The 70,856-nt window shown below is 38.1% G+C and overlaps 7 protein-coding genes across 7 annotated transcripts in view; 2 read left to right on the forward strand and 5 right to left on the reverse strand.

Moving 5' to 3' along the window:
• Positions 1 to 4,012: 4,012 nt before the first annotated feature.
• chatb (choline O-acetyltransferase b) lies at positions 4,013 to 16,653 on the reverse strand. Its single transcript, XM_078279958.1, has 14 exons — positions 16,600 to 16,653; positions 14,979 to 15,170; positions 14,170 to 14,288; positions 12,255 to 12,308; positions 11,909 to 12,089; positions 9,651 to 9,828; positions 9,372 to 9,541; positions 9,195 to 9,295; positions 8,967 to 9,095; positions 7,236 to 7,358; positions 7,016 to 7,157; positions 6,688 to 6,750; positions 5,668 to 5,805; positions 4,013 to 4,279 (listed from the first exon to the last, which is right to left on the reverse strand). Exons 1-14 carry the CDS (start codon positions 16,651 to 16,653, stop codon positions 4,013 to 4,015), a joined length of 1,911 nt encoding a protein of 636 aa, XP_078136084.1.
• A 2,243-nt stretch (positions 16,654 to 18,896) lies between these two features.
• slc18a3b (solute carrier family 18 member 3b) lies at positions 18,897 to 20,465 on the reverse strand. Its single transcript, XM_078278458.1, has one exon. The coding sequence runs from the start codon at positions 20,463 to 20,465 to the stop codon at positions 18,897 to 18,899; it is 1,569 nt and encodes a 522-aa protein (XP_078134584.1).
• A 7,421-nt stretch (positions 20,466 to 27,886) lies between these two features.
• Positions 27,887 to 32,761, reverse strand: rgrb (retinal G protein coupled receptor b). The gene is made up of 7 exons (XM_078279891.1): positions 32,334 to 32,761; positions 31,930 to 32,086; positions 30,609 to 30,730; positions 30,043 to 30,196; positions 29,682 to 29,799; positions 28,682 to 28,795; positions 27,887 to 28,343 (listed from the first exon to the last, which is right to left on the reverse strand). Exons 1-7 carry the CDS (start codon positions 32,407 to 32,409, stop codon positions 28,203 to 28,205), a joined length of 882 nt encoding a protein of 293 aa, XP_078136017.1. The 5' UTR covers positions 32,410 to 32,761; the 3' UTR covers positions 27,887 to 28,202.
• Positions 32,762 to 36,156: 3,395 nt separating this feature from the next.
• On the forward strand, positions 36,157 to 39,513 carry lrit1b (leucine-rich repeat, immunoglobulin-like and transmembrane domains 1b). The gene is made up of 4 exons (XM_078279361.1): positions 36,157 to 36,339; positions 36,690 to 37,144; positions 37,474 to 37,779; positions 37,926 to 39,513. The coding sequence occupies exons 1-4, from the start codon at positions 36,218 to 36,220 to the stop codon at positions 38,987 to 38,989; spliced, it is 1,947 nt and encodes a 648-aa protein (XP_078135487.1). The 5' UTR covers positions 36,157 to 36,217; the 3' UTR covers positions 38,990 to 39,513.
• Positions 39,514 to 41,000: 1,487 nt separating this feature from the next.
• Positions 41,001 to 43,023, forward strand: LOC144536748 (leucine-rich repeat, immunoglobulin-like domain and transmembrane domain-containing protein 2). Its single transcript, XM_078280010.1, has 3 exons — positions 41,001 to 41,035; positions 41,241 to 42,022; positions 42,236 to 43,023. The coding sequence occupies exons 2-3, from the start codon at positions 41,254 to 41,256 to the stop codon at positions 43,021 to 43,023; spliced, it is 1,557 nt and encodes a 518-aa protein (XP_078136136.1). The 5' UTR covers positions 41,001 to 41,035; positions 41,241 to 41,253.
• Positions 43,024 to 50,827: 7,804 nt separating this feature from the next.
• Positions 50,828 to 63,219, reverse strand: LOC144536610 (cadherin-related family member 1a). The gene is made up of 18 exons (XM_078279830.1): positions 63,034 to 63,219; positions 62,755 to 62,757; positions 62,510 to 62,605; positions 62,016 to 62,161; positions 61,873 to 61,923; positions 61,301 to 61,390; positions 61,066 to 61,152; positions 59,909 to 60,025; positions 58,634 to 58,777; positions 58,449 to 58,527; positions 58,274 to 58,374; positions 57,939 to 58,142; positions 57,527 to 57,679; positions 56,879 to 57,043; positions 56,145 to 56,212; positions 54,091 to 54,319; positions 53,217 to 53,471; positions 50,828 to 51,358 (listed from the first exon to the last, which is right to left on the reverse strand). The coding sequence occupies exons 1-18, from the start codon at positions 63,092 to 63,094 to the stop codon at positions 50,828 to 50,830; spliced, it is 2,580 nt and encodes an 859-aa protein (XP_078135956.1). The 5' UTR covers positions 63,095 to 63,219.
• A 3,817-nt stretch (positions 63,220 to 67,036) lies between these two features.
• The window catches only part of ghitm (growth hormone inducible transmembrane protein), a 4,557-nt gene continuing 737 nt past the window's right edge, over positions 67,037 to 70,856 (reverse strand). The window contains exons 3-9 of the mRNA XM_078279590.1: positions 69,950 to 70,052; positions 69,551 to 69,662; positions 69,289 to 69,430; positions 68,985 to 69,093; positions 68,588 to 68,776; positions 67,828 to 67,999; positions 67,037 to 67,692 (exon numbers count right to left, since the gene is read on the reverse strand). Coding sequence (XP_078135716.1) covers positions 67,605 to 67,692; positions 67,828 to 67,999; positions 68,588 to 68,776; positions 68,985 to 69,093; positions 69,289 to 69,430; positions 69,551 to 69,662; positions 69,950 to 70,052 — 915 coding nt within the window. The 3' untranslated portion in view covers positions 67,037 to 67,604. The remainder of the gene's footprint in view (positions 67,693 to 67,827; positions 68,000 to 68,587; positions 68,777 to 68,984; positions 69,094 to 69,288; positions 69,431 to 69,550; positions 69,663 to 69,949; positions 70,053 to 70,856) is intronic.

The following is a 70,856-nucleotide window of genomic DNA, read 5'->3' on the forward strand; positions in this document are numbered from 1 at the left end:
CTTGGCTCAACTTTAGCTGCAACACAATGAATGTTGTACTTCTGTTTACGATCATCATGGTGAGAAAAAAAAATAATAGTTGCTGCCGTGATAACTTTCCAGAGTTGTAAAATCCTGTCGGTGAGCATTATAAACCACAACATTGTGCTGTCTGATAAGCCTTTAAACACATGAATCTGCACTCAAACTGGACTTGCTGGATCATATTTCATCTCTCAACGGTACCTTAAACAACATGCCTCCACCAATGCAGCTATTTTTGGACTGACTACCTGCTTAGAAGCAATAATAAGTAGCCTACTTACAATATAAGTAATCAATGTGTACCATTTGTACAGTAGATTATTCACCCTGAGATGACGAAGCCACTGGGTATTGTTGAAGAATTTTATTTCTCTGCCTCCCCAGGAAAGCTAATGTCAGTATGCGATTTGATCTTGCAAGGATATTGGAAGAATCACGGTAGTTTTCCCATCCAGTCTACATTTGTTTTGAAGACTTGGGGAAGGATTATGACCGTGTCCCACTGAGTGATTTGCAACTTAATGAAAAGAGTCCACGCCTGTAAATCTTAGGCCATGGTACTTATCAAAAAATGCAGGATGACCTTCTTTGATTTGGGAGCTTATTGCTGACTCAATAAATGACTTCAATTACTGTATCTCGGGGTCTTCTTCACACGAAAGGGTAAGATGATGGTGAGGTGAGAGGTCGCCATTGTACGTAATTTCTGTTGTGAGGAGTTTTACCAGACAATCTGTGCTCCAACCCCCACCTGAACGTTTGCGTAGTGACTGAGAAATTTTAATTGCAGGTGCAAGTGGCTGAAATCAGTTGCTGCTGCTTTTAAATGATGAGCCAGTTGAGGTGGCTCGGATATCTGATCAGGATGCCTCTAAGATGCTTCCAGTGGAGGTTTTCTGGGCATGTTCAAGTGGGAGGAGACCCTGGGGCAGACCCAGGGCACAGCATTGAGTACATATCGCACTTTGTCTGAGAAGGCCTATAATTACACAGAAGGAGAAGGAGGATGTGGCTGGGACTGTGGGATGTCTTCTTTGCTAAATTTTTTATTTTTTTTATTTACTTTGCTTTGCTTAGCTTGTTGCATCCACAACTGTATGAAGTGGAATGGAGTGTGCTTCATGCTTCATGACGAGCGTATAACTGCATGCCTGCATGCTGGCATTGTCTTTCATGTTTGCTTGTGAATGAATTTGGTGGAAGTGGGCAGTTTTGTGCTTGTTACCACTAACACACTGAACTGTTTGTTTAATCCATATGAGTCTGCATGATATATTTTCATCCCAATTTGTAACCCAGTTCATGGAAGCTTCACTAAATGTTTAATGTTTTTTGGGCACTTAATCGACCTGGTTCAATGGAGAAATAAAATTTGGGTATCTCCCTGTAGACCTTATCATATGCCAGTAAAAACGAGGCCATCTGTTGAGAATGTGTTAGTGTGGTGGCCTTGTTGCATACAGACAACCCTATGCAAGTCCCGTTGTTTTTCCAATTACAGTTGTACTTGAGACTAATCATCATGGTTGGAGTTGACTTCACAGCCATTTTAGCTTAGCATTATGTTTGAGAACAAAAATGAAAGTGAGTACATTTATTTGATATCCTAGTTCAGGATGTGACATTGCTACAATTCTAAACTGTTTTACTCTAGTGTTAACAACCATTACAGATCTTTCACAGCGTGAGAAAAACTTAAGTAGACAAAAAAGTCAATATCCATTCTAATTTAGAGCATAGCAACACAAGAGTGATTGTATTAATTGTGGCAATACTAGAGGTGGAATTCAGAACTGTAACAATGTGCTGTAACCTTCCAAATCGTGCAAATTAAATAAACACCCAGACAGCAACAAAACATTTTAACTGCAATGGCTTCATTTTTCTACAGCCATTATACCAATATGTGCTACCAAACTACTTTAAGAATTATATATTAAGGAAATTAGCTAGACAGGGCATTCATTTTGACAGAAAACACTGAAACTATTATATATAATAGTTTGAAGTTCATTTTATTTCTGGAATCGAGTAACAGTTTTTGCTACAACATAAATGAGCAATGTCTTCTATCAACAAAATATTGTTGTAGCCTAACTCAATAAATCATCCTTTTGTTTTCTTTTTCATGATAAACATATGAGTTGTCACTGAACATTCATTGAATATTAAATGATTTAATGAAACACTATATTCTCCCTGACAATGACATGTTGCACATTAATTACCATTCACAAAAATGTTATCATGGATGAGTGACATTGATTCATCAGGACACATTAATACTTTGCCTTGGTTCTGTAGACATAACAGCCAGCTTTACTCACAAGGATATTTGTTACTTTTTATGAATGAGACAAAGGGAAAACCCACTGAAAAACACATGACAAATATAACATTCTTTTACACGTATCACTCAGATTAGACGGTAAACACCAAGTAGAAACGGATCAAATTAACATCAGAGGTAAAACATTAAACATTTATAGAATATTACATCTGGCAGGAAAACCGTTTGCATCCCTTTATTTTAAGGCATTTTTGTTGCTTATGTGTACCAGTATTTTATATTTTATTTTATTATATATGTCATTATATAAGCTTTTCATGTGAACATATAAAAATACAGTTAGTATGTAAGAATACACATGCAACGTGTGTTGCTTATAGTCTTTTCTTTAAATTGTTTTTGAATCATCTTCATGGTTCACATTTACTTTGGCTGATGATTGGTAGATACGTAACAGACAAGAGTCATACAGGACAACAAATATCCTCACATTTTCACAGCTACAGACCACAGATTCAATTTGCTGTAACATGAACCACCACAGATTAAAACACCATATACAGGAATCCAAGTCACAGTACACATTGAATGGACATTTTTGGACTCAAACAGCATGCATTATGTAGATTGCCATAATGTATTCTAATGTTACAGATAGTCCGATATTTCTGAATATCAAAAATAGTTCATTTAATATTACGTGAGCTCCATGCATCTAATGAGTTGATTTGGTAAATTGCACATATGTCCTCACTGTACTTGCTATTGTGTTATTGCACTACAGTATATCATACTCATTCTACCTCTAAGTGCAAATAAAAAGCACTTATATACACATGAACACAGTGGTTTGCCTCAATCACCACTGGACTGTATTTTATTATAAAGTACCACTGTTCATTACACTCTACACTTATTAACTACTGCTATAATATCGAACACATACATACAGTACTTCAAATGTGCCACTGAAACCACATATATTTTCCCTCTACACACATTATTCATCAAACCTCTATGTTTGCAGTTATTCAATCATATCTTCACATAAATATCTTAAAGTGCCTCATCAGACAGACTTCACATATTCACAACCTCTTTGTCAACCGTATGGTGGCAATATAATCAAAGAATGTACATAACGTCAGCACATTAAAATAGTATAGTATATAATCTAACTTTTTCCGTTGTTAATATAATGTCACACATAAAGTGAAACAGGATCACATTTACAGGATGTCATGATTGTTATAAGTCACTTAAATATACTGGTTTTTTTTAAATATATATTACATTACTACTCAATGTGTGTAAGATATACATTGGAATCACTCAGCTGGTTCGCTCTAACAGAGGAATTGTACCTCTCATCAGTGCTACTAAGCGGGCATGGCTTTAGTTTCCTAAATGCAGCAGACCAGTTATTCTCAGTCTGCCGAGTCAGACGGGGTCATTGGACCTGAAATCATTATTATTATTATTATTATTATGTCTACACATAAAAAAAAAGTTCCAGTTTTCATTCACATTTGTTAATATTTACATATTATATATATATACTTTAAGGCTTTGTATTTTCTTGTTAAAGGAACACTATTGCACAGACAACAAAGACACACAAAGGCATCTCAACTACTGAGTCGAAGTCTAAGAGCGTTGAGTGGAGCAGCTGGAGTGGGCATGCTCTCTCAGTATTGCTTACTTCCCTGATATATGAGGCCGGCCGGCTCCCTGGCTGCTATCAGCAAGTTTGGTAGCCACCGCGCTGCTTCTATTGCACAGGTCCCTGATTTCCAACAGGCCCTCGTTCAGGGCTTTGACGAAAACGGCCGAGCTTGTCTCTGTGTTCTCCCAGAAACTAGACACACAGAAGATGATGTGATCTGACTGCGGGTTGTAACAGGCGCCGTAGCCGTTGGGCACCACCGGGCCGTAGCAACAGAACATTTCCACTGTGGTAGGGACCTGGATACACGAGGACACAGTCTGGGTTATACCAGTTCAGTCAAGAGAATGAGCTGCTTAGTATTTAAGAAAGATTAATCAGATAGGGCTGCAACTAACTAACTTTTATTTTTGCTTAATCTGTTGATTCTTTTTTTGGATACATATTTTAGTGTATAACAGCCGATGTAATACTCATCACATGTTCTCAAAACCTGAGGGGACATCTTCACATTATTTTGCAACAGTCCAAAACATAAAGATATTGTGTTTGCCATTATATAAAACAGAAAAAGGCAGCAAAACCTCACATTTGACAAGTTGGAACCAGTCAAATGGTTGCCATCTTTTCTTGATAAATGACCCACAAGATGAATTGTTTAATAAAATAAGCTCAAAATTGTATGTGTGTATATATATATATTTTTTTTATATTTCAGTGGTGCACCACTGGGAAAACTCCACGAATATTCAACATCTACATTTTCGATACATAATGACGGCTTCTTTCACAAATGTTAAAATAAAAATATCTGTAGTACTGTGAATGTATAGTATTTATGTGGCTGCCTTAAGCAATAAATATTAGTAAAACAAATATTATTCTAAGTGTTGGGTTCAAGTGCTGTCAGGAAAGCTAAATACAGACATGGTCTCATTTAATAAACTTCATGCAGAGGGAACTAGATGAGTCTGGCAAGGTCCCCAATTAAGAACACTATAACAGCAAGCACAGAACCCTGAGTGAGGATCCCAAACACCAGCAGAAACTGAATATTTTATTTAGACTTGCACGTGCATATAAAGTTGTGTTGCATGTGCACATTTGCAGTCTCAGTCCCTGTTAAAATGACTACAGAGTTCAGTGACTCTTTTTGAGAGGTCTCCTAAGCCATTTGTAATTGGTTCTCTTTATTGACTATACTGTGTTTGCTAGTGGATACAGGACCTGGGCTGTGTTTCTTACCTTAAATTATATACAAACAATTTTGGTAAATTTACAGAAAACATTAGCAGGCTTGATCTCATGTGGCAACAAATTTGCAGTTGGGAGTCAGGTTATCTTTGTCGAGAGGTACACTTTGAACAGTTTAAAAGTAAGTTTGGATTTTCAACAAAACCTGGTTGATCTCCACCTTGTAATTTGTGGTTAGCAAAGCAGAGGAACGTGATGTTCATCAGACTCAGATAGGAATGTATATCTACTTCTGTTGTATTGACATGTGTTTTCCCATCACTGTACGTCTGCTCACAAGAGGGGGTCGTTAGGATGGAATTATGCAAAGCAGCTAAACAATATTAGCATTTCTTCAACAGTATCTCCTCCGTATTCTCTATCTTCATCCAGAAGCAATAATTTCAAGCGAGAAAATGTTATATGTAAGAATAGAATGGGCTCAAAATGTTACCTGACTGGTAGAAAGGATGAACTGGTTGCTGGCCAAATACGTCTCATCACAGAAGATCTCTGGCTTCTCCATGTTGAGCTCCTTTGCGATCCTCAGAAGCCCGAGGAGATGATTGTCTATTGCCATTCCTGTTATAGCCTGAACAATATTTTTTGCTTAGTGCTAAATTAAGTATTTTCAATTACGACCTCAATATGAGCACAGGCATTATTTACAGGCATAGTCCTTGTTTTGTGTACAGTATCTTTTCAAACATGTTACATAATGGTAGATTGCAGATCATGGTCACTGAATGACCTTGGCTGCACTGTGATGATTGGAATCGAAATACAATTGTGCCTTTAAAGACTTTTTGCCCATCTTCTTTAAGTGATACTCCACCCAAAATATATTAATTTATATTTTTTCTGTAATTAAAAAGTGGTTAATACTGGAATCTATTGTGACTAATAAACTCAACTCAAGCTAATGTGAACGGCAACTCTCGTGGAGGATGATAAAACCTTTGTTCAACCATTTTGGGAAATACCATTATTTGCTTTCTTGCTGAGAGTTGGATAAGAAGATGGATACCCCTCTCATATGTGTTAAATATGAAGCTCCAGCCAGGAGACAATTAACTTAGCTTAGAATAAAGACTGGAGGTGGGGAATCAACTAGCCTGGCTAACAAGTAATTAGTAGTGAGCTTTAGAGGTACTGTTTTTTTTAAACCTTTAGACAGAGCCAGGCTAGCTGTTTCCCTCTGCTTACAGTCTTTGTGCTAAGCTAAGCTAACCATGCCCTGGCTGGAGCTTCATATTTGCCGTACAGACATTACAGATTCCATGTAAATCTCAGAGCAATAAAGCAAGTAGGTGCATTCCCCAAAATGTCAAACTATTCCTTTAAGTCTCCAGGGAGTAAATGTTTGATACTCAAAAGATATGTTGAGATAAAGATATTTAGTTTACAGATTTAAATTTTGCTGTAATATTAATGTATTTAAAAAATAAAAATAAAACTTATTTGAAATACTTACTGCAATTGTATAATTTGTCTGGGCATTAATTGCCTCCCTCAATCGTCTATTTTTTTCTGAATCCTGTTGGAGAAGTGAAAAATAATTTAGGGATAAAGAAGTAAACACAGGGCACTTTTCACATTGTACAAAAAGAGAGCAGTACAGCCAGTAAATATATTTTTTTCATGGACCCGTTAACTCCGCAGAGAGATCATCTGTTTGGATGGGGACACTAGGTTTGGCGTGCCGAGGTTGCTGATCGCACCTGTTTCATTTAAGCAGGGGTGATGAAAAGTAATGTGGGAGTTACTCAGTAATTGGGGTCAAAGTGAGAAAAATGACTCACGGTGAAAGTGTCCCTCTCATCTGTCATGGACTGCACAAAGGCCAGGGCCTCAGGGGTGGCAGAGCGAATGTTATCAACCCGACCGTCTTGGAAACGTCGAATGGACGCACTCTCATAAGTGGACACGAGCCTTCTGTTGCATCTATATGACAATATCTGCATATTAATATATATATATATGGCCAAATTTGAAGATAGAGATCATGAATGTATACTTTACTTGTAAAATGCAAGTTGTAAAGCAACTTGTATGAACGCATCTGGACTCATCCTCTGCTTTTTGATGAATTCTTTCCCATAAACGTTGAACTTGAAAACATCCATGTCAAGATTATCAACCAGCCTGAAGGAAAAAGTGCAGAAGATATGAGACACGATGTCTGTAGAAAAAATTGTTTGTATACAGTCAGGTCCATAAATATTGGGACATCGACACAATTCTAATCTTTTTGGCTCTATACACCACCACAATGGAGTTGAAATGAAACGAACAAGATGTGCTTTAACTGCAGACTTTCAGCTTTAATTTGAGGGTATTTACATCCAAATCAGGTGAACGGTGTAGGAATTACAACAGTTTGTATATGTGCCTCCCACTTTCTAAGGGACCAAAAGTAATGGGACAATTGGCTGCTCAGCTGTTCCATGGCCAGGTGTGTGTTATTCCCTCATTATCCCATTTACAAGGAGCAGATAAAAGGTCCAGAGTTCATTTCAAGTGTGCTATTTGCATTTGGAATCTGTTGCTGTCAACTCTCAATATGAGATCCAAAGAGCTGTCACTATCAGTGAAGCAAGCCATCATTAGGCTGAAAAATCTAAACAAACCCATCAGAGAGATAGCAAAAACATTAGGTGTGGCCAAATCAGGAAAACAAATTTAAGAAAACATTCTTAAAAAGAAAGAACGCACCGGTGAGCTCAGCAACACCAAAAGACCCGGAAGACCACGGAAAACAACTGTGGTGGATGACCGAAGAATACTTTCCCTGGTAAAGAAAACACCCTTCACAACAGTTGGCCAGATCAAGAACACTCTCCAGGAGGTAGGTGTATGTGTGTCAAAGTCAACAATCAAGAGAAGACTTCACCAGAGTGAATACAGAGGGTTCACTACAAGATGTAAACCATTGGTGAGCCTAAAAAACAGGAAGGCCAGATTAGAGTTTGCCAAACAACATCTAAAAAAGCCTTCACATTTCTGGAACAACATCCTATGGACAGATGAGACAAAGATCAACTTGTACCAGAGTGATGGGAAGAGAAGAGTATGGACAAGGAAAGGAACTGCTCATGATCCAAAGCATACCACCTCATCAGGGAAGTATGGTAGTGGTAGTGTCATGGCGTGGGCATGTATGGCTGTCAATGGAACTGGTTCTCTTGTATTTATTGATGATGTGACTGCTGACAAAAGCAGCAGGATCAATTCTGAAGTGTTTCGGGCAATATTATCTGCTCATATTCAGCCAAATGCTTCAGAACTCATTGGACGGCGCTTCACAGTGCAGATGGACAATGACCCGAAGCATACTGCGAAAGCAACCAAAGAGTTTTTTAAGGGAAAGAAGTGGAATGTTATGCAATGGCCAAGTCAATCACCTGACCTGAATCCGATTAAGCATGCATTTCACTTGCTGAAGACAAAACTGAAGGGAAAATGCCCCAAGAACAAGCAGGAACTGAAGACAATTGCAGTAGAGGCCTGGCAGAGCATCACCAGGGATGAAACCCAGCGTCTGGTGATGTCTATGCGTTCCAGACTTCAGGCTGTAATTGATTGCAAAGGATTTGATTAACCAAGTATTAAAAAGTGAAAGTTTGATTTATGATTGTTAATCTGTCCCATTACTTTTGGTCCCTTAAAAAGTGGGAGGCACATATACAAACTGTTGTGTATATGGTTAAGCGTTAGTTAGATAGTTAGTTAGTTAGTTAGTGTTGGTCTTACCTCTTGAGTCTGTCTCCAGATGCTGCTAAGAGTCCTTGTATGTGTGGGTTACAATTCCAGAGCAGCCTTCTAGGAGAGGGGAACTCTCTGATGCTGGATGCTTTCGCCATCTTGGAGGGACTCCCTGTTCTGTTCAGGACAACAACGCTTATGTATCATTCACTGTAAGCCTCGGTAGCATTCAGTGAGACAACAATATGTATATCTTGCTATGATGGGCTGACTTACATATATTTCATCAGGTATTCGGAGCACTGCACCATAACTATTCCCTCGAATGGCGAATGATCGCACACGACTCCACATATCCCGTCCATTCCTATAACAAACTGAGAGAAGGTGGATTAGCTAACAGGCCAGACTCTACATCTATTAAGGGTTGAAGTGCCTTGAACGTAGCCCTACCTGCATTGACTTGTCATACCAGCGGTTTGCCCCATTCTTCTCACGGCCGCCACCATGCAGCATCAGCAGGGCCCTGTTAGTATCTCGAGGCTCCAGGCCACTGGGCTCATCCAGACACACCACACACAGACAGCTCTCAATCAGGGCCAGAGAGTCCCTGTTGGTTTGATCTGGATGGAGAAGGGAAGGATACGTCTTGTTTTATTTGTCTGAAAATAGTTTACAGTTGTTTAAAACTTCTGAAAGTAATAGACATTAGAGAAATGTTCAAGCTGAAACCTTTTGTTAGTGCATCTCTGGCTTGTGCCCATTCTGTTCTCCCATCAGATGTCAAGATGCCAAAAGGAAGGAGTTCCTCTTTGGCGTTTTCTGCCATTTTCACGATTTTCTCCAGTTGGAATAAGATCTCTGTCTCGTTGAGCTGCTTGCTGTTTGCGACTATATCCAACACGAAAAACTAGTGAGATAAATAGGTGACAGAAATTGTTTTTTAACTATTCTGTTATGTACTGCATTACCAGATGTAAATTCAATAGTGACTACTTGAGTTTATATTTGCCTGCTAATAGTAATTTAAATCTGAACGTAGTGTTACTGTAGTGTAATATTTGAACAGCTGAGATAAAAAAGGACACAAGTAATTATGGGAAGGTATGAAAATGGCCAATTGCTACCTAAAATATTGCTCCTCTACTGCGATCAATTGAACATGTGACTCAAGAAAGCTCCTGAAGTGGCAGATTCAATTAACAGTAATTAAGTTAACTGCCTGTATCTCCATAGGGATGGGCCATGTGCCACAGATTGATGGTTCCCAGAACCATTTCCAGCTAAGAGCTCCAACTGTGCCGTTTCTGTGGTAATTTAATGGCACAATACGTGAGCTAAATTTATAAAAATTAGTAGCCTTGGACATAAGACCTGCAGATTATAGTGACGAGGGTTTCATGCATTTATGGAAATCTATACAGAGGACTATCAGCCAGGACTCAAAGGTAATTTGGGGGAAATGGCACAGACTAGAGATAGTAAGCAGGCCGGCTTGGTAGAGGGCATTGTGGGAGTGGGCTTGTGTGGTCTTAAAGACACAAACTTACACAAAACTCAACAAGACAACCACTAAATGTGTAAACACTGGAGTAAAACCTCATTTTTTTTAAATTATGATCATTTGAGAAACGCACAATACTGTATATAACTAGGACCATATGTGAATAAAAATATACGGTCACCTATTACCTATAATCTTTAGTCTTTTGTCTGATTCGATCTGTAAGAATAGCAACTATGTTCACACCAGAGCTACACTTAAAAAAATCAAATGTCTAACTGAAGACCAACTGTTTATGTGAGTCACAGCATTAAGCTACCAGCATGCCGTACATTTTGGAAAACATCTCTTATTAATAGAAAATCTTCCAGTTGAAATTCACAGGGCAGCTTGAAGAGTCTGGCTGGGAATTGTGAAAGAAGACTGCTCTAACATTTTCTGTTTACTACTTCCAGCTCAGTCAGCCCCAACCATCAAAGTCTTTTTCAATGGTTTTATTATTATTATTATTATTATTAGAGATCTATTCAGCATAATGCGGAAATAATTTCACATCTCACCAGTATAAATATTCAAATAGACATGTTAACATTGCTAGATAGTATTACGCTTCGTAATTGTATAAAGGCACAGTGTTTTCAAACTGAAATGCAGCCATGCATACTGCAGGCTTTGCTCTCCTATCCCTCCCTCTCCTATGTAAATTACTGTATAGATTAAATCAGTCAAATGATTGGTTTAGCCTGCACTGTATACACATTCTGCAAGATCCTGAGGAGTAGGTGTGGCAAAGTAACATTTGGTAATTTAGGTAAGCACTCTTTCAGTATTTTGTATCTTGCACTGTGTTTTGATCCCCTTTTTTGCTAATTTCATCAATCTGTTTTGTAATTCACTGCTAATTTATTGTGTAGGCAAGTGCATCCTCTTTAAAGTCATTTGGGACATGTTTGTAATTAAGTGTTCTATAAATTTAATGTCCTTAAATGTTCCTACTGCCTGATACTGGAAAACAAACCTTGTATTCATGACTGATAATGTTTAAAAGGGTAGAGGATTTTGACTTTTTCAGTTGAATGCAGATGGTCATCTGTAACACATTATATTCGAAGATGGCACCTTGACAGCGTAGATGATAATGTCTATTGTAGCCAGTTTAGATGCCCAGAATAGTTCTTTACTTTTTAATCTGATGAAGAAAGAGGTTATCTGCACTAGAGTCCAGTGTTCCGGCATGTAGTGGTAAAGCCCCACGTGTCTGGGGGTAAAAAAAAGGCATTCAAACCAAAGAAGTCTTATGTCTGATGTGACACACTGACCACTTTGTAGAATAACTCTCACCTTCTAGCATATATCAATAAACTCTGAATACAATATTAAAACATCCTTACATTTCCTTATATTTTCTCTCAAATGGACAGGACAGTGTCTTCTGTTAGAAGTGTGATGGAGTTTGAAAACTTTCCTCAGAGGCTGGCATGCTGACCTGGTTCTTGCACGCTACAATGATGTGCTTCGGTGCTGAGGAGGCTGCGTTTATCTGGACCTTCAGCGTGTCTGTCTTTAGCCCCGGGTAGCGGTAGGAGTTGAAAAGGCGGTAGTACTGCTCCATGCACAAAGGGGTCCCAGCTAGCTGGCCTCGAGCATAATCCACAGGCAGTGCTCGCCTGAGAGACATTATTACACACATCAAATTACCTCTAGACTCTCACTTATTATAGGTACTTCATTTTATTTTCATTTTTAATTCACTAACTTTACTCCGTGCAGATAACATAGATGAGGTGTACGGCATGCAGGTGGACAGGTAATTCATTTGAGGTTAAACTTACGCATCAATGAGAGCCTTATAGTCCAACACTCCTGTGATGAGACGAGCAGCAAATCTTAAAAGTTTGAAATTTAAAAAACATGAAAAACTGAACACACACAGCGAACTGGCCAGTGATTATAATTAGATCTACTCTCAAAGGACTAACAGTGATCACATTATGGTAAATTACTAGGATACAGTGGGAGAGCTGTTTGCGTTTATCTGTGTTTGTGAGAGGGAGAGAGAGAGAGTCAGTCTGTATGTGTGAGTGGGCGGTGTGGGCAATAAGGGAAAACACAGAGCCCTGTCAGGTCTTATGTTGCATGTCATTTGTCTTGGTGTTATTACGTTCAAAGCCAGATCAATACAAAAGAGGCGGCTGCAGTGCACCACACCCCTAAATGAGGCCTGAGTAGCAGTCTCTGTGGAGAGCTTGGCCCTGTCACTCCCAATCGAATAAGTGTCTGTGTCAGTACATTCCCAGCTTGGCATGCTTTGGAAATATTCAGTTAGTGCGGCGTGAGCTGACAAAAGCTAATGTTGAGTTACAGAGCTGGGTGGACTGGTGTAATGTCTGATGGACCACAGCTCATTTAATAATGGGCAGAGATTTGCCAAGAGATGATGCCAGTTATTTTCTTCATGTTTGTAATTCAGATCTTAATCTGAGTCCAGTGCATGCTGAGAAGAACATGAACCCTGTCAGTGGCTGCAGAACTGGCTGATATACTATGTACTTTATATTGTTAGTGATGGTGTTGTATTGTGGTTGAAAAACTGGTTGTTTTGACTTAAAGTATCAAGCAATTTGCAACCATCGCAACAATCTGATGTTTAGTGCATTCTGGGAGTTATTATGTGATATGAAGTATTGTGATTAGCTGTTTTGGTGGAACTTGGTGCATTTGTGTAGCGCCTCAACAACTAATTGATTAGTTGTCACCTATTAAATAAATTGCCAACTATTTTGATAATGGATTAAAAATTTTAAGTCATTTTTTATGAAAAAAGTTTAAAAAAAAATTGTGATTCCAGCTCCTTAAATGTGAATATTTGGTTACACTTTACTTGAAGGTATCTACATAAGAGTGACATGACACTGTCATGAACGTGTCATAAACATTATAAACAAGTCATACATGTTTATGACATAATGCTTCTTTTAGTAAGTGTCATTCGGTTTTTGTCATGACAAGTTATGGTTAGGGTTAGGGTTCATGTGTCATGACTGTGTCATGTCACTCTTATGTAGATACCTTCAAGTAAAGTGTTACCAAATATTTTCTAGTTTCTTCATTCCTCTATGACAGTAAACTGAATATCTTTGAGTTGTGGACAAAACAAGACATTTGAGGATGTCTGATCAACATTTTTCATCATTTTCTGTCATTTTATAGAACAAACAACTAATCGATTAATCAAGAAAATAATCAACAGATAAATTGACAATAAAAATAATCATTAGTGTCAGCCCTACATTTATGTACTTCTACTTCAATTTGAGATGTTCATATATGTATGTTCCTATATGTAAAATTAAAAGCAAAGTTAGAAAGAGGGTTTCCTACAGAGCTAAATAATTAGTTGTACAAAACAAGCAACTTGAAGACCTTGGACTCTTGGAAACTGGTGGGAGATTTTTTGGACAAATCGGTTAATCAAGTAAATAATTGTATTTGTTGTATTGTATTCTGTTTGATAGGCTGCTGTCACAAGATAAATACATATTTTTTTATATTGTCTTACATATTGTTACCTTATCCTAAAGTGATTGAAGATACGATTTTCTTTTTAATTGCTCTTCTTATTGACCTACACAGTTAGTAGCAGCTATTTCAGAGTCTCGAATGCATCACAGCTAACGAAGGAGGGTGGACAAACTCAGCACATGCAATCGTTTTACAATATTACCAAACCAAAAGTCCAGCACATACCTGAGGGCGTCTTTATGATCTCTGAACGTCTGCTTAGGAAACACCATGACAGGACTAGAGTTGACCGGTAGGGCCAACCTGTTGTTCAAGTACATGTCTTCCAGCCAGTAGTCATACACCTAAATAAAACCACAGGGACACTTTTTTGAAAAATGTGACTTCATTAAGCGTTTTGGACTCGAGTTATTACTTTCAGAGTTGAGACCTGTGGGCAATGGAGTAAAAAACCATTACAGTGTATCACTGCCAGATGAAAAGGAGAGTGGGAGAGAGTATGTGTGAGAGTGGGAGCGTGATAGATTTCACTGAGCTGGATGAGTTGTGGACTGACCAATCACCTAAACACAGGTTGAGAGATTGAAGCAACATCGAATAAATCTTTATCACCTGGTGTTTCACTTTCTTCAACTCTTTTATGAATGGGTTATATATTATTTTTTTAAAAGTCTGAGGTCATTTTCAATTTTTTTTCTCAAACTAAATAGAGCAGATAGAATTGAATACCTTATTATTACAAAATAAATACAATAAAAGCTGTATTGTAAAAGGTCAAATTCAGTATATTAGATTGTAATGATAATGAATGATACAAAAAGTGTATTGACTGAAGAAAAATCATTGGAGAAGGATTTTTCAATGACTGCATTTAAGTTTCCAAAATGAATGTTTGATGAACCACAAAAGGAGAAACACATCCAACTTTTAAAGACTAATAAAACAAAAGAAACTTTATTGGTACAGGGGGACCTAGGCAAAGAGCAGCAGTAGTGTTTTTTTTTTTTTTTTATCTTGCAGATCAGAGAGTTTACCCAGTTGGTCGTCTTGTCCCTCCTCTCTAAAAGCTTCTTCTGGAGAACCTCTCCGACGCCTCCAGGAGCCCCAAACTTCTCCACCATGGCCTTTGTTTTCTTGAACTGCTCCTCCTTCACCAGGTGTTGGACACACTTCAAGTAAGTGTCGAGGGTTTGTTTCAGTGGGGGCACAGGGACCTTTGGCAACATCTGACGATCATAAAAACAGCAAGTTGGTATAAATACTCATGACAAATAATGAAATGACAGCAGCTGTTCAGCATTTTTATGTCTTTTCCCCGATTCACGAGGGCTCATTAGCTAAAGGGGTAATTCCCTCACATCTTTTCTTGATTTTTTTTGTAATTACTAGAACCTGAGTTAATAATTCATCTTTAATGCTTTGAGGCGTATTTGATAATACATTCTACAGCCCTCTGGGACTTGAACACTCCTATTTTTATAAGGATGGAAAATGCAACTTGATACTTTTCTGTCTGATGTTTGATAATTTTCATAACAGTACTGTTAGAAGCCCAATATGTTAATATTGACCGGTACATTGGAATTGTAAAATAAGTTGTCTAGCTGTTGCTTCCAAGAAATGGAAATTGTGTAGATTATTTTATTTTTTTGTAAGTTATAGGACAGAGGTGTTACCCTGGGGAAAAAACACAAGTTCAGAGCCAATCAAACCACAAAAAACAACTCCATAAACAACTCCACAGCAAACTCCATAATAACATAATCCACCAATTGCTCTATGTGGATTAAATGACAGCACAAAATGAAACATGTCCTAAATCAATGGAATAAGGTCTGACACCCATGAAAGGTGAAAGGCCTGCTATCACGTTGCATCATTTGCATAGCATATTTGCACAGATGCACATCTTCATTGCTATCATATTCTGTTCTCACTCATTTGCACCTTCCATCTGCCCTGTTATGCAGAACTGTTTTTTACTTACAATTGACTCTTTCAACATGTATACAGTCTGTCTATTCATGCATATTGTGTTACCCCTAAACTACATTAGCACCTAGACCACTATTTGCACTAACTGTATATTGACTTTTCACTACATTCTGCATTTTATATAGACTGTCTATTCATGTTTACTGTGTTATTACTGATCTACATCACTAACTAGACCACAATTTGCACTAACTGTATATTGACTCTTCACTACTTCTCAGCAATGTTATAGACTGTCTATTCATATATTTTGTGTTGTTGTTACCTTATTTATTCTCGCATATCCTCCGACTTACTTACCCCTCCCTTCGCGACGGATTTGTATTGCCTACCTAATCTGCACTTTATGTAACATATTGTATTCTATATTCCTGTATTGTATTGAATGTGAAACTGTATGTTGTCTTGCACGCTTATTCTTTTCTTGGCCAGGCCTACCTGGTTAAATAAAGGTTAAAAAAAAAAAGTTAACGTAAATGACGCTGCCGCTGTCTATGGTGCTGAAAATGTACCATTACTTTGTCAACTTCAGCACCAAGGACAGCGACAGGATTTTGATTTTAAAACTGAATTGAATTAAAGGGAAGTTATGGAATGAATGCTGATGTAAAAAAAAAACACACACACGTTCACTTTAGAAACAATGACATGTTTTCATACTTGGCTGTCTTGGTCTCTGGCCGTTTTTTTTCTCCGAGATGGGCATCTTTGCATTCCAGTCCAGTCAAGGTAAAATAATGTAGAAAGAGATCGTCTGGAGACGACGGGAGGTCAGTCTTCCCTGCATGAAGCATGTTAAGAAATTTGAGAAAGAGAGCAGACAAGTAAATAAAATTAGGCCTACTGAGCAATGGAGCTACTTAGTGCTGTCTTAAAAGAGAACCAGCAGGCTTCCATTCTTCACCATCTTGCAGCCTAATGCAATTTGTTGCATGTCCTTGAATTCCAGCTGCGCCTCACCGCTCACCACTGCAAAGAGATATGCATCTTCAAAACTAATTTCATCTCTGTCAGTTTTAAAAGCTTCCTGTTTCCTAAACCAAATGAAAATTCAGCCAATAAAAGGAGAAATTTTCAGTGCAGTTTCACTTTTTAATGGCAATTTAATAAAATAGTGCCAAAACCAAAATATAGAATTTGTAGATAATTATGTATCATTGGATGCAAGTTGGTTTGATTGAAAACAAGTTAAATGATTAACAATTAGACAACTTTTGAAAATTCATTTTCACAGCAAAGTGGACCTCAAGAGATCTTAAGTTTTTAAGATGCATAATCTTACTCGCTTTTCGCCAAAGATACATTTTTAATAAACACGTATTACTAAAGAAAAGTTACCTTAACTGACCGGTGGGCCGCTCAAGAGGTCAGAGAAGTGTGTGGAAGTTCACATTGCCTCCCACGTCCACGCTGTGAAATCCCATGTTAGTGTAAAGCTCCGTTCAGGCGCTGGACTTCTCCCCCGTCCCCTCGCCTCGCCATAAGGCTGTGACTCCACATAAAGCTCGCCTTGCAAAAAGATGCTGAAGGTGTTTGCGTCTACCTACTCCCTTGGGGCAAGAAACTCCTCCCATCGAAATCTATTCGCGGAACATATTATCTGACAGCGTGCACATCCTTCTTGGGTTGACAACATTACTCATGCCTAGTATGCTTCTGTGTCTGTGGCTGGACAACTTCGTCCGATAATAACTTTAATATAGAAAAAAGGAGTGAGACGTTTTTGGTTTGTCATTCATAGGTACTGTGATGGTCCTGCGGGTCGACAGAGATGACAGTCTCGGTGCTTTTACGGTTCAGATTTAAGTCCTACGATTTCTGCAGAGTTTGTGAGCCTGATTTTAGACAATACTGAATGCACTATTGCGCACTTGAATCTGTTGATGTATATGTTTTTATACTATGGCTAAGGTCTGTTCTCTCTGTGCTTTCTGAATGTGCTTGTTGTGGATGTGAGAGAGCTATAACTTTTGGAAATCAAAAGTCTGAATTTAACTTTAGTCATTATTTTACATTAATCACAACAAGTTGCATACTTTTTCACCTTGACATCCAAATGTGACTTGTATAATTAAACCATTGTTTGTTAATACTTCTTGAATTATAACTGTGCATTTCTTACGAAACAAGTTCCACACTTATTTCGTTTTTATTCGTTTGAAAGTTTGAAATAAGAATGAAATCACCAGTTTCACACAGATCCAAACAGAGATTTATTAAAACGACAATTAATAAATGAATACATCTTTGTTCATCTGAAGGAGACTGACTTCATTTGCTACGTCTTGACAAAATGTTTCATACACGCGCGCGCACACATACACACAAACACAAACACACACATACTTTGTAGAGGTCCACGTATGTTTTAAGAATTTACATTGTGCTTATATCCACATATGTACAAAATCAATTTATTATGATACATTTAATTTCAAACAACAAAAACATATAACAAATAAAAAGAAATGACAAACAGGCCCACTTGTTACAAAATTAAAATTCACGATTTTTTTTAACAACCAAAAAGGAAAATCGGGCCTTTGATGTGCAAGTAAAAAAGTTTTTTTTCAGAGACTAAAAATATAGGCTATTTTTGTGTAAGGACGGGGAATGTGCTGTTTATAGTTGGTCCCGTATAATCTTGTACGCAGATTTATCTATTTATATCTTTTTACAATACTCAGTGATACACACAAATTTAACAGTAGCTTATTGATCTCTCACAAAACTCCAGTTATACGTCCATGACAAACGCTACATAGACTTGTTCGACACAATGAAATCTACAATATACTGTACTCTGGAAAGCGGATCAGTCATCATGATTTTGGTGATCGGGTGTTTATATTGCACATCGGTACTTACATAAAAGTTTAAATTACTTTACTACAACCTGCCTCATCTCCAAATCTCTTTAGGGGAATGTTTCGTGGGGCGGTAAGAGTGTGGCCGGGTTAAGTGTTCTCCGGACCGGACGACTCTTCTGACAAGGACCGCTGTGCTTTGAAGGTGTCAAACCCATTTTCATCTACTGACAAGCAATTCCCTGCCGAACTGTAGCCCTTCTTTTTAGCTCTTCTCTCCTCCATCTTGATAGTATCGTACAGCCCCTGCGGAGCCTCCTCTAACAGGTTATCTCTCTCTGAGTAGGACGGTTTCATTTGGCACACGTTGCGCAGCAGCAGCAGGGCTGGTGCGTAAAGCACATTGACGAGGCCCATACCCAAATTGAGTTGTACAAATCCGAGATTGTGCACTATCTGGCCGGCTACTATAGGACCCATAGCATATGCAACAGAATAGGAAATATCTGCTATAGCGTAAACACTACCGTACACTGAAGTATGACGCACGTCAACTAAAAACGCAAGTGTCGGCAACAGAGCAGTGTCTACCAGTGCAATTCCAAAACAAATGCCGCACAACGGGGCGATAAGCTGCCCAAAAGTTTTACATGCAGGGACTGTGCAGGAGCTCGCCCCTATTATAACCATACCCAAAGCTCCGTAGAACCACTGCAAATGTGGATGCTTTGCTGCTAATTTCACAGTTATGTACACACCGAGGACATGAGGGAAGAAGGCTGGGAGCCAGGTGATCCCCATTTCCCACTGAGAGGAGTGCATGGTGGTCTCCATCCAGTTGGCTATGGTGGGCTCTAGAAAGGCCAGGGGGATGTTACACACTGTCAGCGCCCCGGCCACCACAGCTATGTACGGGTCAACCATGAGTCTGTATATGGGTGTGCCGACTGGCATGTTTTCTCTAGTCCTGTTGGAGAACGGCTTGATCACGGTCAGCACCAGAACGCCGTCCGCCAGGCAAATGCAGGCGAGCACGATGAAGGGCACTTTCTTGCCGGCAAACTCGTACAGGAAGCCCCCGAAGGGAGGCGCCACCAGACTACCGAAAGAGATAAACGCCAGAGCGATGCCCAGCGCCCTGCTTCTCTCTGATTCCTCCGTGTATTTGTCAGCTATCATCGCGATTCCAGAGGTATCCGCGAAAGCAGACCCCAGACCCTGCAAACTTCTGGCCACAAAGAGCGTCGCGTAGTTCTCACCAACTGCAAATATGCAAGTGGACACGAACATAACAGACAGTCCAATTAAAAGTGGAATGTCATATCCAACACGGTCTATAAAAGTTCCCGACAGTGGGTTAACTAGCAGCTGCAGGATGGCTTTAGATGCGAAAAGTACTCCTATCTGAACATCTAAATTGTCCTTGTTGCTTTTGTCTTGACTTGTGCTGTTGGCTGAAGAGTTTGGGTGTATCACTACATGGACGTGCTCTGCCTGCTGACTCTCCAACTCAACAAGATAGTCTGGAATAATTGGCACGATTACCATGTAGAGCATATTGTCCAGCAAGAGAGCCACGCAAACAATCACTAATATGATCCGTCTTTGCTGGTGAGGATCCTTTATCGCGGTGCCTAACTGCTTGGTTCTTTCGCTCATCTCGGATAGTTTTACGGCGGCTGATTTGACCAGCCCGGATGATCCTCCTTCTCCATCCATGATGTGCTTCTTTTATGATTTTCGATTCAAAATGGTTGTTGTGCTTCTCCCGTTTGCTGCCGATCGTTCAACAACTTGGATGACGCATTGGTGTTTTCTTTACATGCATGTGATGCTCTCCGTCCTCACCTCGCCTGTGCGTAAAGGGAAAAGCGAAGGGGAACTTGGCTGCCTGATCGGTGAAGATGGCTTTCCTCAGCTTCTTCAACGTGTCCTCGCCTCAGCCACATCCGATGTTGTTTCATGATCTCCCGAGAAGTGACGTGGTGAAATCGTAGAGTTTCTGTACCGTTTCGCTCGCTAATCTTACATGGCAAAGTTTGTTTGGAGCGTTTTTGATTACTTATTTGCAACACATAGGACGCTCAATCTTTCTCATCTCTGTGTTCATACCTCCTATCACCTGTGGCACTTTTGCGCTCAGCTCTGAGACCACGAGTGACTTCGTGGTCATTAGTGCACGTTAACCCGCAGGTTCGGCGTTATTTTAGTCCTTTGTCTCCTCTTTTCACCAAGTGCTATGACGCATCACTAGCTTGCCCCCATGTTCGCCACTTGCCTCCTTTATGTTAATGTCCAACCATGGCAGCAATCACTTCAACCAATAAGAGCCAGTGAGCACCACATCACGACCACAAGAGACTCAAAGAAAAAGAGGCTTTCTTGTTCTTAATGTCCAGTTTGTGACTCTTGACTTTGGTTCTATTCTTTAATGCTTCAGACCTACGCACACGCACATCTTCCGTAATACATCTTTTGCCAAAGAAACTCTAATACTCTCAAGATAAGATACAAACACATACAGTAGCCTATACAGCCGTGCGCACACTCAGTGGGTGCATATATAAATGTAAAGAAGACTTTAAACACCACACACATCAAACAACTATAAACACACTTCTCGCCACTGAGTCTCTATACATATAGATGTTTTTGGAAATTCAAATATTAACACTTGATAAAATATTCAAGTCAGTAATTGCCTTAAAAGGACACGTTTGTAGTTTACGATATTAGCTTTTTAAATGTGTACCAGACATGAACTCATAAACGACCCACTGCTGCAGGAGCTGAAGAGATTTCAGCACCCGTCACCACAGACAAACATGAACTGCAGCTGAGGAGTTTTTTTTAAATTTGTGAATGAAAAACTGTTCGTTAAAATTTAGCCAAGAAACCAAAACATGTCAACAACGACATGAATTAAACTGCCTATATATATAAACTATTGCATGCAGCTCTTACGTTCTGAGAAGGAATCGTACCAAATGTACGGGGAAGTGGAGACCTTTTTAGATTCAACACAAGACACCGGCGACATCTTGTGGTGGACATCTACCAGTACACACAACACCCATACAAATCGTCTCACTACCTAATCTAACTGACGTTGTCCATTAAGTTGAAAAATAACTAAACATTTTACATCATTATAACCACTTTAACCAAATGGTGTTTCCTGTTATCAGTTTATGTTTTTTTTGTATTATTCTGTTCCCCAGGTTTTGTCTTCTATAGTTACATTCTTATTTTAGATTAGTTAATTTTATTATGGGTTTAAACAACAACAACACAACAGATTTTACTTTTTAATTATGTTTAAAGTATAAAAGCCTTGTTTATTGAATTTGTATTTCTTCACTAGAACTTTCATTATTTGTCAGTAGAGGGCGACGAAGTCTTGCAAATAATACTCAATGTGTAATCCATGGTCCAACATAGGGTAGCACCCACGAAAACTCAAAACATAGGACTGGAAGCTCCTTTCTCTGACATAAGGCAACAAACAAGGGATCTAAATGTACCTTAGTGATCCAATCTAAGTTTAAAGATAGATAAATATTGTTTTCTGGTGCTACACAATGCTATAAAATGTTTGTTTACATCAGTAATAGTTGTGAAAACAACAATTTAACCGGCCTATTTTAACAGGAAATGTTAACCTGAATGTCAAACTCCTCAATTTGGATACATACTTGTATAGATTATATATGCTATACTTTTATTTATTTATTTATTTATTTATTATATTTGTCCCCCTATGAATAAATGAAAATTATATAATAATAACGTTTGGAAATTTAAAGTTCAAACAGGTCCTCATAGATTTTACTTATTTTACAGCTAATAATAATTCTTATTAGAATAACAATCACATTTTGATGATTACTGTTATAACAGCATATTGGAGGATGAAGTAGATGGCAGAGGGGTGTTTCTAGGGTGTTCTGTGGATTATATGAGGCAGAAAAGGCAACATTAATACACCAACAGGAGGATTAACACACCATAGGAAATAACTGCCCAATTTCACTAATGAGAGTGGCTTGACACAGCAGCAGCCGTTAGATAAACACACTACAGTTTTTTTTTTTAATACACAGATTTAATACGAGTGACAGTGGAGAGATGTGACTACATGGATAATCTCTAACTCATTCTGGTAACTCGGCAGTGTCTGCAGGAGTTTAGAGTGTCAGCTTTGTCCTCTGGGTTGAGACATGGACAGTGACATGGCCTCTGATGTGAAGACGATATGAGAGAAGTTTAATCAATGAGACCAGAAGAAAGGCTGTCTAGTGACTCAAATATCTAATCCAGATTATTAAAAAAAAACAATTCTTTCAAAGTCATTTCAAGAGAAATCCACAAGAAATGTGTCACATCTTGGACACAATTTGTTGTGTTAAAATTAAAATATCAGTTGGTGAATGAGAAATCATTATGGCTTATGAACGGACATGCAGTGTTATATAAGATCTTTGTTTTTGTCATGTGGCATGTCTCCTTCCACTGAGTCATCGAATCTGACCCGTGGGCTATAACGTGTAATGTTTAATGTAAGATTTACTCTGACCTTTGCTTGTTTCTCTGTAGTAGCTCTCAACTAGATTATTATTTAACATCAACCATTGTGCTTATCAGGCCAATACAAAGTTGATCATTAACTTGGGGCATAATGCAAACATTGTTTCCCTCATTTGACCTCTGTTCTTCAAACCTTTACTCAGTAAAGTCAGTTATACGCTATTTATTGATTTCCAAAATTGTAACATAGCAGCGGATCTTGTGCACTTAAACAGATCATCAGTTGGGAAAATATAAAATGCTCTTCAACACTAATCCTCCTTTTAAAAGTATTATGCTTTTTCATTTTTGTAGAAATGTGATCCAGCTAACATTTATATTGTACACCTACTGCAAAATCTATAACTTTAAGAATTTTAAAATGGCAAATTTAAGACATCCTGACAGCATTTAAAACATAATTTTTTTGTACTCTTTTGGAAATTTAAATCATAATTTCTGTATCGGTGCTTCAGAAAGTGTTTCTTTAGTTTGGCAGTTTTTGCTCAAATGATACGTACTGTTACACTGGTAGAAGAGAAGAGAATTATTGAGAAAACTGGTGATGAGATGATTGCATCTGGGGAACCTTTTGGCTACGTACCTGTTTTTCTGGTGCTCTTAAAGTCAAAATCTGACTGATTACCTACAGTCAGGTCCATAAATATTGGGACATCGACACAATTCTAATCTTTTTGGCTCTATACACCACCACAATGGAGTTGAAATGAAACGAACAAGATGTGCTTTAACTGTAGACTTTCAGCTTTAATTTAAGGGTATTTACATCCAAATCAGGTGAACGGTGTAGGAATTACAACAGTTTGTATATGTGCCTCCCACTTTCTAAGGGACCAAAAGTAATGGGACAATTGGCTGCTCAGCTGTTCCATGGCCAGGTGTGTGTTATTCCCTCATTATCCCATTTACAAGGAGCAGATAAAAGGTCCAGAGTTCATTTCAAGTGTTCCATTTGCATTTGGAATCTGTTGCTGTCAACTCTCAATATGAGATCCAAAGAGCTGTCACTATCAGTGAAGCAAGCCATCATTAGGCTGAAAAATCTAAACAAACCCATCAGAGAGATAGCAAAAACATTAGGTGTGGCCAAATCAACTGTTTGGAACATTCTTAAAAAGAAAGAACGCACCGGTGAGCTCAGCAACACCAAAAGACCCGGAAGACCACGGAAAACAACTGTGGTGGATGACCGAAGAATACTTTCCCTGGTGAAGAAAACACCCTTCACAACAGTTGGCCAGATCAAGAACACTCTCCAGGAGGTAGGTGTATGTGTGTCAAAGTCAACAATCAAGAGAAGACTTCACCAGAGTGAATACAGAGGGTTCACTACAAGATGTAAACCATTGGTGAGCCTCAAAAACAGGAAGGCCAGATTAGAGTTTGCCAAACAACATCTAAAAAAGCCTTCACATTTCTGGAACAACATCCTATGGACAGATGAGATAAAGATCAACTTGTACCAGAGTGATGGGAAGAGAAGAGTATGGACAAGGAAAGGAACTGCTCATGATCCAAAGCATACCACTTCATCAGGGAAGTATGGTGGTGGTAGTGTCATGGCGTGGGCATGTATGGCTGCCAATGGAACTGGTTCTCTTGTATTTATTGATGATGTGACTGCTGACAAAAGCAGCAGGATGAATTCTGAAGTGTTTCGGGCAATATTATCTGCTCATATTCAGCCAAATGCTTCAGAACTCATTGGACGGCGCTTCACAGTGCAGATGGACAATGACCCGAAGCATACTGCGAAAGCAACCAAAGAGTTTTTTAAGAGAAAGAAGTGGAATGTTATGCAATGGCCAAGTCAATCACCTGACCTGAATCCGATTGAGCATGCATTTCACTTGCTGAAGACAAAACTGAAGGGAAAATGCCCCAAGAACAAGCAGGAACTGAAGACAGTTGCAGTAGAGGCCTGGCAGAGCATCACCAGGGATGAAACCCAGCGTCTGGTGATGTCTATGCGTTCCAGACTTCAGGCTGTAATTGAATGCAAAGGATTAGAAGTATAAAATATACTAATAGAAGTATTAAAAAGTGAAAGTTTGATTTATGATTGTTAATCTGTCCCATTACTTTTGGTCCCTTAAAAAGTGGGAGGCACATATACAAACTGTTGTAATTCCTACACCGTTCACCTGATTTGGATGTAAATACCCTCAAATTAAAGCTGAAAGTCTGCAGTTAAAGCACATCTTGTTCGTTTCATTTCAACTCCATTGTGGTGGTGTATAGAGCCAAAAAGATTAGAATTGTGTCGATGTCCCAATATTTATGGACCTGACTGTAAATCTCTCTCAAAATGCCATGTGTGCACCCATTTGTGGTGGGGCTGCTGTTTGTGCTGTGTAAGGTTTTTTTATGACAGATGTTTTTCTTTTTTAACACCATCTGTCTGTGACTAGCATTATATTTAACATACTTATCATTAGCCTACTTTTCAAGCGCAGGCAGACCTTCACCTCACCTTGTGTGTGGACTGTGATCTATATCCTGACTGAATTAAAAGAATTGTAGTCAGATTAAGTTACTTGCACAATGTGTTGTGAGAAAGCTCAGTGAGACTATATCTTTCTGTGGCAAGTTGTTCTTTCTTCCTGTGAACTTGTTGCTATTACTGCTCCTGCTATCTACAGCTCTGACCGAATTAGATCACTAGTCCACAGACACTTGTCTGTAATCAGCTGGCTGTCAATGATACAACTGTTTCCAAGAATGTGATGTTAATCTGTTGGATTCCACAGTCTTTCCTGGGAAATAACCTGATCAGCCAGGTAGATGAGGAACGGAGTTTATGAGGAAGTGCATGACTATACCCAACATGTAATACCTGCTAATTAGAAAAGCTTGTTTTCTGTGAAAGGACAGTAAAGAGCCGGCTGCATAACAGCACTCCTGATTTAGCTTCTGACTAGTTTTTTCTTTTGTTTCTTTTACCAATTTAGCTTTTTTTTTTTTATTTACACTTACTTTCAGCTCTTTTTTTTTGACACAGACTTTTAGAAGAAAGATACATCATGCAAAAATCCAAAATCCAAAGATTTTAACCTTAATGTCTTGTTACAATGTAACAAGACATGACATGAGTATACAGCCATTCTAACAGCTCTGTGAGGCTGTACTTAGGCATGGCTGTGCTTTGAGTTAAATGCTAACGTCAACATGCTAACATACTAAGCAGGTATAATGTTTGCTATGTTTAGTTTGGCCTATTTAGCACGCAACGTCTGCTGATTAGCAGTAACACCCACAAGTTGCTGACACAAGGGTTGCTTTGATTGTCATAACATTTTGCCTGTATTGGAAGAATGAACACTATGATCTGATGATGGGGCTAGATGACAGGTCAGGGGATCAATAAAAAATAGATTAAATCATCCTCTGGGGTCCATGAATGTCTGTACAACATTTCATGGGAATCCATCCATTTACATCACTAGAGCCACACAGCTAACATGGCCAATAAAAACTTGCTTTACATCGAAAGGAGAGTTATATTTTGTTTCACTGTTTCTTTGATTTAAAATGAATGCCTTTGAGTTGAACTAGTTTACATTGACTCTGACTCTCATTAAAGGTTTCTGTCTCATCTTTGTTATTTCCAAAAAAACAAAGCTCACACATTTCATACTGAAGACCTGGCCATGTAATCCCCTGTTTTATGCACTGATCATTTCATTAGATAATGTATCATGGCTGGTACATGTTGATAACACTGCAAATTAAGAGTTGATTACATATGAAATAAATGTGTTGTTTTTCTGATTTAAAAAACACAACAACATCTCTTTGCTATTTTTGCTCATTAGGGCCGACTCCTCCTCTGTTAAGACTGAGCCATTGACAGTGAAAGGATTTCACCTGTTGACGACTGGCAAGAACGTAATTCGTGTCTGAGGTTAGTGGGCTTATTTCTGGAGTCCATGTATTTAGCAACTCAGACATCAGAGTGCTGTCCTCTTTTCTTCTCTGCGCCATCGCTGACACCGAAACACTTGCTATGAATGTGGCGCATATTTAGAAAAGACAGAATGGCATGCATGTAATCCAAGAATTTGCAATTTGTCTCACTAGAAAGGGCTGTGCATTTACTCTTTAACAACTCAGCACAATATAATAAGTGTAACAACTGCTAAATAAGTTTAATTTAACGGAATATGAACTAGAATACACCATAACATTTTAATGAGTAGCTCCAAGGTAAGAAAGTATGTGATCTACCACACTATCTACCTCTTTAACAGTTTATGTACTAAGCATGCAGTAAGTTTCACTTTGCCTCAGGTGTTGACTATAGTATAATTGAATAATACAGTCTTAACACAGTGACTGCTTTTCTCACCATGTATAGAAGGTACATCACCTCACACTGTGAGGTGATTTCCGAACAAAAACACAGTTCATTAATCTGTTTAGTAAATGCTAGAGATAAGTGTGTCATGAGAGGGCATCTCTTGACGCTGGTCAATTGTAGAAATCAGGGCTCTTCTTTAAAGCAGCTCAGTTATACAGCTTTTTAAAACACACATTTTAAAGTAGATGGAGCATACAGTAGAAAAGCAGCAACACAATGGGTTTATTGTCAGTGGTCTCACACGGACAGAGGAGCAGTGCAGGTTAAAGACAAATTGCTGTAGAAAGAATACAGTAATTTGAAAGTGGATGAATTGCCTGCAACACATTTAATAGATTTACACAAATCCAGCATGAGGCTCCAAATGTAGAGATTGTCAGGAGTTACTGTCCACATGTGAAAATATTTCAACTGACAGGCATCTAAACGACCCATTCATGCTTACAACAGGAACCTGTTATGAGAGTAAATTATACTAGACTCTGCACCAGAATGTAATGAGTTTCCTTTTATTTTGACTTCTTAATAACCGGATCAACGATCTTCTGCCCGGTGAGGAAGTGCCACACGCCGCCTCGGTAGAACTCATTTCCAAATGAGAAAAGGAGAGCGTTGAAGATAGGGTTTGTCTTTGCAAGAACTGGAAGCACCTGCAAGCACAAACAAGGATTTAATCATGAAACTACTTGATTTAAAGGACATTTCCAGTTTATTACAACTTGGTCTCCTTTTTGCTGTTCTGGCCATCATGAAAACAAAGTATTTGCTAATATAGGAACATGGTTACCTCGCTACAACAAAAAAACATGAGTGGTCAAATAATCAGATTGTAAACAAGCCAACAGTTTAGCCAGATTAAATAAACTAGAATTCTCTTTTAAATTAAGTCAGCAATAATATGACTTCCTTCCTTCCTTTCTTCATCATTTTGACTGTACAGTATGTTCCCTCAAACTGTCAGATTAAATTAAACAAAATAAGTGCTCACCATTCTTAGTTTGGGAGATACAACCTTGACGTTCTGAAAACAGGCGTAGATACACATGAGAACGTAGGGCCCCCAGCACGTCAGCATTACCCTCAAAGGCACATTGGTGTTAAACTGGAAAACAAAGATATTACACATGCGATGTAGTGGATTTAGAACATTGGTGGTTTATTTTTTAACAATATTCAGCTGGAAATAAGAACACCACATTTCAGTTTTGTCGGTTACAGTTTGACTGTTTGTGCAGTATCTGTAAGCTAACTAGAAAGAAAAGGGTCTGTGCAACTGGACAAGAAATAGTTCCAGCACATATGTCTCAGTTGTATCCTTTTGTAGTGCCATGACTTGCTGTTTTGTGCACAGATTAAACAAATCATATAGACTGTGTTAATTAGTGAGCTTTGCTTTGAGAGGTGCTGGTCAATGTATTTTCTAACTCTGGACAGAAAATACTGTTACCCTGTTTCCAGTCTTTATGCAAAGCTAAGCTCAGTGTGGCCAACTTGGCAACTTTCTCGCTAGATTTAGCGGCTTTATTTCAAAAAAGTGATTAGCGACAAATTTGGCGACTTCAGGCCATCAGGGGGAAAGTGAGAAATATTATATTGTAATTCATTCCCAGGCTCAGAGTAATTAGTTCAGGGTTCATCCAGGGGCTTTTAGTGACTTTTTCAGGTAGTGCTAGTAACTTTCATTGGAGAAGACTTGGCAACACTGGCTAAGCTCAATTCTGACTCCACTCCAGCACAAACATTAGCATGCTAACTTAGCATCTACAGTTGTGCTCCTTGTTATTGTTAACAAGTAGATGTCAGTGAGCACACTCAACTCTATTAGCTGGTGACATGTTGGAGGCATCATTGTGTGTCTCTGTGTCCAAATATAACACAATGAACATTACGTGCACAGCTAAAACAAGTTTTTCGAGTTCAGGTTAAGTAGAAAAATACATTGTCTTTGCCAAATCTGTATTCCTTTAAAACGGGTTTTGCACATTTACCCTGTGGTGATGGGTCTTCTTGAAGTGTTTGTGGATGGCATCGTAATTTGAGTACATGGTATAAGCTGGAAACATCAGGTAGAGCACCACCAAAGTCAGCATGTAGGTCACATAGTCCCTGTTGAGAAGAGAAACATAAGTAAATAATATGTAATATGGTAAATATTTGTTAAAATGCTATGGACGGCTGCATTTCATATACTTATAGTGTAGGTGTTGTTTAGTCGAAATAAGTAATCATCATTTTGTGCTGACTATAGACATCGCAACATTAATTGATAGTGATGAAAACAACAGCATACTGGCCATTTCGTCCATGCCAACATTTCAGTTTTAGTATCATTTATTTACACAACTCTACCTGTCCCCTCTGGTGTAGTCCAAGGTGCAGCAAGTCTTCATAGGCTCAAAGTCATAGACACCCCATCCCATAAGAGGAACAGCAGCCCAGAAGATGGAAAGAATCCAGATGATGCTGCTTATTGTCAGCGTAGTGCTCCAGAAGAGCTTCTGTCCTACAGAATAAAGACATGCATAATGTAATTTGGATCTAAGTAGACATTTGACATATTATTTGTCGTTTGGAGATAGCTAATGGCATGTGTGTTGACATTTCTTACTGCTATTTCTGCTGCAAAAACAAAAGCAAACTGTGACAGAATCTAAGGAATTCAGTTTGATGCACTATTTATATATATAAAAAAAAAAAACTCTAAAGAAACTTAATGACATGATTAAGTACTGAGTGTCAAAGTCTTTTACAAATACAGTCACCATGATGGCATCAATACATCTGTTGTTTTGTTTTCCAAAATTTGTCTATAACTTAAATATCTATCACTTAGTGTAACACTGTAAATTAGATATATTTACTTTAGTTGAGTTTTATATTACACTGGTGCAGTACTGGTGATATGTTGTACTCACTGGTGCAGTACTGGTGATATCTGTCCCAAGCGACGGCAGCCATGAAACTGATTGATGCCAGAACCGCTATCATGCCCTGAAAACCATGATAGGCACATCCATCTTGACCAAAAGGCCAATATCTAGAAAAGACAATTAACTTGAATCATACTCCACCTTGCAGATGAATGTTGCCTAAACCCAATATTACACATTATATGACTACATCAGGCTGTAAAAGCATGTTGGTTACATTTTTGAAAACGGGTGACCCTTTGTAGCCAAGCAAAGCCTTGCAACCTCTTTATCAAAAGTTGAAAATGTCTAAGAACTGTGAGCGGTTAATCCAAAGTGCTCTTCTCAGACTGTTTCAGTCAACGTCCTAAATAGGTATAACTCTCCAATGTGTCACCCAAAAAAGTAAAAAAAACAACAACTAATCATCAGATTTATCTTCCCAATTCCCAAGGCTTGATTACCAGAGCGAGCTACTGCACCGGGGCCCGTAGGCTCATGTGGAAGTTAGTCGGTGGTAATAGAATACATAGCAAATATGTTCATTAATTTTGTATGGATCACTAATCAGTTAATATCTAGTTTTACTATTTTAGTTTATTGTGCTTTCATAGTTCATTTTACTGAATAGATTTTCCCATGTTGGGGTCAATAAGGAGGGGCAATAGGGGCCCCTAGTGTGTTAATGCCATGATCTACTACAACTACTCTTTCTAGTCACTGTTCCATTATCTTTATTGTGACTATTATTGCCACTGTTCATTACATCCCCAACCGGCACCGTCAGACACCGCCTACCAAGAGCCTGGGTCTGGCCGAGGTTTCTTCCTAAAAGGGAGTTTTTCCTCGCCACTGTCGCACTAAATGCTTGCTCTTGGGGGAATTACTGGAATTGTTGGGTCTTTGCAAATTATATAGTGTGGTCTAGACCTACTCTATCTGTAAAGTGTCTTGAGATAACTCTTGTTATGATTTGATAGTATAAATAAAATTTAATTGAATTGAATTAATCCGGTCCTGCTGACGACCCGGTTGGGAACCACTAAATAAAATATATAAAAGGTTGAAACAGGACATAAACATAGCCTATTTAAATGTTGCAACATTTCAATAAAGATGCTGTTAGGTAGCTTAAAAAACTTGAACTTTACACACTGAATAAATGGGATTGTGGTTTATGAGAGCAAAAGGCTTATTAAGTTTGTGCTACCCAAATACTATGCCTTTTTTGATTGCCAAAAGAAATGCAGTACCCCCACCATGATAAAAAAAAGGGCCTGTGTAAAGAAAATATCTTTAAACCCTCAGTGTGTCCTCCGTCTGATACCTGAGGTAGCTCGCATATGCAGCTGTGAGTCCATTAATATTCAAACACAGGTCAGCCACAGCAAGATTGAACACAAAGAAGTTACTGGGAGTCTGCATTTCCTTCACTCTGAGGAAAGACACAATGCTGATGGCATTGAGGAAGAATCCAAGCGTGCCTAAAAGTGAAAAAAAAGAGAAATGCCCCTTTTAGTTTCTGGTATCACATTGTTATTATCAGCCTGAATTTATCAGCACAGTTTTATGGTTGTAAGTGAAAAAACGGCTGCACTTCAAACATCACAATGAGGAAAATGGTTGGTGTGTTCTTGCTTTAATAATCAAAGCAAATGGTTTCATAGTGAACTGTCCCTTTACTTCTTGCAGAAAGTGAAACATGTCTTCCGGTGTGATCGGTCCACTTACCCGCAACAAGAAGCCCTGTGCCGAATGTAAACATATCAAACTCCGTGAATCCCTCCGGTAATATATACGCTGCCATGTTGAAATGCACAAAATAAACTTTTTCACAAAAAGACAAGTCCTGTTTCAAGTTGTGTAGCACAACACCACTCCAACAAAAAGACGCCTTATAAAGGCTCTTTTCACGTGGAAAAGCACGAAGAGACTAATCTTAGTAAACCCCTTTTAAAATCCCCCGAAGAATGTCCTAACGAGCAGACTTTCTTCAAACTTACTGCAACTTTGTAATCGCCAAACGTTTGCGCGTTCGCTACGCAAATCTTTGATGTAAAGTGTGTTGATTCAGAGCTCAGCTGTGATTTTTTGTCCATTTGAGTTATGGCTACTGCAGGACACCTTCTGGAGAAACCCCCTAAACACACTTAATTCAGCTGACAGTGTTAATGTTGTTGTGGGTGATAAGGAAAAATGGAAACATGGGAAATGTTGTTTATAGCAAACTCATTTTATAGGCTGAACAACAGGAGGGCATATAACGTTAACTCTTAAATATACAACAAGCATGGTTAAATCACTCTGTTCAGTGCTTATTTAGCTTTATGTTAAAATTGTATTTGATTCATTTAGAAAACATGTTTTTCTACTACATGATGGAAGCAAGATCCCTCCTCTGTTGCTCTTGCTTTTCTCCATTCCCATAATTGTCGGTACATGTGTTTTTTTTTTCTTGCATGCAAAAGTGATTTTCACCGCAGCTTTCGTCTGTTCAGTCACTCTGTATAGTGGAGGATTAACTTGGAGTTGCCCTTTAATCTCCTTTGCTTGTTACTGAACAATAGGTTACTACGTTTTTCTCAAATAAATGCCTAACTGTATTATTTTTTATGTAAAATGAAAGAAATTTTGTTTTTAAAGACCACTTCTACAAACCCCTACAGTTTAAAAGTAGATTTAATATTGTTCCTTTTAATAAACTATCACATTTTTATTTTATTTTATTTTGGGGAGTTTTTCCTTAGTTGAATCAGCGGTCTAAGGATAAAGGGCTTCGTATGCTGTAGCCTACATATCGTAAGCCCCTTGAGACAAATTTGTGATTAGGTGCTATGTAAATAGAATTGACTTGATTTGACTGCTCAAGTTCTGGAAATCTTTTCACCAAATCATATTTTTTTTAGGCTATTAGACTTATCCATGACATATCGTCATGTTTTTTTCTTTTTCCTAAATGTCTTTTCTTTGTGCCAGTAATGCCAGTAAAATTGGGAAGTTGTGAAGACATCACTTTTATTCAAACTGCATACATTTATATACTGTACACAGAAATAAAGGTTCAGTTGTATGTTGTGTAGTAAAATTGCAGAGAAAGTGTCCCCTGAGTCACAACTCAGTCCCAACAACCAGTTCTCTACTGTACACCTGACTGAGAAATGACGACATAATCTCTTCTTTTAAACTCAAAATACAGTTGGTTCTCTCTTACTAGCCACAGTAAATGTGAAAGGTCGATTAAAAAGTCTGTGAAAGCACCAGGACCTTATTAATTTACTTATTTATCTGTTGACGGAAATAACCCTAAAAACGAGGTCAGTAGAAAAGTGACCCTTTACTCAGGCAACAGCCTGAACATTTAAAAATGTACCATTTGGGCCGAGTCTAATTGCACCACTAATCTGCCCACAGATTACCACAAACTCATTAACTATGAAGTAATGATGTGTCCCAATGGACTCATAATACCCTTTTCTCAAACTGCCCATATTGTCCTGACTGAAAGCTCAAACTTCTACTCTTTGTACATTGACACACAGTGGAAGACCACCATAAAACCATAAATCCTTAAATTACTGAAGGAAATAGGATCTCATTTAACTTCTTTATTAATATTATTGTGAAGCTAAAATGTGGGAATAAATCCTATGACTGTATCTGACGAGGATATCCTGTCTTTACCCTTGCAGTGGTTACACATGAATGCATTGGTTAACAGTTATTACACCATCATAATCTGCTGAATGGTTTTGCAATGGAACAAAGGTTTCACTGTTGAAATTGCATTCGTACTGACAGACCCGGAGGATCAGGAGCAAGATGAAAAGCTGAAATAAATGTTTTTACGTAGGGGAGACTAAGACTGCTTTTTCTCTACAATTCAGAGGGAGATATATAGTTTATATGAAATATAAATAAAAAGATATAGAATATAATTGTATTCCACTTTATCTGATGTGAGATACTTTGCCGATTCAAATTTTACATTTTGTATGCTATGGTGGAAAGTAACTAAGCACATTCACATGTACTGTATTTAAGTACACTTTTGGGGTACCTTTACTTTCATTTGATACTTTATACTTCTACTTCTCTACATTTCAGAGGGAAATATTAAATTGTTTTACTACACATGATGAGCCCATAGAAATGATGTGCTTTACTCACTAAAAGTGGCAACACATTGTCAAATTACAACTTTAAGTAGCAATATCTAATAATACAATGTATTATTAATAATATAACCCACTGAAAGAAGTATTTCTGTATGATGAGTATTTTTACTTTTGACACTTTAAGTACATTTAGCTGATAATACTTCTGTACTTTTACTTAAGCAATATTTTGAATTCAGTATTTTTTAAACTATGGTATTTCTACTTTTACTTCAGGATCTGAATACTATGTATAAACCTGCAGGATTGGAAAAAACAGCCTTGTTTAGCATGTTTTACATAATACAAATGAACATTTCTTAGATTAGAGATCACAATTGGGCAGTTTTCATTTCATTTTGTATCTTCCTTCTTTCAAAAACATTTTTTTTCATTATTTCCCTTTCTCCAAGTATGGGGCTTTTTAATAATTTTACATTGACAGGGGCCATTCTTTATTAGGATTATTTTTTTTCTTGCAAATATATTTTTCTTTGCCTGGGATAACCCTCGTGAAAGAAAATAGAACAAAGATGTATTAATAAGAGACAGAGAGATGACTGGATTAAAGGATTTGAAATCCCGCCTTACAGCCGTGTCTTTAAACCTCTGCACCTGTGGACAAACCCTCAAAGACTGTGACAACACGACAATGTGTGTCACACATATATATATATATTATTTTATTATATATAACTACATCATACAATATGAAAGCAATAGTAATCTTAAAGAAATTGAGGTTATTGTCACATACTTCTTTGAAGTTTCAAAAAGTATTCTTTATTTGATATTTATGCCCAGTGATCAACTGCATGTGGTTACATACAGTAGTGTTGTCATTGGTCTAATAACAAGAGAGTGAGTAACACAATAAAGTACCCATAGCAACTCTCCACTACCATCTAGTGGCCACGTGTTGCTAAGTTTCTAGCCATCGTACAAACTACAGTCTGTCAATGTATTCAATTTAACAGACTAAATCAATAATTATAATAATTTAAGGAAAGGCTAACATAAGAAAAGCTGGTGTTTATTAAAATGATTTGAATCTGTAGCACGTCCCTGTGCTTTAATATCAGAGTTGTTTTTAGATGGTTATGTAATATTTTTGTTTACCTGCAGCCTCCACTTCATATAGGTGCTGTACAGTTTTTTGTGTACATAATTTACCATCCAATCAATTTTTTGGAAAGTATTTCCCTTAGAATGAGTGAAAATTATGCAGCCTGTCAGCTTCCAGGAAGCAATAGCCTAATCGTGTGAATGGAAATAACCCAAGTCCTTCACTAATCCCTGCCTATCCTTTTTATCTCAGGATTCAGACAAGTCGGAGCAGTATGGAGCTGTGAGCCTGCAAACCACCACGATGCATCTGATGAGCTGTTAAACTCGAGCTGTAGCGCCAATTTTTTTAATTGTAGTTTAGCTGCATAGAGTTAGTAGCTTGCAGGAGAGAAAATGAGTCGACATTTTACTGCTGCTGTTTGTCTGGCTTTAGTTTGTCTTCCTTTGCTGAGCAGTTCATGTCCTGCACAATGCAGCTGCTTCTTCCACAAATTAAGCGATGGATCAAAAGCAAGGTAAATATGTCAATTTATTATATTAAAGGTTATTATTTGAATTTAATTCACAGTACATGTGTTTTTTTTCTTGCATGCAAAAGTGATTTTCACCGCAGCTTTCGTCTGTTCAGTCACTCTGTATAGTGGAGGATTAACTTGGAGTTGCCCTTTAATCTCCTTTGCTTGTTACTGAACAATAGGTTACTATATTGTTCTCAAATAAATGCCTAACTATTATTTTTTATGTACAATGAAAGAAATTTTTTTTTAAAGATCACTTCTACAAACCCCTACAGTTTTAAAGTAGATTTAATATTGTTCCTTTTAATTGTCTATATTGTAAACTATCACATTTGTATTTCTTGCAGGAGTGTACTCTGCAATGATCCGGAAATCACTGTGGTTCCTCCAAATTTCCCCATTGACACATCGAAGCTGCGCATCGAAAAGACAGCAATCACACGGATTTCAAGCGACAACTTCCACTACCTCAACAGCCTGGAATATCTGTGGATGTCTTTCAATTCACTGAATACACTGAATGTTGACAGTTTCCGTGGTCTTTACAACCTGGATGAGCTCCGGCTGGATGGCAACTCCCTCACCTCCTTCCCCTGGGAGTCCCTGACTGATATGCCAAACCTGAGGCTTCTCGACTTACACAACAACAAGATCTCCACCATCCCTGCCGATGCCACCATGCACATAAAGAATCTCACCTATCTGGACTTATCCAGCAACACTCTGACAACTGTTCCTGCTGATGTTCTCACAATGTGGCTGAGTGTGAAACCATCCCAGGATTCCTCCAAACTAATTCTCGGTGAGGATCAAGCTGTGACATATAAGGATCCCGGAATGTATTCTTTTTAAGCTGCCTTGCATGACGACCACTTCTTTGACATCAGAAGCATTTTAAGCTGAGTTGGGGATTATGTTCATTGTGTGCAATGTGTCACGTTAATTCTTGATACATTGCAACAAGTCATTCTATTTATTTGAACTCACAGCCACACATACTTGGTCTTAAAATTACTTGTTGGTGTTGTGTAAAGGAAAATGTATTGGATGGTAGTGACATTAGTTCATAAAAAGATGCTGAGTTTTTTCTTTTCACTGACAGCACTTTGTCACACTTGATTTCCTCTGCAGGTCTCCATGACAACCCATGGCTGTGTGACTGCCGGCTGTATGATCTGGTCCAATTTCAGAAATCCCCTTCCTCATCCGTTGCTCTCATCGACACCAGGCTGAGGTGTGCTGATCCAGAGAGCTTGTCAGGGGTTCTTTTCATTGAAGCGGAGCTGCAGAGGTGCCAGGGCCCTCGGGTGCACACGGCCGTGGCACGTGTACGAAGTTCACTGGGCAACAACGTCCTGCTGCGTTGCGGCACAGTTGGAGTTCCCATCCCTGAGCTGTCCTGGAGCCGCGCCGATGGCAAGAAAATGAACGGCACCGGTATGTTCTCCTGAAGTAATTCCAGATGTGCTTAAATTAGAACAATATCTATTTCTGTCCAAGTCAAAGTGTCAATGAGATTACAGTTATTCTTTTTTTGCTAATCTGTTTAACTAATCTGTGAGTGTCTGCTTTTTGTTTTTCAGTTCAGGAAGAGGTTTCAAAGGAGGGCATAATTTGGTCGATTCTGAGTGTGCCTGCAGTCGCCTACCGTGATTCTGGGAAATATGTGTGCAAAGCAACCAACTTTGTGGGCACCGCAGACGCTATTATCTCTTTGGTGATCACAGATTCCTTTCGGTCAGAGGAAGCAGGTGGGGGTGTCCCTAAGAAAACCAGAGGGAAGAAACCTGGTGGCATTGGAAGAGCAGCATACCAAGAGAAACTTATTGCCAGATATGTTCCTCCACCAACCACCACAGCTGCCCAGCCCATCATCGAACCTCTTAATGGCAAAGGCGCGACTGGGAAGTATGAGATCGAGAGCTACAGCATATCTAACGGTGCTTCCGAGGGACGAGGCAAGCCGCCAGACCCTCAGAAACCGGTGGAGGTGGATGCTCTGAGCAACTTAGCAGCCAATGCTTCATCCTTACAGCAAGCTCCGGAGAAAAGGGTAGTGCGTTCTGTGAAGGTAATTGGCGACACAGACCATACTGTCTCTCTGAACTGGAGAGCCCCTACAGCCACAAACACCACAGAATTCAGTGTCCTATATGCTATATTTGGTGAGAGAGACATGCGTCGGGTAAACGTAGGTGCCGGAAAGAACCGAATCACCATTGACGGCCTTGTGCCGAAGACAAAGTACATTGCTTGTGTTTGCGTCAAAGGCCTGATCCCGAAAAAGGAGCAGTGTGTAATCTTCTCAACAGATGAGGCGGCCAGTGCAAGTGGCACTCAGAAGCTCATCAATGTGGTGGTGATAACGGTGGCATGCGTGATTGCTGTCCCCCTCACACTGATTGTGTGCTGCGGGGCGCTAAAGAAGCGCTGCCAAAAGCTGCTAGGGCGGCAGTCCAAAGACTTGCAGGACTCGTACGTCACGTTTGAGACCCTGGGCCCCACGGCCAAAGCTAAAGGAATGGAGGGCGAGTATCTGACTAGGCTAAATCCTGACGAATCCAACAGGTTGCTCTCAGCAAGGTCCAGTGTTGACTCGGAGGCCACAGCCAGGACTGAGGGACCACCTAACGAGTACTTCTGCTAAAACCAAATGAATGCCTCAACCTCCAGAGGATGCACTTTGTTTTTTAATGGACTGTTTTGTGAATAGATAAAACTGCTGTGCTCAGAGACTCAAAAGACAGAGGACACTGATGGCTCAGTCAACATGGGAAGTATGAAGTTGTTTTACAGCCTTATGGGAATAAAAACCACCATTCATTTGGTGGCAGCAAAAAAGGGAAAACATACACAGTGACACAGTTTCAATATTTACATGTGGTGTACAGTATATGTGTAAAAAAAACTTTTTTAATTCATTATGCACTTTTAAAGGTGATGTTTTGCAGAGGAAAATGTTGCCCTAAACTGTCTAAAACCCAATAATTTTGATTTTTTCCGAACTGTTACCTTGCATTGTGTTAAAGTCTTTATTTAAAACATAAATTAGTTATAGAAATTATGAACCAGCAGTTATTAGTTTTGTATGTCAGTATGATGTTAACGTGCCAGGTTTACTGTTGGGTCAGAAAACATAAAATACAGTACATTTTATAATGTGTAAATATTTGGGACCTGTAATATATGTGTATGCATGAATGTACTGTATAACAATAAAACTTTTTTTATATTGATATATGCTCTCAAGCTTTTTTCTTACATATCAGAATATTGATTTTTGAATAGATGAATAGTCATCTTGACTGAAGCAGAAAATGGCTTGTTATGTGCATTAAAAAGTAACAAACGTAAACATATGCAGATCGCTAATTCACTGAATAATTAGCACCTCTGTGCCAAAGTACAGCCTCACAGAGCAGCACACATCTTTCTTTAGTCTTGTTAGCACATACAGTGAAGCATCGATAAAACCTGCAGTTTTTTGATAAAGATTTAGGATTTAATGAATTCAACTCAAGAGCCTAAAATACATACAGATGTGTGGAATTCATCCTTAAATATGTAATTTAAAAAGAACGCTGAATCAACTTCAGGACAGTTTGTTTTGTCCCTTCAGGAAAAATAGTGTGTAGTAGGCCTATCTAGGTAGACGAAAGTTACGTCATTAAAAAGTATTCGTTCGGGTGCTGGAATAGCTCAGTTGGTAGAGCGGGCGCCCATATATAGAGGTTTACTCCTCGATGCAGGGGGCCTGGGTTCGACTCCGACCTGCGGCCCTTTGCTGCATGCCATTCCCCCCTCTCTCTCCCCTTTCATTTCTTCAATTGTCCTGTCAATAAAGGCCAAAAAATGCCCAAAAAAATAATCTTAAGTATTTGTTCAAGACATTTGGAAAGTGTCTCTGGATGAATTGTAGGCCTTCTGCCATGCAAGTAAACCAAGGAATCATCAATATATATCCTTAACATAAAACGTATGAAAGAAATGTATGATAACTGGGAGATTTCTTGCATTACCAAACATCTGATCTATCTCTTTGCATGTTAAACTAGCATGTTCACCAATAATAAAAAAAGGATATTAAAGCAAAAATACCTGTTAAAGATTGAACCTGAAAGGCTGTAGATGTTGTCTGTTTTCACACTTGCTTTATATGCTGATTTAACAACCTGAGAGACAACCAGTGTTCAGATTATTGAGGTCAGATTACAGTCCTCTCCAGACATCTGTCTCTCTGCAGCCCTCCCTCTGTGTGCTGCTAAACCCAACGGGCTCCGGCCCACTTAACAGATGGCCATCCTGTCATGTCAATGCCTTGGCTTTGGTGGGGAACAAATAAATTGAATTAGACTGACAAATCTTGATTGAACATTTGTGGTGAGTGTTGTTATGCTTTTGAGGAGTATTGACAATGTTATCGAGACAAAGTGGACCTCCGCTATAAATACACCTTTCCAATGTGTCTCACATGTCACTTGGTGTCTTAAGTCTTACGTCAAGGAAGATTAAGGTAATAGGCTTTCTTCCATGCAGCCCATGTCCTGCCTCCGCAGGCCTATTCCACATGCTCCCCTAGGAATATGGACACCTTTTATGTCGCATTACATATCGCTTTGATATATTATCTCATCACCCCTGGGTCACCAACTTGTCTGACTGGTTGCTCCTGCACAGATGACAACTTGGGAAGGTATGTAAACACTGAAAATATACAAACTCTTAAAAGTATGTGTTAGTCATGACCCTGTTGTTTTACATGTAACCTGCTATACCAAAGTGTTCTAAAATATACAAACACTATCCATACATTTTTCCAGTGGTGCATGTTCATGGGTAGCTATGAACATAAAATATACACTGCTCTTGTCTAAACATATCTCGTCTTAACCTTCTAGGTCTTTACTATGTATGGAAACCTCCATGGGACAAATCCCAGAGGATATCCCCCATGATTTCATTAAAATCCGAATTGAAAACTGCCACCTGACCGAGTTACCTCGAGGAGCTTTCTCTCAAATGAGTGCCTTGGAGTTTCTCTGGCTGAATTTTAATAAAATCACTTTGATGAGCATCAAAAGCTTGGATGGGCTGACCAACCTGACTGAGCTCCGGCTGCAAGGTAACAAGCTGACTTCAGTAACATGGACAGCGTTTCAGGACACACCGAAACTGAAGATTTTGGACCTAAAGCACAATCGACTGGACATCCTGCCCGAACACGCTTTGAGACACTTACCTGCACTGACCTACTTAGATTTATCCTTCAATCAGCTTAGTGTCATATCAAAAGATGTCTTCATTAATTGGCCTCTTTACCAAACAGCAGCGAAAGCGTGGGGGAAAGAAGGGCTGGTCTCCAATATGGTTTTGGCGCTGCATGACAACCCTTGGTTGTGCGATTGCCGCCTCAAAGGCTTTGTTGAATTCATCAGGGCGGTCAGCCCTCCCATCATTCTCATGAACTCTTATTTGATGTGCTCGGGCCCTGCCTCCAAAGCTGAAAAGTTTTTCCACGAGATCCAGTTAAAAACATGCATGAATCCGGTGGCCTCTGCCCCAGAGACTAACATCACTTTACCTCTCGGAGCAAATGCAACACTCACATGCTTAGTAAAGGCCAGGCCAGGTCCAACCATTCAGTGGATGTACAGTCTGAAGATTATAAGAGGATTTGCTGGTAAGATTTTTTGTATTACTACCATCCATTAAACTGTTGTGAACCTGCTCAGGGAGCACGTTGTGTGATATATTTTGAACTTTCAGGATGCATCTGCTTAATGAATACATACACAAACAATACCGTCTTTAGGGTATTAGGGTTACTATGTCTTTATCAGATGTAAACAAGCCTCTGATTGAAATGCTGTGACACTCTATTATCTATTTGCAGCTACAGAGACTCACATAGACGAGGAGACCGTCACCTCCCAGCTGGTGATCCCCACTCTTCACCTGGCAGACCGAGGACTCTACACCTGCATGGCCAACAACTTTATTGGCAACTCCTCTGTCAGCATCACGGTTAACATCAACTCCTCCGATTCCTCTGCTCCTCTCCCTCCACCTGTCCCCATGCTGTCATCCGATGAGAATGCCTACATTGACATCCGCATTGCCAAGCAGACAGTTTACGGTATCACCCTGGAGTGGTACGCAGCAACGGGCAACCCAGCAGAAACCTGGTTCACCATCCACTTTGGCAAATACGATTCACACAAAAAGGAGATGATCTACATTGGCCCCGGCATCAACAGCTACACCGTCAGCGACCTGCTTCCTGTCACCAAATATGAGGTGTGTGTGACCCTGAAGAACCATCCACCGAGAGAAGGCCAGTGCATCGTGTTTGTGACGGGAAGTGACATCAGTGAGCTGGAGCAAAGAGAGAGGCTCATCCACATTATCGTCATTGTTTGCGCCATGGTGTTGGCAGTGCCGGTCGGCATGTTTGCCTGCACCACGGAGGCCAGGTTCAGCTGCCTGGATCGCTGCATGAAACTGTGGAAGAAGCGCAGGCTGCACGGAGAGGACCTGCAGGGGGCGGAGAGGCAGGGAACCTTCGACAGCCTGCAAGCGGCCAGCGATGAAGGCCTGTGCAGGGACTCGGAGGAAAAGCCGAAAAAGAGGCGGAAGTCTGAGGACAGGAGCAAAGGAGGAAGTGCAGCTCATCTGTACTAGTATCAAAGTCAATACATGTACATATATATGTGTATTTGTAAATAATGTCAGTTTTGAGTGTAGCGCCATTTCTGCTTCTTGTATATTATCTTGTTTAAAGGTATTTTCGGAAAATCTGATGACTCAAATGTAATGAGTCATCAGATTTTCCGAAAATACCTTTGATCTTAGAAAAGTAAGGAATGGTAAGGTATTATTAACGTATTTTCAGAATCCTCAAGGACTATTGCAACCATCCGGATGAAAAAATATTCAATCTGCTGCATGATAAAAAATATTCTAAAGTTGCTCCGTTTCCTGTCCAAGAAGCCGGAAATGCAGCCTGTTCTCATGAACCATACGCCCGAAAAGCTACGAAAAGAAGAAGCGGCTACACACATCTACTAACTGCCGATGATATGACGAGCTGTGACAGAGGTCTGTAGCCGCGTCACAAAGCTCTGTAGAGGCTTAAACATCTAGCAACTGCCGCTCTGTAGCATGGAGCTCTGTAGTCGATGGCACGTGGCCATCCGGCGGTCTCCTAGTTTTCGTACGTTTTAGTGTGTGTAACTTTTCGTCAATATCATACGAACCCATTCGTGAAAATGCTTTGGGAAATTACACATCTCCTTTCCCTTTTATGTACAATATTGGGAATATATGTTAACCCATTATTTTTGTTATAATAATGGTAAAAAAAATTAATGCAGACAAATAAAGTTGATAGTAAACATTTTTTAATTTGATTTACTCTTCAAATTGAGCAACTATATACATAATTTCTGGCCATCAGAGATGCAGCAAACATAATATTTTTTTATCCAGATGACCAGTATAGTCTTTGAGGATTCTGAAATGCAGAATAATGTTTTTTGTTTGTTTTTAAATGATCATCTACATTTTTAAAAGATCGCAGGGTATTTTTTTTCTTCCGGAAAGCTCTGTGACTCGAATGTAGCACTTGCACATTAGAGGCACAAATTGGTGCTATAAGTACTGTATATAGTCGCCCTGTAAATATAATTCTCAGGCTATTAGCTCAAAGCGGAGATGCCTTTCTTCCTTATCATGAGAAGAGTTTTATTACAGCTTTTCTCAATTGCTAAAACACTAAAACCCATTGGCTGAACAAAGTTCTCAGTTGCCTGAACTCATTTAGCTAATTGTCTGTTGTCAATACCTTAAACCATTTCACATGGTCAAACACAATTTTGCAGATCTCACTTAGACTTTTCAGCAAAACTCTCAACACATTCTCATTCTCAAAACACATTCTGCACTCTAATGCACATGTCATCCATACTGGTAAACACAAGTGGCAACAATCAAACACAAAGAGAGAACACATGTCCTTGATTGAACACAACCACTCAAAATTGATTTCACTTGTTTCAAATTATGTGACACAACCAATATAAGCCAGTTCAGAGAGCAAACAGGTGTTGAAGGTGGGAAAGTACTGACTGCTCAATAGATTTTGACTGGTTGCAGGTTTATATCAACAAAAAACAAGAATTACAGTATCACAGAGACAAAGGACAAGTTTGTGAGATGCAGGGTACAGTACTGTAAAAATAGGGGTAGAGGAAGAACAACAAAAATTGCAAAGAGCAAAGCAGAGTAGTAATTTCTAATCAATTCTGAGCTACTATGACAGAACATGTTTTCATTCATCAAAAGACAATGATGGAAAAATATGAAATTTGTTTTGAGATTAAAAATGTACTTCTCCCTGAGAACTATATGTTGTATTGTTTACTGACTGCTTGATTGTGTATATCATTTTGATCACTTTGTTTATGATTTGAGAGCAGTGTTTGATTTTGAACAGGTAAAACTGTTTTGAGGCGAAAGTTTCATTTTGCAAGAGGAGTCAGAGGTTTTGTAAATAGTGCTTGAAGATGAGGTTTTGTGTTTAATGTTTTCAGAAATTGTGTTTTAGCAATTGAGAAAAACTGTATCTGTGTTAATATACATGTACAGAAAGAAGTTTGTGATGAAATGCATTTGATGATGAATAATTATTATTTTGTATATTTCTTAATTGTCAACTTCACCAAACTAAATTGTAATTGTGTGTGTTGGTTCATGGTTCAGGAGACTTCAATCCATTTTATGTTTAAAAAAATAAATATTTTTTTATTGGTTTTCTTTTCACAGACTGCAGATTTGCTGTCTTGTAATACAATTATGTTTGATGTGGATGAAAGAAAAGTCAGAGACAAATGCTGAAACATACTCAGATTTTTTAGCACAATCACTCAGAGGATTTGTTACATAAGCAGTGTTTTCCCATGCATTTATACATACACTCGAAAGCAGATTAAAGTGATTTTCTATCTGAATCCTAGTCAGCAGGACATGATATTTCCATTTAATGACAGTTTTGAGCTTACTGTGTGTCTCTATGTACACTGTAGGGAAATAGAAGGTATTTTTATATTTTCAATTCACATTTTTCAGTCTAATTGAAAAAACCCAATTCCTTTTTATGTAGATACACGCAATTAAATAGATATATTGAGTATGATGAAAATTAGTTTTAGTGTTAGATATTGTTGTTTAGTCAGTTCAAATCCACAGTGGAATCATTGCATCCGTTATGATTTTTTTTTAACAGATGAATTAAAAGGTGTTATTCATTGCTAAATATTATATAGCAATATGCAAATAACTATAATTATGATGATGTAATATTTTGAGCAGTGGTGGAAGAAGTAAAAGTACCAAAACCACAATCTAAAAATAACTATTCAATTACAAGTAAAAGTTCTGCATTTAAGTAAAAGTAAAGAAGTTTTATCCACAAGATGTACTCAAAGTGTCAACAGTAAAATGCTGATTCTGCAGAAAAATGGCCTTTGTAACTGATATATTATCATATATTAAATCATTAATACCAATGCATCAATGTGTAAGCATCATTTTATCGTTGTAGCTGCTCGAGGTGGAGCTTAATTAAGTGTATACAGTTACTTTATATTACTTTATATACAGTTAGAGTTACTTTGGTACAGTGGTTCCAAACCTATGGGTCGGGCCCCTCCAAAGGGTCGCAAGATAAATCTGACAGGTCATGAAATGATTCACAGGGTAGAAAAGATGAAAAACAAAGATCTGATACACAATTCTGTATCAATTCTTCGAACCTTTCCTTTAACCTTTGCTTTTTTTGTGAAACGTTGAATACTTTGGGCCTTGAATAAAACAATCTGCCCCACCTACACTGCTTTATTGTAAATGGTTACAAGCCAAAAAAGTGGGGAACAACTGGTTTAATCTTAAATGATGCAATGTATTTTATGTCATCATATATGTTATGTAAAATCTGAAATCTACAAAGTGACTAGTAGTTATAGAACTCAAATTAATGTAGTTGAGTATTTAATACAATATAGTAATACATTAAAGCATAAAGTAGCATAAACATATATTCAAGTGAAGCAAAAATATCTCAAAATTGCAAAAAGTCACAGTACAGTATGTTGAAAAGAGTCATATAGACTGCCGTAAAAAGTCTTAAAAAGCCAAAGTATAGTATGTCGAAAAAAGTCATAAAAAAGTCATAGTGTAATATGTTGAAAAGAGTCAGTATAGACTATTGAAAAAAGTCATAAAAAGTCATAGTATAGTAAGTCAGAAAACATCAAAAAAGGTCATAGTATAGTGTGTCAAAAGTCATAGTGTAGTATGTTGTAAAAAGATTTTTTTTAAAGTCTGAGTATAGTACAGTATGTCGAAAAAAAGTCATAAAAAGTCATAGTATAGTACGTCATAAAAAGTCATAGTATAGTATGTTGAAATAAAGTCATGAAAAAGTCATAGTATTGTATGTCGAAAAAAGTCAGAAAAAGTCATAGTATAGTATGTCGTAAAAAGTGATAAAAAAAGTCATAGTAGCGTATGTAGAAAAAAGTCATAGTATAGAATGTCGAAATGAGTCATAGTATAGAGACTGTTGAAACAAATCATAAAAAGTCATAATATAGTATGTTGAAAAAAATCATAAAAAAGACGTACTATGTCGATAAAAGTCGTAGTTAAGTATGTTGAAAAAAAATCATAAAAAGTCATAGTATAGTAAATCGAGGGGAAAAAAAGTAATTGTATAGTATGTTGTAAAAGTCATAAAAAAGTCATAGTATATTATGTCGAAAAACGTCATTGTAGAGTATGTCAAAAAATGAAGAAAAAAAGTCATAGTATAGTATGTCAAAAAGAGTTATAGGATAGGATGTTGAAAAAAGTCATAAAAAGTCATAGTATAGCAAGTGATAAAAAGTCATAGTATAGTATGTCGAAAAAAACGTCATAGTATAATAAGTCATAAAAAGTCATAAAAAAGTCATAGTATAGTATGTCGAAACAAATCTTAGTATAGTATGTTGGAAAAAAAAGTCATAAAAAAGTCATAGTATAGTAAGTCGAAAAAGTCATAGAATAGTATGGCAAAAAAGTAATATAATACTATGTCGAAAAAGATTTTACAAAGTCACAGTATAGTATGTCGAAAAAAGTCATAAAAAAGCCATAGTGTAGTATGTTGCAAAAAATCATAAAAAAGTCATAGTATAGTAAGTCAAAAAAAAGTCGAAATTTAAAAAGTCATCATATATTATGTCAAAACATTTCTTAGAAACAATGCACCCCAGTAGCTCAAGGGGTAAGGTGTGTACCATTAAGGTTCAATTTTAATCACAACTGCCATGGCTCGATTCCACCCCTGGACACCCTGCTAAATGTCTTCCTGTTTCTGTCCAAAAAAAATTGTCAAAACGTCAAAGTATAGTATGTCGAAAATAATCATAAAAAGTCAATGTGTAGTATGTCGAAAAAAGTCATAGCATATTCTGAAAAATGTTTAAAAAAATGTCATGGTATAGTATGTCAAAAAAAGTCATAGTATAGTATGTCGAAAAAGCAATAGTATAGTATGTCATAAAAAGTCATAAAAAGTCATAGTATAGTATATAGTATATAGTATGTCGAAAAATGCATTAGATACAGTGCATCCAGTAGCTCAATGGGTAGGGTGTGTACCATCAAGGCTCAATTCTAATCACAGTTGCCATGGTTTGATTCCAACCCTGGATACCCTGCTCAATATGTTTCTGTTTTTTTCCAAATAAAATGCCTATAGAATACCATTTTTAAATATTTCATAGTACAGTATGTAGAAAAAAGTCATTAAAAAGTCACAGTACTGTATGTCGAAAAAAGTCATAAAAAAATCATAGTATAGTATGTCGAAAATATTCTTAGTATAGTATGTCGAAATAAGTCATAGTATAGTATGTTGAAAAAAGATTTTAAAAAGTTACAGTAAAGTATGTTGAAAAATGTCTTTGCAACAGGGCACCCCAGTAGCTCAATGGGTAGGGTGTGTACCATTAAGGCTCAATTGCAATCACAGCTCCCATGATTCCATTCCAACCCTGGATACCCTGCTGAATGTTTTCTGTTTCTGTCCAAAAAGAATGCCTTTTTGAAAAATGTCACAGTACAGTATGTTGAAAAAAGTCATAAAAAAGGCACAGTATAGAATGTAGAAGAAGTCATAGTATGTCGAAAAAGATTTTTTCGAAAAAAAGTCATACAAAATTCATAGTATATATAGTATGTTGAAAAAGTCATAGTATAATATGTTGAAAAAAGTCATAGTAAAGTATGTTGAAAAATGTCTCAGCAAAAGGGTATCCCAGTAGCTCAATGGGGAGCTGAGATTGTAATTGAGGTCTTAATGGTACACAACCATTAAGGCTCAATTACAATCTCAGCTCCCCTGGTTCGATTCCAACTCTGGACACCTTGCTGAATGTCCTGTAAAATTTCTAAAGAATATCTTTCTGAAAAATGTCATAGTATGGTATGTTGAAAAAAAGTTCTAAAAACGATAAAGTATAGTATGTCGAAAAAAGTCATAGTATACTATGTCGAAAAAGATGTTAAAGTCATAGTATAGTATGTCGGAAAAAGTCATAAAAAGTTACATTTGACTTTAATAATAAATAGCTATTGATTGTAATCAAACTCCCAAACTCAGACTCCACAACTGGTCATTGAACACACTGATAAACAAAACAAAAAAAACATTATAGTATAAAATGCCTTAAAACGACACAAGAAAGTCATAATTTACTATGGTTTTATTTCAGTTAGCTTAATAGCTGGTTTGATTTGCATTGAGAGATGATTTTATGGAAAGTACCCCATGCCAATCTCTAGGTATGGTGAACGGTATGTGATGATGTGCGGCTATTTCAATTCCAAAGGCCAAGGGAACTTTATCAGGATGCATAGTATCCTGGATCCATGAAATAACTGGCCTTTAAAAATAAACATCTGCCTGCTTCTATGGGAATTTAACATAGGGGTGTACTCACTTATGCCCCCTGTATTTTAAGGAAGAACATTTATTTATTTACGATACATTATTCATTCACAAAGACCATTGGTGTCCTTAAAGATTGGATTTTTCCTCATTTTTTTAATTAAGGCATTAAGCTCAATTTGCAAAAGATGATTTTTGTATTCCTCTTTTTAGTCAACTTTAGCATGGGTGTCCTAATTTTTTCACGACTGTAAATGTTCTACACTAAACTAACTTAAACTAATATACAGTAGTCTCTGGACAAAATAGAGCAGAGACCAAATCATTTTCAAATATTTATTCAAAATCAAAATCAAGACAGTACAAAGACGGTACAAATATGTTACTTGCAAGGACCATAAATTGTAATTTATAGTGGAGATTTAGATAGTTATAAGTTAAGATATAGTCAGACACAAGATATGGATAACAGCAATTAAAATAATTCTGTTTGCCTACATTTGAAAGCATTGAAGAGTGACATGGAAAGTAACTGGGAGTGGAACCTAAATATTCGACACAGACTCTATATTTCAATAAATATTTGTAAATGTCCTGGTTATATACAGTACATAGTGATCTGTGCTTGAAATCTTAAGTGGAGTTAGATAGTTTATTTTGGACCGTATGTAATTTACTGCTGCAAGATACAACTGGGAAATGTTCATATCTTGTAATATATGCATATATATATATATATATATATATATATATATATATATATATACATTTAAAATGGACCCATGTTATGTATATAAAAACATTTTCTGTCTAGAATTACACACTCAAATGAAGAAAAGCAACTCTATTAGCTTGTGTAACTGTGAAACCCTACAGTGGCACATTGTAATCATACAAAAGAGCAACCTTGTAGCTTTTAAGCTGCTGATGTAACACAGTAAAAAAAATAACACACAGGTCCGTCAGCACTTTATAAGAAGCAGTGTTGTTCATCATGACCGTGTCATTCAGCTGCACGCTCCAGTGAGCAAGAAGAAATGTTTATTTAGCATGATTGATTGGATGAAATCCTAGATGTGTTTAAACCATTAAATTACACTTTGAGGAAGTTATATAACTTATGTATACACAGTAAATCTTAGTAATCCTCTCCCTGGGCAATTTACAGTGATACTTCCTAAAATGATTTAATCTTCCTCAAGATGGCAGTGTGGTGAATTGTCTCCCCCTGCACCAGAGACAGACTTAAACGGTCCTCTCTTCACCTAAGCCAGGCCAACTGAGGATGCCCACTTGCTTAATATCTCATTTTAAGACATAAATATCTGTTAACCTTCCAGTAACACCTCTGTTATCATTTACTAGTGAATAATCTACAGGTAGGCCCACACTACCAGATCATCACATGAAGGTGAGAACTCTCGGACATTAGATAAGCTAAGAGCAGTAGACTTGTCAAAGAACCTTAAACAAGACATTTACATGACAGAGTTAATAATAGCCTTGGTTGTTTTCAATTATTTTCTGCTCAAGCTTCATTTTAAGCTCCGACACCAAAGCAGAGCGGACATTTCCCTCTTTGCAGCAATTAGATTTAGCTTTCTTTGATCCTTTGGAGGCCAGCACGCCAGATATTGTTGGGATCGCCCGAGGCCTCTCATTAGACCGTGTGTTGGATGGAGGCGGAGGAGCGCTGGGGAGAGGAGGCTTCGGCCGGGGGCTGCTGGTGCCCTGCTGGTGGCTGCCCTCTTGGTTGAGAACACGGAACTTATCTGCAGGGTTGATGAATCTGACAACAGGCATGTTGACGTTCCAGGGCTGCTGGTCCCTTGGTCGCCTCTTAATGATGCGACGTGCCGGCATGATCCTGTTTGACTTTGAGTTACGCATGTACATAGCCGTAGAGATCAAGACAGTCACCCCTACCAATAAGCTAATGATAACAGTGACCATCCCTAGAGCTTTCATTGGATTGTCCCTACTTTTCAATAAAAAGGCCGCCATAGGCCCCTTGAGAGGAGTCTGTGAAAAAGCACAATAAAATAGTTTAAATCAAGTCCAAGGGACTGAATCCAAGCATTAACGCAGCATTTTTCCAAAGCATGCATGCATGAGATGGATATGCAAAGCACTGACAGAGGAGGCCCACACAACATGTCTACCAACAATGTGACACTCCCACACTCACACTCAGTCATCCTCCTGTCCTACAGTACAGGACTGCTGATGCAAAGCTAAAAACTATGCACAACACTAGTTGTTGGGAATGCGTCTGGCAGTGCGGTGCGTTAGGATTTCTCTTTGGCATGTGACTGATGAGGTCTGAACAAGAAGGATAACAGTTCATCGGACCAAAATGGAGTGAAGTGCATGTTTGTGTGAGACAAATGTAGATTAACTGATCCAAAGATAAAGGCTCCATATTTGTCTCTTTGACAGCTTTATAGCTTTAGACAGCTAAAAGTGTTTTAGATAATCAAAGAGGATTCGGTAGTGTAAAAACACAAACTACATTTTTAGAAAAATTATTGCATTTTAAAATATTTTCCAATAAAAAAATGTATAGGAATTTTACAAACATTATATTGTTTTACTATTCCTTCAAATGTGCTTCAGTACTCTTTGACAGACAAACAATGAATAGCTAACCAGTAAAAAAATAGATATCTTTTTAAAGGTTATGAATGAATGTCACTTGGTTCTGCGCACCACTTTGATATAGTTACTCTCTGGGTTTATTCGGGACTTTTTCACTGAGTTACAATACATGATTGTGGATATGCAGACTGTGAGTAAAAGGAGGGAAGTGACAATGCTGAGACAAATCCCAAATACAGTCAACGGACGCTTGCTGAGGCCCATGAAGTATGAAACAATTCGACCTTTGATCTGAAAAGCACGATGCACAACATAGAAACAACACCAAAGACACTGAGTCATCTCATCATGTACAGTGAAGTATTGAAAACATGGTGAAAACAGAGTAAAATATGGGTTCATGTAAATGACTGAAAACTTTAAAGGATAATGCTGCTGTTATTTTATATCTTCAAATTTCCCGAAGAGACAAAAACCAGTATGAATTTATATATTTAAAGTAGCTGTGTTTTTGGCAAATCAAATTATTTTCTAGTAAGCAAAGAAATAAAGGGTTTGTAAGTTGTAAGTATTGGCATTTTCAACCATTTAGTAACGTTTTAAAGATCAGTTATAAGTCCTCAATGAGAACAACCTTTGGGGTTACCAAAATGTGAAAAACTCTTTTGACCAAAAACCATGTATCAACAACATGTACAACTGCAGACTTTATAGATTAAAAACCTTTTATGATGTATTAACATGTAAAGCTGCAAACTATATAACTATTAGAAAGTGCTACTTTATTACAACTATGTGTAATAAGAAAGTGTGGATCATTGTAACAAACCCACAGATAATTGTTACCAACTCTGCAGCTCTATGGAGCTTTTTAGCCTTATTTTTATGTTACATGTCACATTTAGTGTTTCCTGCTGCAGCAGGCAGATGATTTTATGGACAGATAAAGTTAGCAACTGGTTAGTGATGAAAGAGGAATAACTAACAGCTTACGAGACAGATGTTTTCCCCTTGTTAGTAGGATAAATTCATCATTGGTTTTGGTCTCTTCATTTGACTTGTTGATAATAATACAAGCATAAAAATTACCGGCATTATCTCTTAAAGAATATGAGATCAATGACGTGTGACTGGCTGAAACAAGGATGCTGAATTAGCAGCTATGAGCATGACAACAATGCCTATTATCATATGTTTAATTGCTTGAATCTATAGTTCATGCTGCCTAAAGCTTGGAATAGGAAGTGCTGCAAGCATGCTGCAAGTCAGAACTAAGTCTTACCGCCTCTGTGATATCGATGTTGACCACGGCTGTTGTGCTGAAGGATGGAGAGCCTCTGTCCCTGGCTTGGACCACCAGAGACCACTTGCAGTGCTTCTGCTTGGTGATGTTCTGCACAATCTCCATGGACTTGATGTACGGCTTCAGCTTGATATCTCCAGTCTCTGCATTGATATCAAACGCGTTGTCAGGATCAGCCGTCATTATGGAGTACTCAATGACGTTGTTCGGAGACTCTGCATCTTCATCCACCGCCTGTAGAAAGAAGCAGAATAACATAAAATGATTGGATATTTCGGTAACTTTAAGTCAATTTATTCAATTGAAAGCTTAATATCTGTTTTGTAAATCAAAAAACTAGCCCATAAAAGTATCGTCATGAAGATTATGTACAGCAACCTTTGTTACATACAAATTTTCAGTAAAAAAAAAAGCAGCTTGGCACTCAAACACAAGTAATCGCTGCATTCATTCGGGACTATTTTCATGCACGGATTATCTGTCGTAATGAAGGATCATGTCTTCCACAACAATGGAGCCCCAATGGCCTCAAAGGAAACCATATTAGGTTTTAGATACACAGACAACACTTGTTAAGAGGATCAAGTATAGAACATCACCAGTTTCATCCTTTAGTTTTGGCAGTAACGATTAACTCTTAAACATTAGATTTTGTAACATTATTTAATCAGTTTTGTTATATATGATCTGTGCACACTAATGGCAATTGGAATTCTAATCATTTAGGATAATTTCCTTTCTTTATTGGCTTTCCTGGACTTCTATACAATGTTCTCTAAATGTCAGTTTGATCACAAACAACTAGTGTTTTTATCGACTTTCAGTACAAGAGGAATGATTAGACATGATGTACCTCTACTCTGACAGGTATACCAATTATCATAGTCTTTTCCAGGAGTTTTTCATCAAATGCTGGAGAGTGGTCGTTCATGTCCAGTATGGTGACAAAGACTTCAGACAAGCTGTACTTTCCCTCCGAATCTTCAGCCTTGACGTAGAAGTTGTATTTAGACCTGACCTCTGCGTCCAGGCTGGTCCAGGGCTGTGTGGAGATGAGGCCTGATGACGGTTGGATGGCAAACCTGCAGGTTCAGAGAAAGAGCATGAGTCATAACCACAATCCATTCTGTGTCAAACACAAACCAGGTGTCCTAATTAACAGCACATCACATCCTGTGAACCTCAACATGACTCACATTAAGAGTACACTATAAAAAGCTGATTTCTGTCCTTTATCTCAGAAAACCATCTATTGTGAAAATAAACAGATGGTTAAGAGATTAAAATGTGTATCACCATTTGTCTCAGAAATCAGGAAGATAGAGTACGTATAGCTTTTGAATTTCATTTCTTTAACTTTTTCATTTAATTTGTTTCATTTTAAATAATGTAGGTCAATTTATCGTGTCTCTTGTGTCTTGTGTTCAGGTGTCTTAGTTATCAATATAAATAAAGTGTTATGTTATCTCCTCCAATTATGTTATGTATGGGTTTTTTGTCCAGAAACTTTTGTTTGTTTGCGTGCTGATTCTGATTGAGATTTAATTGTATTGCCTTTTCTGGGAAGCTACACTCTTATGAGCTTTGTGCTTTTCCTATTCAGGTTCATTTCTACTGTGACGACCCCTCCCAATCTGCCCGCCTGTATTGTTCTGCTCCTTTGTTTGCAGGTACTGGGAGTGGGCGGGTAGGTGGAGCTGGGAGGGTCGTCTGTACCTGGCCATCTGGGTGTGGCTTACAGAAGGCATAAAGGACTGCCCTCCGGGGAGTCTCACTCTCTTTCAGCTGGTCCTACTGCAGCCATCCACCATTTTGTTCTTTGTTTGGTTTGCTGCACTTTACAACACACATCACACTATTCATTCACTCATCAACACATGGCAAACACGACTGATGTCTTCTACACTTACATACCCCACCATTACATTTATGTTGAGTTAAGTTGTGTTATTAGTCTATATAGTTAAATAAACTACTTTTTGATTAATCTATCTGTATGTGACCTCCCTTTTGTTGCTGCCCTTGAGCCAGATGGTAACACTACATACTGCTGTGTTTTTCTTTGCAGCGTTTTTCTTCTATCTGATAACTCAATTACTCCAACAGATTTCAACGACATTTGATAAAAAACTTAGGATAGGTCAATGAATAACTGGTTAATTTCTGGTCTGGATCTGGATCATGTAGCATCAACACTGATCCATCTCTACCAAGACTGTGTCGTTTTTCTAGAAGCAAAAACATTTGCCATCAGAATAACTTCAAAGATGAAAATAAGTGTTTTACACATAAGAAATGAATTTACAGCATAGGTGCAGGTTTGTGCTTTCGAAAGTGCTTTCTAGTTCAACATCGGGCTTGGTGCCATTTATTCAGCCACCGATTCTGTCTTGTTTTTTCCACTGTGAAAATTCACAAGTTGCCTTGAAGCTGATAACTTTCACACAATTAACTCAGGTCGCTGCCTGAGGATGAGCATAAATTCTCACTTTTCCTCCGCTGCATGCTGCCTTGCTTCTCAAAGCTGCCGTTTCTGTGGCTCCAGCTGTCACATTGCATGTTAATTGGCTCTCCCTATGTGAGACGGGCCAGGCTGTCTATTTTTAACCCACCAATCCAATTAGAAGATTAGCCCGCATCTTGCAGTCATTTTAGAGTGAGCTGTTTGTGCAGCAGAGGGGCCAAACAAACCGGTTTCCTGCTTACCTCTTTCATCAAAGTGACAACGATGAATCAGGACTGGTGTCATGCTGAGATTACCAAACACCCTGAACCTCTGAGCAATCTTGAGTCATATACGCATAAGAAATACTTTTTAGTCTTTGTAATGTGTTTAGTGGAAGTACAAGAGTTAAGTATCTGATCGGACCAAACCTAAACTGGCAAGAGTGAAAGGTTTTTACTTACAAATCTGATCCTGATCCATAAATCGTGTATTTGACTTCACCCCAGGGCCCTGAATCTGGATCATTTGCCTGGAGGGCGGGACAGGACAGAGATTAAAAGGCAATACTTATAGCACATATAGTATATAGTGAAACATGTACACTTTGTTAGCAAGATTATTTACCAATTTGATACATTTAATTTAATAGAATTACTCTTGGGGGGATGAATGTGATCAATTTAGATGTTTTTTTTTTTTTACTGCCACTGGCTGAGGATAACCAGCTAGGGTCTTAAGCTCATGTGGGTGGGGCAGGCTATAAGTCTCTTCCTGTGGTGAGTGGGGGTGGAGGTATACGTCAGCATGATTAACCTTGGGGCAAAATTAAGCTTTTTACTCCATACTGTGTAGCTTGGACATGTTGCCTGATTGCAGGATAGATACAGTATAATTAAAGGGAAGAAACAAACATGCCAATATTACTATTAATGAAAGCCCTCCTTGACGTGGATATGCTCTTTTTTATACTATACAAGAGCATATACTAAAAAAGAGCATATGCCAGAATGTCACATGGGCACATGAATTTCAGGACCAACAAAAACAAAACCAGGGAGCAGCAGGCTTCTTTTGTCTGTCGATAACCTGCTTTTATCTAATGAACTGCCCCAAGTAATATGCATTTATTGGAGGATTGATGGATTATATAATCACTCTGGACAGTTAAAGCTGAGTTTAATCGTGATTGACTCACTGTTACAGACACAACGCTGGAGCCTCCCAAAGAGTTCTCAGGGACCCTGGCGATGTAATACTCGGATGTGAATTTGGGGATGTTGTCGTTGGTGTCCAGCAGATTGATCACTATGTCAGCTGTTGCACTGAACCTCTCTGGAGTGTCGATCTCCACCGCCAGTAGCTGCAGAGAGACACATGCAAAGTGTAATTAAATCAGTGCTGAAAAGTTATTAATTGACTAGTTTATTATAAGAGTCACTGTAGCAGCTTTGTGAAGCCAAAATTCATTCCATTGTCATTACGATATTTCAGTCTTTGCCATCCCTAGAGCCATGCTGATAGCGTGGCTAAAGATAAATCACCAACAATTTTCATAATGGATCAATTGTTTCTAATTTATGAAGAAGAAATGGCAAATATTTGCTTGATCCAGCATCTCAAATGTTGGGTCAGTGTAAACTGAACATATTTGGGTTTTGGGCTGTTGGTCAGAGAAAACAAGGAATTTTAAGGTAAGATGTCATCTTGGGCTCTAAGCAAAGCAACTAATCGATTAATCAAAAAGATAACAAGAAAAATGTAAGTTAATAATGTGTTGCAGCCCCAGATATTGGAGTTATTTCAATAATACTCATTAATAATTTAGTGATATATGAAGTCAAACCTTAAAATAAAGGGTTGGTCCCTTTTCATAGTCGATGCCAGATGTATCTTCCACAATAATGGTGACCTGCGCTTCATTGAGGACTGTCTGGGGAACCACTCGCAGCACTCGACTCTGCCCCACTAGTCTCAGTTTAAATTTAGCATTTGCTCCCTGCAAAGAAAAAACAACAGCAGAATTTAGAAATTGTGAATTAGTAGCTGCCCAGAAAAACAAGAAAACTAAGATTTATCAGACTCAAGATGACTTCAGCAAACCTTGCTAGATAAAATAAAAGGGAAACCATCTGGCAGATGTCTTGATGAATGATTGTTAGTTATTTGTTAGTTATTGAAGTACAGCAGGCACACATAGACCAATAAACCAAAAGGAAGGAATCAGCAGCGTAGAGGAAATTTGGGAATACATGTACCTGATCGGAGTCATTGACGGTGATCTTAAAGCCTCGCAGGATCTCCCCTGGAGGAGGATGCTCGTACATGGTGACCTCAAACTTGCTCTGTGGTCCGTTCTCTCCGTAAAAGGTCGGAGGATGGTTGTTGAGATCCACCACCCGGACCGTCACCGCCGTAATGTCGTAGTCCTGCAGCTGATTGTTTGGTCCTACCTCAAACGCCTGGGTTTGAAAATGAACAATGCATTCAGTAGTAATAATAATAGGTTGAATATATATATATATATATATATATATATAGTGTAATTCCCAAGAAATAACTGGGGGGAGACAGAAAAAAACAACAACATTACCTTGACTATAATTTCATATAATTCGTATTTCAGCAGAGTTGGAGAAGTTGTCAGGGTGATGCATCCACTCGTGCTATTTATGTCAAAGACACCATCACTACCTAAAAAGTGACAAACAACATGTTACAACAAGATAGTGTAACTTGGAATTAATTTGTTGATGTATTGTTCTCACCGTTCATAATGGAATAATGTAATGGGTTAGGATTGCCTTGATCTCCATCTTTAGCATACACGGTGAATATTTCAGAACCCTGGAAGAAGAAAAGCATAATTAATCATATGCGTATTTAGTGCATGTAAACAAAACCAGTGCTCTGACCTCTTCACTGGTGTGTAGAGAATGCAAGGAGGACCTACAGGAACTGAGACTTCGTAGACATAACCAAAGTAAGGGGTTCCTATGAAGGATGGAGGCATGTCTTGGACATCAAGTACATTGATTGTCATTGTGGCTGTGGAGGTCAAAACCTGGTGCTTCCCCTTGTACTTTCCACCTCCGTCCTGAGAAAACAAACAGTGAGACTGTTGAGTGAGATTATACTTTTATCCATGGCAAATTAAGTCTTAAAATAAAATAAAATAAAATAAAAGTCTTAGTACAGAACATTTTATTTTACATTTGGCAGTTAATGGAGACACAATGTTAGATAGAGGCTTTGTTAATGCGCCGTTTTATGAAGTAATATCTGTTTATTAAGTAATATCTATAGCATTGAGGTATTTTTGAAATCGCTAAACAGACATTTTATTTTACTATGAGTACTCCCCATTTTACCCAACTAAAACTATATTATGTTATATAGTACCCAGATGTCTAGCTTGAAATGGTTTGATGAGTTTAAGTTAACTAGTTATTACGAAATAAAATACAAGCACTATAATTGCAAATTGCGCCTTACTGGTTACTGTATATATGTCTGTTTAAAACTGGTACGTAAACCTCCTAATCCACACTTGTCAAATTCAGTATAATTGGAGACAGTGGAATCTGACATTTCATTTGCATGGCTTTGTTAATTATGGTATGATGCTTCAGTGACAGCAACGATGCAAAGACACATTTTTCTGTGTGGACAAAATGCTGCAATGTATTTTATTACATTACATACATTAGTGAGTTAAACTGATTATATTGATGGAACTTGTAGCATCAGAAATCATTTACATATAGTATTATTCTATATTATTGTTTTATCAGAGATTCAACTTCTCAGTATCTGATTTGTTATTTACAGAGCAACTTTAAAATCAGGCTTTTATGAATCTGTATGTTATTCCACAGGCACACATAGGAGCTGAGGCTAGAAAAACAAACTAAAGCCGTCTCCATCATATTATTATCCACAATGGAAGGATCACTGTCAACTCTTCAGCAGACTCCCATTCACTTCACATCGAGACTGTGGAAATTCAGCAAAGTGTTGGTGTTCAGAAAAGCTTAGTCAAGACTGAAGTTTTCATGACATTTGAAACAGACCTTGCTTTACCGACAATTGTTTTATGTGCACAATTGTACAGATGTAAACCTAACCCCTTAAAATCGTTCTGTTTTTATAATAAACATATCAAAAGCCAAGCTGCTGCACCCAAAAAGACACATCCAAAGGCAAGGGGGCGACAGTGACCTCTCACCTTTGCAACCACCGTCACAAAGTGTGTGGGCGTGGTCTCGTAGTCCAAAGTCTCACCAGGTTTGACTCTTAGGATTCCGCTGTTCCCATCGATGGTAAACTTGGAAAACGGTGAGGTCTGATAATGTATAAAGCCACACAGCAGTGTTAACAGCAGACACAAGTTACATTTTTTTATTTATTTTTAGCTAGTTTCAAACATGCTTCTGAACAGTATTATATCTTGATTTACCTCACTTCAACCTTGGCATTTTTCTTCACACTTCCATTTGTCTCACAGTTGACACATGGACAGTAACAACTACTGTGCAGTCAGCTGTTGGCCCAGACCAAACCTAAGCTGCTATCAAACCTTCAGTGCCTTGCTCAAATGTAATTGAAATTTAATCCACTTAAGTCACACTATTTCCAGACTGCTCTCTGGTATGAGATTAATCTTTTCCTCCACACAAGTCTCATCACTCAAATGGCCACTGTAGATAATAATGGTGCTGTCATAATAATAAAATTATTTTCCAATGGATTAGAAATTAGAAATGTTAATCAAAAACTAGAAAAACAGCAATAAAAAGTAGCCTAAGTGTGGAACAGTAAAAAGATAAACAATAGTATAAAATTGTAAACAGATAAGCTTGCTCATGCTTTCAAATAAGGATTTCGGAGCTGAGAGGATACACTTGCTGGCAGACTGTATTCCAGGGTGTAGGAGTAAAGAGCCCAGAGATGTAGGCTGGAGCCAAGCTACGGCTCTATATGTGATTAGCAAAATGTTACAATCAATTCTGAAATCAATTTGAGGCCATGTGCAAGAAGGCGAAAAAAAAAAAAAAAGCCTGGCTGCTGCATTTTGGAGAGAGATTTTCTGCCTAATGCCAGAGATGCAATGCAAAATAATTACATTAATTACATTACAAGTATTTGGTTCGGATGTATTACACATTTGGATAACTCTCTTTACCAAAAATAAAGATTTAATGCTTAAAATTCTACATGTGTGTTCCTGAAGACTTAGGCAAACAAAACAGAGGCAGCCTTGGGCAGCCTTGTTTTAATTCAGTTGCAAACTTTTCCAATCTAGCACTCAAATTCACCAAGACTAAGAGTGTCACAGGATCACAACTGTGCATCATCTGCATAAGAATGAAGCTGTAGGGTTACCTGTAGATAATATGAGACACTGCCTCCTGATCCCATATCTCTATCCACTGCTTGGACCTTGTAGATGCTACTTCCTGGAGCAGTATCCTAAAAGAGACAAGAGATTTAAAAAACCCTAAAATCCACTATCCTCTATTTGTTTGATTAACTCAAAATATACCCTTTCTAAAGATCGATAGAAAGGATGTATTACATTTATTATATTGTACGGGTGTATTTATTGGAAAACCTGTACCTCTGGGATGTCAATGATGAAAGGCAGGTTTTGAAATTCAGGTGGTTCATCATTGACATCAGTGACAAACACTCTAACCGTCTCAACAACCTGAAAGTAACAAGAATACAAATTCTCACAGGTTAAAACAACATAACAATTATTTATTTATTTCAAAGCTATATCTTTTTTTCAGAGAGGAATTATTAACTAAGAGTGATCAAAAAAGATTATTCTATATACATTATTATGTATATAGAATGTATATTCTATATACATGATAATTTATATTATTATGTATGCTATACATAATAATATGTATATTAGTAAGATGCTTACAGTCTGTAAGCATCTTACTAAACAACAGGAATTTTACCATGCTTACAGACTGTAAGCATGGTAAGATTCCTGTTGTTTACATTCTGTAACAGCACTTATTTTGTACTGTAGTAGATATCTTTTTCACAGTTCTATCTTTGTTTTTTCTTTTCCTTTTAATACAGATCGTATAGTGTCAATGGTGTAATTATTGCAGTGAATTAGTGACTATAAAGTATAAACAAAATTATATCATAAAAACAGTAAAAACGTACTTTATTGCGACCATCTGTTATGCTCACGAGCGCTGAGATTTCATGTTGTTTCTACAAAGAAAAGGTGAACATCACTTTGAGCCACAGCAGTGTCACATTAACAGCAGGTTTCTTCAAAACAAGAGTGTCATCCACGGACTCACCTCTCTGTCGAGCTCCTGAATCAAAGTCACGTTTCCTGATTTGGAGTCCACCCTAAAATATTCTTTGGAGCCCATTTCAAAAGTCAGACCATATCGCACCGGATCTCCCTCTGGATCTGTACCATTCAGAATGTATATCTGTGTCCCTATATGGTAAAAAAAAACAACAAAGAAACAGTAATGCCAAAGAAAAACATGACATTTCTATGTTCATTAAAAATCATTCAAACCATTTGTTTCAATTCTTGTTTCTTATTCAGTGTAAATGGTATTTAATAATGAGGTCAGATGAGCCACCACCCATATTGTTTTCTTCTGTAAGTCGTGATGTACGTCACAATCCAAAAGGTTTTACAGTGATTAGCTGCGGGCCCCACACCAGCGTGATAATTACATATTTACATCTACACATGAAAAATGAACACCTGTAAACTACACAAAACGTTATTTCATACTAAAATTAACCAGATCTGTTTTGTGAAAGTGAGACTTACCAACTGGTGTATCCTCAGAGATGCTGAACAAGGCCATATTACCATTTGTACGGCTGGGGCCGTTATCATAAAAATACGGAGCATAGTCGGATTGCCCTTTAAACAAATAAACATGCTCCAAGTTATTTAAGCAGAAGTGACTTCAGATACTGTATAAAGCTGAAAATGTTTACATAAATCACATGGATTTTTTTCTATTTCTAATGGAAATGCTTATGTAATTAAGACATAATTGTTGCACTCACTTGCTAAAAAAAAGGGCAGGAACCAAAAGTAGTGGGGGAGGAGGAAGAGGAGGAGGAGGAGGGAGAGGAGGAGATGAATTATACATGTACTTGGATTTAGGTTTTCCACTATCACAACACCAACATACTATCACACATTTAGATATAAAGTACAGGCAGCATGAGCAGTCTACACTAAGATGGACATGCACTCTGTGTCAGAGGATTAACCAGATAAGAGCAAGGCAAGAAGTCTTAACCACGCATAAGAACATAAAGAAAAGAAAAGCAGAGCCTTACCCAAGGTGAAGTGAAGCAGAAGGAGAAATAGTAAAGCATGTGTTTTCTTTTCTTTCTTCATCCTGGTGGGGAGGCACAGCTTGGCTGGCTCATGTGGAAGGCTTGGTGGAGGGAAAACGGGGCAAACGAGCAGAGAGTGTCGTGTCCTTCTGGAGGAGTCTCAGCAGCTCAGGATGAAGAGGCTGGGACTGATTCTCAGGCACTAATCCAGTGACGCATCCCTTCCCTACGCAGACATCTTCCACCACACTGCTCTCTCTCACCAATTTCTCCTGAAAAACTATGCATGGCGTGAAGAGAGCTCAGGTTTCACACAATATGGTGTGATTCTCACACCTCTGTACACATGCAAAAATTTATACACGAGGCATTGCATCCATATACTGTTAAATCAAAGACTGATGACATACAACAAATACATTCTTTCTGCTGCATTATGATGCAATGAAGTATTATATACATTTTAAAAAAGCATTTAAAAAAAGCATACACATTGGGAACATTTGTTTCTCTTTGTTAATTAGTATGGACACATGGCACATTTGGCTCCTCTCGCTGGTGTTTTAAAGGGTTTTAACAAAGTCATTAGTCACATGTAGCGAGTTCCACTGGCCTAAGCTTCCCCAGGGCTGCTCTGGCTGCTCTCCTTGGCAACTCGCTGTCCAACACAAGCCTCAGCTGCACTTGTGATGCACTTTCTTTGGCCTTTGCATTCCACTTTCCCTGTGAAGCCCAGTGACCTGTCAATCACTACGCAAAACAAGGCTTTTAGCCAGCATTGTTTGATTTTACATTTTTGAGCTGCAGGCCTACTTTACATTTTTTAGTTCAGCTTAACAAAGGTATGTCATGTTACAGGAGATGTTTGCCATTAAGCACTTTCGAAAATTGTAAGAATGCCTCCTGGTATGAATCACTTGCAGCTTAATCAGATCAAAACCAAAATGCTGCTCTCAAATTTACGGAGATACAGCCCCCGAAAAAAACAGCTGATCTGATAAAAAAAAAAGTGACGTTTTGATCTATCTGCGTATCTGATGGCAGCCAAGAGCCCGAAACATAATACTTTGGCACTGAGAGAGTCTTGCACTTTTTAAAAACAAATAAGATCCACTCATAAGAAGATGTCATGTGAGTGCACGTTTGCCTGCTGTTTCAGCGTGGTGTGTTAACTGTATTGACTTAGTCACTTAGAGGTGCAGACTTGTGCACTTCCTATTTTCACAGGTATAAAAATAGCGTCTGACGTTCAATAACACACTCATGCATCTTACTCGTTGGCAGCCAATGACAAATCTGCTCTGTTAACTAAAATAAACACAGAATCCATAAAATGCCCAGGGTTTATAACGCACTTTGAAAGTGTAGACACAAGAATTAATGTTACAGAATCTTAAGGATTTAAGGCAGAAAAAAACATGTGGAAGAACTATGCAGAATTAAAAAATACTTCAAGTAGACATCCTGCATTCAAAACATTACTTACTGTAATTAATAAATGGGACGTATAATCAGCTAAACGTAATCATGTATTAATAGCACAAGTACACATTAAGCAGCTTTTAGAGTGTTAAATAACTGGAATATTATAACTGATTCATGAACACGTAAGCAACATTTTTATGTTGTAGTTAGTCAAGGTGGGGCTCCTTTTAACAACTTTTATATTGTTAGGTGCTTCAATCTAGAATAATGAGTCTGATTTTATGATCTGATTATTCCACAGATAATCTGAATCTGCAAAGTAAATGTAGCAGTAGTCAGATAAATGTAGTGGAATGAAAAGTACAATTTCCTACTGTAGTTGAGTAGTTTATTTTTAAAATAGTATATTTAGTAAGTTTAAAGTAGCATTTTATATATTATGTACAGTTGCTAAATATATTGAGAAAAAAGTACATAGCAGAACAGCTTTTTGAGGCTGTACTTTGGCACAGTGAGGCTTTGAGCTAAATGCTAACTTTAGCAGGCTAACGCAGATGTTTTGCAGGTATAATGTTTACCGCGTTCACTTCACGCTTAGTTTAGTGTGTGTAAACTGTGGGTCTGATATGTGGCAGTTAATGAGAAGAAACAGTACGATGGAGATGGATAACTTTCTTAAGCAGCTTCAGCGAATTTTAAATTGTTGTTAATGATTGTTGAAACATTTCACCAACATTTACAAATTTTGATCTCATGGTAATGCTAGAGAGGGATCACTGAAGTCTGTAGGATTTATCCTCTGGGGATCCCAAATGTACAAAATGTTGTGCCATTCCATCTAGTAGACAAGATAATTCACAGGATAAGTGAAAACTTTTTACCATGAAATTTCAAGGCAATCCATCTGACAGTTGTTGAGATAACTCCTCTATTTAAGAAATTAACTGAAATGACGATGCTTTGGCAACATTTGGCAACGTTATTGAAACTTATTAAAGCTTCTTTGAATTGAAACATTCTATAATGCACAACAAAGTGCCTGACAGAGTTCTTAAGGTATTGTGGGTGAAAGTGGTTAAGCTATAACTATACCCATAGCCATTATTCCATGGCTACTTAACTTATTCTCTCTTTCTCTTTCTCTCTCACAAGCACCATGTCAGGGCTACATTATGCAATAAAAACCTTGGTCCCTAACCAAATATTAGTCATCAATCTGAAAATGACCGCCAGAGAGCAACATTTATCCCCAGTAATGCCAGATCTCCACATGCTGAAGCTTTCCCCAATCTCATCCATTATTGCCCTCTTTATCCCTCCCATCTGCAGTGGGTTTTTTTTCCGGATACACAGTATATACTGTATGAGTCATACGTGTCCTTAACATGAACATGATCTGAGATTGAAACACCCCCTGGCAGCTGTGTGCTCCAAATGTACATACTTTAATGCATCACCTGCATATTTACAGATGTTAGCATCTGTTGCGAGCGTCCTGGTTTGAAGGTTTAATTTTAGAGGAGCAGCCAGATGGTGGACAAGAGGATTACTACGCTAAGCCTTTGTCATCTGCTGCTACACACTGACTGTTTATAGGAAAATACAAGGTGGACCTCCACCGGTCCCTTATAGTCTGGTCAGAGCTGCTATGAGTGTGGATGTGTATGTATTTTTTGGCTTATGTAGTAGCAGAGCGGTGAGGGGTTGAGGACAAAACTGTACACTAACATTTGCTTGCAGATTTAATACACCCCTCATTCGAGTGTTGGTGGTATTGCAAGTTGAACTTATTTGTAATGTTATTGCAAGGTCTAGCCAATACATTTCTTATAAAAGGCACCTAAAACATAACTGTTAGCGTTAAAATCTTTTCAACAACTTGAGTGGATGATACTATTGTTGGAATAGTCCATTCTTTTCAACATGATTATACTACAAATGCCAGCATGCAAGTAAATGTGTTCAACCAGGATGAAAGCAAATTTATGAATATTTGGTAGTATTTTATTGTAAATGTCGATTATGTGGTTTTCCAAGAAAATAATTCATTGACTATAAAAAGGGTTCAATAATTGATTTAAGAAGACATTTTAAGAACCAAAACCTCTCTGTGAAATTATTCTAACTTATTAGACACAGTGTCATAATATAATTGATTAGGTATATGAATTATATTATTATAGAGCCCAAATATGCAAATATGCATTTCTCCTAAAGCTGACACAGATATGGATCCCGTCATTTTTACATTACATATTTCAATCACAGATATTCTTGGTGACTTGCCATAGTAGCAAAAGCACAGGAGTTACTAAAAACATATTAACAATGGCTCTCTTCAAGTGTACCAGCAAGTAGTGAGTGAGACAGCTTGCATAATACCAAGACCCTGAAACCAAAGCAGCTAAATAGAATTCAGCCACAATTAATTTTAATATTTAATAGGGCTTTTCCTTCTGTGACATACCTTCTGTGTTCTGTGAAAAAGGCCTATAACAGGAGTCATCTCAGCTCAACCTCTGCTGGATTTTATGATCACTTTTCAACATAGGTAACGAAACAATCTGACAAAAAAACATCACTTTTGACTTGTTTATTGAGTGATTCCATTGTTGAAATTACTGTTTATTTTCTCAGAAATATATGAACTAGTGCCAACCATTTTAACCCATCACATAAGTGCAATATCAGTGTATACTGTGGTCATTTATTGTACTGAGTCTGAACCAGTCTGTGATTGACATGTGTGGCATTTCTTTTGCACATACCAGATATTCTTGAACTTTCATCCTTATAGAAACAGAAACACATCACCATCAAGTTGAAATAAATACAAAACATGAAGAATACAAACGACATCTGAGGCAGGCAAAATGATGCTGACAGACAGATTTAACTCATCTGTAACCCCCAGGGTTAACCAGATACTTCCACAACCAAGGTAAGAGCTCTCAGGGTGTTATCAATATACAACGATTGGTCTTTTTTGACAGTGCAATACTCTTCTTTACACTTTTGCAAAGCATTCATGTATATTTACCAGTTAATCACTAAGAGAACACCTGGCGTATGCTGCTAGTAATAAAATATGTTTTTGTTTAGCTCTGTGGAAGGTAAAACTGAAGCTCAAGTCAGGATGCTGCTGTTTACTTTCTTTTGCCGCTGCCGCCGTTAGACAGAATCATCACCAGTCTCATGAAGATGTTCAGTGTGTCCATGTAAATCCCCATACACCTGTACGATAAAGAAGAATGAGATCCCTACCTTGGTGCAAGTACATTACTAGCATTCTGCTGAAAACAGCATTTAAAGTGTAATGGTGTGGGTGTGGGTTTAAAGTGTGGGTGAATATTTTCTGGTGTGACTTACGCGTTAATGGGGTCATATTTCTGTACACCATAGAGTGGGTGTGTCTCTGCCCTCTTGATGACCTTCTGTGTGTCATAGAGGAGGAACATGCTGAACAGGACCAGGCCTCCGTAGATGGCCACAGAGTACAGGCCTGCTCCGAACGCTGAGGTGGGTGGCAGGAACATTGATCCTGAAAAAGACAAGAAGATTCGCTGCGAGACTGACAAGTACAGATTCAAAGTGATAGCACACAGACCTAAATAATTCATTATAATAATTATAATATGTATGTATGTAGCTGATAGATCAGCTACCTTCCTAAAGGGTTTATAAAAATGAATGAGATGTTAAGCTGCTTGGCATAGAACTTGATTTCAGCGAATAAACAATTAATAAACATACATGCATGTGACAAATTGTTCTATTTTATCTGACAGCTATTTATTTTTTATAGATTATGCAAATTAATTCCTACAGAACAAAGATACTTTTCTTTTGTGTGACATCAACCAAATTAATTTGCAAATTGGATTAGCTGTCAGTGAATTTCCTCATAAAAACACCTTATACCTGGCTAACGTCTAAGCATTAAATGGCATTATGTACACGTGATGTAATTTAACTTATTGACATTTTGCTAAGATGCTCACACTTCTGTACTCTAACTTTACTTTTAACGCAATGCCATTTTCAGTCTGAAAACCCCAAAACTTGCATTCAGTACTGCCTGTAGTGCACCTGAGACCAAGTTTAAGAGGTGAAACTGCATTATACTAACCAATTGAGGAAGCGAAGACCACTCCAAAGCCAACAGCCAATGGCCCGCCCATATTGAGGAACTTCTCACTAGGGGCACACATTGCCACAGTGGACAGACCTCCCACGATTCCTGCGGTGTACCAGGCGGCCCTCATCACCAGAGGCCCTCCCAGGAGAGTAAGGGGAGCGATGACAGCCCCCATCACACCTAATCAGTAAATTAAGTAAAAAGACAACTGATAACCACATTTACAACAAACAACAACACAGATCTGTGCCAAACGTCTAGATGTTATTCTCTGCCTTTACATGACTGCCCTCTCGTGTCAAACTGAGGCAACTACATATCAGAAATAACGGCTGAGTGAGACAACATAATAGAATAATCATTTTCCACAAGACATTGTCTTACAAACCTGCATGGAACATCCAAGCCAGGTGTTTGGGTATCGGGCTCTGCTCATATGAAATGGACCTGACCAGCATGCCGGCACCAATCATAGCCGCAAAAGTTGCTCCGATAGCCTGGGTTAGAACAAACATCAGGCATTCATATTAATAACTGGTAAATACACCTAAACACGTTCTTTGAGTCAGTTTTGAAAAGTACAGATATTACCAAAACAGCTCCTTTGCATATTAGCCTTCGATTTAATTTGAAAATAAATGTTGCAATGCAGTGAGGACCTATGTTGGGTCTACTTGAGTTATAAAGCTTACCAGCCAAGATCCTCTCATCATCAGACCCATAAGTGCCGGGGTCCTGCTCACTGCTACAGCTGACAAAGCCGTCAATCCAATACTGCCTGCAAAGTACATGTAGGTGGAGTGGATCCTGTCCTTCACATACTGAGGCCAGATCCTGCACAGAGAGGGAAGAGGCAGGTGAATATAGAGCTCTTAGAAGGTAACAAAAATGTTCTACTGGCCTATGCTTCAAAACAAAATTAAAGAGCTGCTTGTACACAAAGCTGCTACTCACACTGCTTTCTCAATGGCACCGATTTCATTGGACATGCCAAGTCCATAGTAGCACAAAGCTCCAAGGCCAACTGCTGCACCTCCAGCCAGAACCAGTCTTCCCATGCTGTCAACTGTGGACACAACAATTAATATTTTACATATTTTCCATTGCATGCATTAAAATTACAAAAAAAACACACAGTGACTGTCACAGATAAAGGATTTGTGATTCAATAGGAGATTTTGGCATTGTGGCAATTTAGATAGCCATCAAAGAAGGATCTAAACTATGCAAACTCATAGTTGGCTTGTTCAAGAGAGTGGATAGCATAACATAGTTCAGTTCAGTTATGTAACAGTGCACTCCACGTAACAGCATGTAATAGTATATTTAACTAGTATATGTAATAGTGATTACTTCTAATGGCGGTATCTGTTGCTGGTTCAAAAGCTGCTTCACTGAGCTGGTCTTTGGTCGTCTTCCCACGGCGGAAACCAAATCTGGCCTTGGAGGAATAACCCTGGTCAAAGAAAAATAAATGTTACACAAAACTGCAATTGTTGATTTTGTGGCTGGGATTTCACACCCACCCTTGTTAATAAAAACTGAAAACGATCATGCTGTGGATACACCATTTCAATGAACTTCATTTCAACTGTCATTTCACAGTGTAGGTGTTTTGCTTGCAGTCGTGATGACAGAAACTACACAGAAAGATGTTTAAATTCAATTAATAGGGGCACTGATGGTACAAGACAGCTGCTGCAGGGTTCAAATTTGTGACCCACCTATTACAGGACCGTTTTTTAAGCCTTGTGTCAGACCTCTGAATTGTTGCCAACAACTGAAAATAATGACACTGTCATACATTCTGAATATTAGACTGCAGCTTCCTACCCTGCAGGTCACTCTAAGGCCAATCACTTTGCTCCATCCGTGGCCCTGGTAGAGGCAATTGGTAAAATCTGAGACATTAGACTTGCTTCATAACAAACATTTAGTCTGTTTCTATCCAATGTAGACGTTGTTTGCTATCTTTATCATCCTTCGTCAACAAAAAGGTACATATACTGAAAATATGCATGATAAATTGAAAATTGAATTGGATGTTTTAAAAAAAACATTCTATTGATTTGAGGCATGACGTATCATATGCAATATTTCCTTTGCATTCAGGGCACACTACCTAATTTTATTTGACCGTGTGTGTATTTCAATATCTGTTGTGACTCAAGACAAGGGTCTAATCTTAGTAAGAGAGGTACAAAGTAATAATAACGTTAGTTGTGGTACTGGTGCGGTCATAACGGAAAGTTAAAGCAGC

The sequence above is a fragment of the Sander vitreus genome, chromosome 21 (genome assembly GCF_031162955.1).
Source record: "Sander vitreus isolate 19-12246 chromosome 21, sanVit1, whole genome shotgun sequence".
Taxonomy (NCBI): Eukaryota; Metazoa; Chordata; class Actinopteri; order Perciformes; family Percidae; genus Sander; species Sander vitreus.

What these genes read in the sequence shown, in the direction of transcription:
- rgrb (XM_078279891.1), bottom strand. Translation starts at nt 32,409, where the DNA reads ATGGCAGCGTATATATTACCGGAGGGATTCACGGAGTTTGATATGTTT. An exon ending in ATATCACCAGTACTGCACCA is followed by an intron (nt 30,197 to 30,608) that starts GTGAGTACAACA and finishes TTTATTCTGTAG; the next exon opens with GACAGAAGCTCTTCTGGAGC. An exon ending in GACTACACCAGAGGGGACAG is followed by an intron (nt 29,800 to 30,042) that starts GTAGAGTTGTGT and finishes TCTTCTCAACAG; the next exon opens with GGACTATGTGACCTACATGC.
- slc18a3b (XM_078278458.1), bottom strand. Translation starts at nt 20,465, where the DNA reads ATGGATGGAGAAGGAGGATCATCCGGGCTGGTCAAATCAGCCGCCGTA.
- lrit1b (XM_078279361.1), top strand. Translation starts at nt 36,218, where the DNA reads ATGAGTCGACATTTTACTGCTGCTGTTTGTCTGGCTTTAGTTTGTCTT. An exon ending in AGCGATGGATCAAAAGCAAG is followed by an intron (nt 36,340 to 36,689) that starts GTAAATATGTCA and finishes TATTTCTTGCAG; the next exon opens with GAGTGTACTCTGCAATGATC. An exon ending in TTCCTCCAAACTAATTCTCG is followed by an intron (nt 37,145 to 37,473) that starts GTGAGGATCAAG and finishes TTTCCTCTGCAG; the next exon opens with GTCTCCATGACAACCCATGG.
- LOC144536748 (XM_078280010.1), top strand. Translation starts at nt 41,254, where the DNA reads ATGGAAACCTCCATGGGACAAATCCCAGAGGATATCCCCCATGATTTC. An exon ending in GATTATAAGAGGATTTGCTG is followed by an intron (nt 42,023 to 42,235) that starts GTAAGATTTTTT and finishes ATCTATTTGCAG; the next exon opens with CTACAGAGACTCACATAGAC.
- chatb (XM_078279958.1), bottom strand. Translation starts at nt 16,653, where the DNA reads ATGCAAAGATGCCCATCTCGGAGAAAAAAAACGGCCAGAGACCAAGAC. An exon ending in TTACAACTTGCATTTTACAA is followed by an intron (nt 7,158 to 7,235) that starts GTAAAGTATACA and finishes ATTGTCATATAG; the next exon opens with ATGCAACAGAAGGCTCGTGT. An exon ending in TCATCCTTTCTACCAGTCAG is followed by an intron (nt 4,280 to 5,667) that starts GTAACATTTTGA and finishes TCGTGTATCCAG; the next exon opens with GTCCCTACCACAGTGGAAAT.
- LOC144536610 (XM_078279830.1), bottom strand. Translation starts at nt 63,094, where the DNA reads ATGAAGAAAGAAAAGAAAACACATGCTTTACTATTTCTCCTTCTGCTT. An exon ending in ACATTATTCCATTATGAACG is followed by an intron (nt 58,375 to 58,448) that starts GTGAGAACAATA and finishes GTCACTTTTTAG; the next exon opens with GTAGTGATGGTGTCTTTGAC. An exon ending in ACATCGATATCACAGAGGCG is followed by an intron (nt 51,359 to 53,216) that starts GTAAGACTTAGT and finishes GCTTTTTCACAG; the next exon opens with ACTCCTCTCAAGGGGCCTAT.